The sequence below is a fragment of the Mus caroli genome, unplaced genomic scaffold (genome assembly GCF_978045245.1).
Source record: "Mus caroli unplaced genomic scaffold, Mus_caroli_1 scaffold_20, whole genome shotgun sequence".
NCBI classification, from domain to species: Eukaryota; Metazoa; Chordata; class Mammalia; order Rodentia; family Muridae; genus Mus; species Mus caroli.
Genome location: NW_028227275.1, coordinates 27,221,591 through 27,281,222, shown reverse-complemented (window position 1 = coordinate 27,281,222; position 59,632 = coordinate 27,221,591). Strand labels below are relative to the sequence as shown.

Below are 59,632 nucleotides of genomic sequence, written 5' to 3'. Positions count from 1 at the left end.
CAGTATGGATGATTAAAAGGACGCTCTGCACACCCAATGTCCAGCTTCCTCTTCACCTCTCCTTCCTCTGTACTATAGAAGACTCCATTCCTGAGCCAGGCCTTCAGGAGCAGATGGACTCTGTATCAAGGTAGGTTGTGCCTGTACTTCCTCCAGCTCCTAGACCGTACCATCTCTGTGTAACCATTTTCTTCAATTTGGCTATTTGTGAGGTTTTTCAGTTTCTTGCCATTTTCCTTTGACAGTTTTCTGCTAATCATAATGGCTTCTACAATATGTTTCTTGACTACAAATATGGAAATTTTGTGAACATGTTCCTGAATTAACCATCATAGTTGTAAAATGATATTACAGTGGATATTTTTGCTATGAATGAATTACATATATAAGTGGAGGATGCAGTAAAGAAATGGTGGCCTGTTTTAGAAAACTAGAAAAACTATATTTAATTTTTTTCTATATGAAATAGGTAGGAAAGACTTCCCATCTTCATCTTGAACTGACTGTGCACCAGAGGGAGAAGAGGGAAGGAACTGGGGCTCTTGAGCTGGCAAAAATTCCTTAAGGGGACGTAAGAGTGATGAATCACTTTTCTAGGGACATTTACATGCATTTAAGGAATTCTCCCATCAGAATGTTCTGGTTTGAGAAAGCTGCAGTAGGTAGACATTCCTCAGTAAAGCAAAATATAGCAGATCTCTTCGAAAACCTTTGCCTTTTCAGAAAGCTGTTTCAGAACACAGCCAACACTGGATTGGGTGATTTCATCAACACATACAAGTGATCTAAGAAACCAGCCTTAACCGTCCACACAGATTTTCAACATGGAGAAACCAGATGCTTGATAGACCAGGCAGCTTTAACTACACCTAGCCTAGCAAATACAATTACTCGGAAACATGTTCTGCTGTTGGGGTCACCTGACCAGGCTTCTTATCATAGCTGATCTGAAATGGAAGATAGACTTTCAAGGAAGTAGCTTTGCCTCTTTGTCTTTTTTTACCCCCAAGCCCACAAACTGATATTTCTCCTAATGATAATAACAATGAATGGCAACATGTTAACCAGATTCTGTGAGCTAATAACAATGATATACAACTTATACAAATATTTTACAACCATGCTGTAAAGCTGTTGTTATTACCAGTTTATGGGTAAGCACACTGAAAATCAGTACGTTGTCCAAAGAGCCAGAGCTGGGAGAAGGTGTTTGATCCCAGGTTTATTAAATCCCACTGTCCTCTGCTCTCTCTTCCAGGAAGGTTTCTTTGGGGAATCCTGTAGCTTTTGGCCTCACTGAGTATTAACATTCCAATCCAAACATATACATGCCCCTGTACTTATCCTCATAATGGCCATATGATTTTTTTTAAGAAATCCAGTGATGAGGTTGGAGCAGTAACTCAGTAGGTAAAGTACATGGTGCATAACTACAAAGTCTTGAGTCTGATAACTGGCATCCACATAAAATACCAGTGATTATAATTCTGGGGGATATTGGGATAGGTGAAATCTCTGGGACTTGCTGCTCACTCAAATCCATAAGGTCCAGGCCAAAAAGAGATCCTGTATCCAAGACGAAAAAGGAGAAGGGGGAGGAGGAAGAGGGTGAAGAGTAGAAAGAGAAGGTGGAAGAAGATGAGGAGGAGGAGCACAAGGAGGAGCACATGGTGGTAAGTGACTCTTGAGGAATAATACCAAAGTTGACCTTGTCTGGTCCACATATGAAGAAAGAAAGAAAGAAAGAAAGAAAGAAAGAAAGAAAGAAAGAAAGAAAGAAAGAAAGAAAGAAAGAAAGAAAGAAAGAAAGGGAGGGAGGGAGAGAGAAAGGACGGAGGGAGGGAGGGAGGGAGGGAAGGAGGGAAGGAAGGAAGAAAGAAAGAAAGAAAGAAAGAAAGAAAGAAAGAAAGAAAGAAAGAGAGAGAGAGAGAGGGAGGGAGGGAGGGAGGGAGGGAGGGAGGGAGGGAGGGAGGGAGGGAGGGAGGGAGGGAGGAAGGAAGGAAGGAAGGAAGGAAGGAAGGAAGGAAGGAAGGAAGGAAGGAAGGAAGGAAGGAAGGAGAGAATAGAAGAAAAGGAGAGAGAGAGAGAGAAACATGTAGCATCTATTTTCCTTTCTGGTCCAGTTTCACCATCCCTCATTAGGTCTAACCAGAAGCTTGAAAAAGCAACAAGTGGCAAAGGAGAAGCTAGGTTCCTCCCTCCAATCTTTGCGATCACTGATTCATTGTTATTGAAGTTTGTGGGAACTTGTGTGATTTGCTTCATTTTGCCTAGTGTATGTGCCTGTGATAAAGAATCTGCCGCATTGTTCTTGGTGTGAAAACATGGCAGGCATAAACCCCAGGACAGAACCCTTTGGGAAGAAATTCTGGGAATGCTATTTGAGGTGTTAGTGGCAGGGTAAGGCAGCCAACCTGTTGACACATTCTAGAAGTGGGCATACCAGGGCATCAGCACAAAACTCAGAGCATGCAGGAAGAAAGGGGCGTTCTCTGAAGATACTCACATTGCTTCGAGCTCCCAGTGTGAGAAACTGGACTTCCTTTAGGAGTCTCTGGACCCTACTGAGATGAAAGAGCCTCTGATTACTTCCTACCCATCCTTCTCCTCTTTTTTTCCCTCCTCCCCTTTGCTCACCTCAGTTTTTCTGAAGCTCAAGCTCATCAAAAATATTTGGGCAAATGATTTCCCTTTTCTTTGCCCAAGGCTCCTGGACTGTAAAATAAACAAGCTGCATGCCAGGTCTTTGCCCAGCTCCCAGAATTATTGTCCTATAACTTAATCTCTTGCAAAATCTGGGTATGGTGAAGACGGAGCTGGAGAGCATGCACTTCTGCCAGCTAGGAAGATCACAGTACTTGGCACTTTAGCAATGCCCCCAGCACTTGGCCTTCTTCATAAGAGTTTCTGTGCCCTGGTCCACTCCTAAAGTGCTCCTCCATACTAATTTTGGAAGCCACCTGAGGCTGGCTCTCCACCCTCAACTCCAGGAGTAAAATAATTGCCAAACATTTGATGCCCTACCTCAAAATGTCCGAAAGAGCCAAAGTGCCACAAAGAAACCAATGTTTTCTAATTTATTAAAGCACTTAGATATATCAGAGCAGAGGATTATAGAAGCCACATTTCCCATGTCAAACATATTACAAAGCAAATTTTTCAGATAAAAATATTTCACATCTTCCAGCATGCGCAGGACAAATGAGTTGAAAGCAGCTAGTATAAATAAATGTGCCATATGATATTCAAATGTGTAACAGCTGCACATTAGGAAATGTAGTGATAGAGAAAAGACTATTTTAGTGGTCTCTATAATTGGAGGTGGGGCTACAAATCACAGCATGCTGATGTAAACCTCTAGGCATAGATATCAGGATGACAACATCTGCACATAAGTAGTTGTAGTCACGGTTCTTGTTTTTTCAATATTTTATTTTCAATCTGTGGCATGGGTTGAGCATGGGAGTTCAGTGACAAGTCTTTAATTATAATTTTTAAGTGAGATTATATTATTTTTTGTAGATCTGTATACATATACTGAATGCCATGTCTCTGTGACTTCTTAACTTGTTTGACAAAATTGACATGTGGAAGTGAGGATGGACGTACTTGCTATGTACTTTAAGGTGCTTAGTGGCATCTCTGGCCTCTTCCACTAGATACCAGTAACACTCCCCTAACAATGACAGCCAAAATTGTACAGACCTTGCCAAACGTCCTCCCTCTGGATGGCAAACAGCTACAATTGAAAAACACTGTTCCGGGAATCAATCGAGAGATTTTGGCCAAGCTGCAGATCTCTGTTACAGAAGATGAGGACACCCAGGTGACTTCCATCCCAAAGAAATCAGTTAAGGCTTAGAATATACTCTATTTAAAATTAATGCCTAAGCAGAAAAATAAAATTCAGATTCAACAGCATTCTATATTGAAAAATAAGTGTCAATTGGTCTAGATTCAGATGAAAATAAATCTATCAAAACATTAAAAATTATCAAGAATATAACTCAACCTTCAGATGAAAAAGATAAGTGTGATAAAACAGAGAACCCTAGAAGGGAGAATTTAACTATGAAACATCTATAATAAGACTCTTATAAAAATAACTACGCAGCATAAGTACTCAGCATAAGTACTCAGCATAAGTACTCAGCATAAGCCAAAGGTTTGAACAAGCAATTGTACTAAGTAACTTGTAACAATGTGACGATCAATAACCACGGTAAAGGAAAAGTTCAACCTGATCATTCTTTGAAACATTAAGATGAAACAGGCTAGTCACTCAAAAGGCAATTCACAAAGGCAAACATTAAAATAAATGACAACATCACAGTCTGACTATAATTTCATGAGAATGAACGCAAAATCATCATGAGATATCATCACCTTGATCCCATTTGACTGGCAAAAGTCAAAGAATTTTTCAAAATGTTAAGCTATGGAGGGACAGGTGGGTCATGGTCATGGTTCTACCACAGTCTCTTGGGATTTGACAGGCTCCTACAGGATATAAGCTGTGCATACTTTTTGTCCACTGTTCTGCATCTATAAAGCCGTCCTCTGACGATATCCTTACATACACACACACACACAATATATATATATATATATATATATATATATATATATATATATATATATACTTGAAAATATGCATCAAATTGTTAATGGAAATTAACTTCAGAAGGAAAATGTGAATTTCAATCTGTGCACATCATGGTGGTCAAAGTTTTACACAAATATGTATTGTATAACTTTTACTAAATTACATAAATTCATATTACATATAAGTAGAGAAATAAAAGCAGGATGCTAAACGGAACGACTTCTGAAACCTGTGACTTCAGTTCTAAAATACCATGACTTAAGTCTAGTCTACAAATAAATTTGGAAAGGTGACTCACCGCCTCCATCTCCATACTGCAGGTTCTTTTAAGGAAAAAGTAGGGAGGGCAAGCCATCATTCCAGTGCTGTAGAAACTGAGAAAAGAAAATGGGTAGCTCAAGATTAACCCAGTCCACATGAGACCCTGTATCAAAACAATAACAATGGCAGAAAAGCTAAAACAAAGAGAGGAGATAGAGAAGGCAGCCTGGAAATCCTCCTGCATGTGGACTCCTGGCTTAGCTGGTCACACTGAGCCCATGGCATCTTCTACTGTCAGATGCTCTTTGTTTGGCTACTAAAGGTTGATCACTGGCCTAGGACACAGGTCAGGGTAGGCAGTGGGGGTAGAAATCACAATTTAATCAACATATGGGGAAAAACATAATTGCTATTTCTTCATCAGAGATGTGCTAGTATCCCAGGCTGGTGGAGAAATACCGCTTTATCTTAGAAGCACTGGAACAAACAGCAAGAAAACAACCACTTGGCAACACAACCCTTAAAACCTGCATGAAGCAAAAAATGATCATTCTAAATCAGGCTCTACACTGCTGTGTGATGAAACCATCACTGTAGCCCTAGGTGATGGTACTATTACTGTTGCATCTTGCAAATGAGGACACTGAGGCTCAGGGATCGTGGGAACATGTCCCAAAGCCATCTAGGTAGTAATCAATGACATTTGCTATATGACTTCATAACCTGTCTTAATTACTGTATGCTCAACAGTGTTTAAATAATAGTGTTTTTAAAAAGCTGGCCTATTAGAAGGAAGAGCTAAACTAAGGTGCTAGGCATTGAAATGACTCCTGGATAATGCTAGGAGGTAGAGATTAAGCTGCCTGCTTCCTGTTGTGTGAAATGGGCTCTAATACTTCATCACTAGAACCAAGTCTAGGAAAAATAATGGCATGCTAATTGATACAGCTGACGGGAGAATGGAGTCTCTTTGGGAACTATGCCTGTGCAGGCATGTCTGACAAAACAGGAGGAAGGTAAGCCGTGCCCGTTTGCCTGAATGCCCCAGAGTCTCCTATGAAATGTCCCCGTGTTAACAGATTGTGAGTGTGAATCAACACAAACACCTTAGTCATTTGATCCTGAAGTCATTCTGATTCAGGTGACACAGGAACACTGACCATGTGTCATTCAAATTCCTTCCATGTCAAAGCCCCAACTAGTTTCAAAGTGACTTGTAACAGCTAAATCACATTACTAAAAGTCAATCCAACACTAACACAAAGGCCCTCTAGCATGAACTTAAATAGACAGGATGCTGGTTAGAGGACATTTTGAGGGCTCACTAAGAAAACCAGAGGGTTGAAGTTTTGTTTTGTTCTGTTTTGTTTTTCAAACACGTATTACCACCATTCATCTCTAAAGAATTTTAGAAACATGTTCATCAAACATAGGAATTGGCCTAGCTGAATATATTGAAGTAAATATGTGTAGCTTGTATGTATTAAACACAATAAATACAAAATTCATTGAGTATTATTCTGGATTTTGAATCCAGAACCTGAAGAAATGACTTACGCTGTCTACATGCATGAACCCCAGGTTCAATGCCTTCACAGCAGTGAGAAGCAGATCACACAGCTTGAGTGAGGAAGGAAACGTTAAGAGGGCTTTCCGTGAGACTGTAATATTAAACAGTGGATTAAGATATCTGCTTTGGTGCTGAAGAGATGGCTCAGCGGTTAAGAGCACTGGCTGATCTTCCAGAGAACCCAGATTCTATTCCCAGCAACCACATATCAGCTTAAAACTGTCTGTCTGTAACTTCAGTTCCAGAGGCTCTGACACTCTCAGACCGACCGCAGACAAAACACCAATGCACATGAAATTAAAAGTAAATAAATAAAATTGAAAAAAGATATTTGCTTTTTAAGATTTTTTTTTATGTTTAAAAGTGTGTGTGTGTGTGTGTGTGTGTGTGTGTGTGTGTGTGTGTGTGTGCTCATAGGGTATATACACATGGAGTACAGGTACTAAGGCCAAAAGATGCCAGATCCCCTGGAGCTGGAGTAGGTGATTATAAGCCACTGGACCTGGGTACTGATAACTTAGCTTAGGGCCTCTATAAGAGCAGTATGTGCTCTTAGCCATTGAGGCAACACCCCCCCCCCCCAGTCCCAATAGTTTTATTTCTTGCCTTGCCACAACCTAACTAGGTAATGCTGACAGGATCATGTAATTCTGAAATGAAAATGAAAGCTACCCCCAGCCCTGCTCCCCTCATTTGGGTATTACAGTATTTTAAAATCCTAATCTGTCAGCAGTGGGAGGCTCAGTCTCTTCTGAGAGCTCATTTTTGCATAACATTAGAGTAAACTCAGTCTCCCTGAATTCGAAGAGGGGCTTTGTGTAGGTAGTCCTTCTTTCTGGCTTTTTCTAATTGGGTCAATTCACTCCTCCGTAACTCGTAGGAATCAATAATATCGTGAATGAGTGCTCAGCCAAGCCCAGATAAAGACACAGGCTTGCCTTTTCACACCTACCCAGCCAGCAAGGATGGGGATGGCTGAGTCATTCAGGAAGATACATTCCCAGGGACTCACCTTTCCAGCTTTGATTTGGCTTCTTCACCCACCACATTCTCCAAGTCTGCAAGTGGGTGTAGCTGCTGTTAGTGCTGAAGAATTGACGTAGCAGTAGAAAAATTATCTCGTTTTTATTATTATTAACTTGGAAGCACAGTCTTTACTTAAAATAATGAACTTCCTTCTTGCTGATTAACAGGAGGTCATAGAGCCACTCTCATTGCCTCACTGTCTGCTGAACTGGGACATTTAGTTCATTAAAACAACTAGGCTACCACTCATTACTTGGGTTACTTCTGGTAATTTAATTACTAGGTATCACAGTTAACAATTAACTATTAGCTACAAGCCAAATTTAAAATTTGGTATGTACGGATTGAGCTAGAGAAACAAGATAAACCTAGATTGCTTTCTTACAATTTTTTTTTCTAATCCAGCACTAAACATGGGGAATTTTCTTAAAACTTTTGACACTCCACATAAAAGTAATTAACACTGAATTTGATCTCCAGCCACAGAACAGTGATGATGGAAGCCATCACGTGTAACTATGGAACCGCCTGTGTATTCTGCATGTTCCACCTCTTGCTATTGAATCGAAGAAAGATGAGAACTAAGCATAAGGGGGCTGTGCTTTTTATGGCCCCTACATGGTGATGGGGAACAGGAGTTTGTGGGCTATACTAAACATGCATGAAACTCCCATTGCAACAAAGAAAGTTGGACACACCTAGCAGAGGAAGGATTGGTGTTTACAAGATGAATGAGGGAGGAGCAGGAGGAACTAGGCAGCATTGTGACATTCTAAGCAATGTTTGCAGCCTACACCGTGTTCTTTCATTCCTGTAAGTGAACCTGCTTAATCTGCTTCAGACATATATATTTTTTTTGCCACTGAAAAACCACACTAAAGATGTTTTAAACCGACAGGTCCTTCTTCTGACTCTAGATGTAGTTGTTACATCCTTAGCAACAAAGCAAATGCCGATGTTGGACCATGTCAGAAATCTTGTCAAGAGCGTGGACTGTTTCGCACAGAGTGGAGATATGGCTTCTGATTCTGGTAGCGTATTTACTCCAAAGAAATGTGAACTCGGGACATTTGCCCACGAAAGCTGCGGATCCAGAAGCATTCATGAATGTTGTAAGTTGGGGATTTCCATGTTTCGGGGAAGTGAGGGGAGGTGTTAACCTTTGCATTTGTGAAGTGACTGCATGCTGTGTTTTATATACCGAGATGCTTCATGCTAGAACATGCTAGAACAGTATGATGCCAAAAACACACTGGAGGGAAGCTAAACTGGTTGTCAGTAGATTGGGGGGACTCCCCAATCAAATCCAGTTGTTTTGGGTGAATGACTTAATCTCTTTAGGCTTCAAGAACAATTTAACTCTATTGAAGCTTCAGACAAGGAAGTAATTGAAAACTTTGGGGCCTATCTTACCCTGATGATTTTCATTTTGTCTTTTTTATTTTCTTGCTTTGCTCTCTTTGGTAAAAGCATCACTCCTGTGCTCTTGCCATGAGAGCTTATACTTCCAGTAGCTCCTGCTCTTATCCTGCTTGGGATGCTGTCAAATAGCAAGGAGAGGTCTGTTCGTGCTAGAGAAGCCGTGTGAGAAAGAAGCACTAAGGGTGACACACCTCTTCAGAAGTCTTCAGGGAGAATTTTTGTGTCTACTGTTCACGACCACCATACAGTACCATTTATTCCATAGTAGGCATCGGAATAAAATATAGTAGAGATACAATTTTCTTTTCATTGCTCCATCCTGGAGCTATGACTATCTATACTCTTCAAATCAAGGCATTGAAATTAAAGAAGCATTTAAACTGGTTAAACAAGCCCCACCACTCTGCTCGCTAGACCTACAATTTAAATTCAGACCCGCCTAAGCACATGCCTGTAATTATAGCCGCTGTGCAAGAAACCCCACCAGATGACAGGGTGGAGAATTGACTTCCAAATGAGTGACATGATTGTGTTGGACATTCGGCAGTCTCACCTAATATCTCCATCAGAAGAGAACACATGTTTTGGCAACTGAAGACCTTTTTTTTTTTTTTTAAGATTTATTTATTACATGTAAGTACACTGTAGCTGTCTTCAGACACTCCAGAAGAGGGAGTCAGATTTCATTACAGGTGGTTGCGAGCCACCATGTGGTTGCTAGGATTTGAACTTAGGACCTTTGGAAAAGCAGTCGGGTGCTCTTACCCACTGAGCCATCTTACCAGCCCCAACCCTTTTTATTTTAGCTTTTTCCTCCAGGATTTTATTTTTGCATGGTTTCTAAAACAACAGCTTGTGAAAAATGATTTTTTTTCTGAATCTTCATAGTACTATAAGACTTCCTCTACCATTCTGATGGCTCGCATGGCCTCTAAGACTTACAGACTGTGGAAATGTCCTGAGTCTACAGAATGCAAATATCTACAGTTTATGGAGGTTTCTTTGACCTGTTCAATGTTTAGTTGATGCTTGTCTTCCCGGTACACTATTGCAGATCCTCGGGAGTCCTGAATGTTCCACACAAATTTCTCAAGTTTTAGGGTACATGAAGTTCCTTTGGCCAAGATTGCTTTCCTAGACCAGCCACAGCACCTGTCCAGCACCTCCAGGCTGTCGGAATTTCTGGAAGGAGCTGGACTCCAGCACTGCAGGTGCCTGAAGTCACTCTATTCACCATGACCACAGAGAAATCTCAGAAAATCAAAAGCTGGTAACCCAGCACAAAAGACAAACTCTCAATTTCTGACTACAAGGCTAAGAGCAAAGGCGAGAAAAACATGAAAACAGGAGAAACTAATCCAGAGCGTAGGAAAATATTTTGTAGCCCAAAGTCAGAAGAATAAATAGGAGGTAGGAAGAAGGTGACTGACAAAGAGGTCAGCGTGTTGAGGAAGTGGGACAGCTGAGAGCATACCATGTTCAAGATAAAAATAGGTTATAGTTCAGTTGACCTTTAAAAGTTCATACTTTTATTACAAGAGCAGTATATAGCCCTTGTAGGAAACCTAAGAACTTCAGATGTCAATAATGTTTATTAATACATTAATACACTGAGCTAACCACCAACAGCTTTTTCATGTCCTGCCATTTTCTTCTGAAACTTTCTGTTTTATAAGAGAAGACTAAGGAGCACCATACACAATTTCCTATTTTCTAATACTTTTTACTACTAAAACGATGTATCATAAAGAATGTCCCAACATTTTAAACAGCTTCCAAGAACATTATTCAACTTTCTGTATCACATTCTACTTTTTGGTGTGCATATTTATCCCAGGTTAGACCATCTAGAGAGCAGATATACTTTAAAGCATAATTCATATGCAAGATGTATATTAAGAATCCTTGTGGCTAGGTATGGAGGCATATACCAAATAGTCACCATATGTCACATATGTCATATACATACCAATGTTTCTAAAAATGATCAATAACAAAGGGTAGACTTTTATTTCAAAGCAGGGTCCTTTGGCCATCCTAGAACTACTTCTGTAAGATCAGGCTGGCCTCAAACTCATAGAGATTACCTGCCTCTGCCTCTGAAGAGCTGAAATTAAAGGTGTGTGCCATCACTGTTGGGCTAACCTTTCTTAAAGTATTGTTTTAATATACATAACTGATTTTTTCCTCCAGATTAAAAAAATTAAATAGATAATTAGGTTGAAAGGTAAATATTAAATATGGTTAGAATTTTTAATTTACACTTACGGTAGCAAAACGTTCCAAGCTCAAGTCCAGTTTGGATGTTACAATGAGGCTCTAACTCAAGAAAAGTATGTGTGTGTGTGTGTGTGTGTGTGTGTGTGGTGTGTATTAACATATACATATACATATACACATATACGTATGTATACAGCGATATATTTGATTATGCAGCTGAGCATGGTGACACATGCTTTTAATCCCAGCATTCAATATGCAGAAGCAGACAAATCTCTGTGAATTCAAGACTAGCCTAGTCTATATAGCAAGTTCTGATCCAGGTCTACATAGGAAAAGAGACCTTGTCTCAAACCACAAGAAAAATAAATGGTTATAAAAACATCTTACTCATTAGACTATGTTAGATCTGTATTTTTATGTAGACAAATTTGTGCCTTAATATTATCCTGTGTGAGCTCTCTTGTCAAATATTTTTTAAAAATGAGCACCTGTTGACAATGTTCACCAACATACAATCATTTCCTGAGATACCCATGCCCCTAACCTCTACCTCCTGTGTTCTCTCGGGTAGTTCCTGTTTAGTCTTAGACTCAAATTTGCCACCTCCATAAGATTTTTCCTAACTAATCTCATTCATGGGTCTCTCCCTGCTCAGAGCTCCTCCCCTCCTTCCTTCCCTCACACCCTTAAACCATTACTTACACATAACCCCTTGATGATGAATTGCATAAATCTTCTCAGAAGCCCTTTAACATTTCATGTATATATCTTAGCTATTCAAACTGTCCCTAGCAGTGATTCTTGAAATGATAGTCTCTCTAGAACAACCAGCTTCAACTATATCTGGAAGCTTATTAGAAACATCAGAGTTTTGGATCCACCCCAGATCTGCCAAAACTTTGAGAATGGAATCCAGCAATCTGTGTCTTGATAAATCCTCTAAGTATGTTTGATGCATGATCAAAACGACCTAAATTAACTATGTAATGGTGCTAGGTACATGCATGTGCATGCATGTATACACACACACACACACACACACACACACAATTCCATAATATTTTGTTAACTGAATTTTAATTGTGTACTTATTGAGTTTTAATTGTATATGACGCCTACTGAGTACCCTCTGTTGGTGTTAAACACTGTAATTAATGTTCTATGTGCAGTCCTTGCCTTATCCTACCTAGAGTGATCTAGCAGAAGAATAGAAGAAAGAACAGGAGCGAAGGTTTCGATATTGTAGTGAAAATGTGTGTGTTGGATTAGAGCTCTGAGTGAAACCTTGGCCTTTCTTCTTAGTCACTATGCTTGTTGCTCTGTGTTTAGTGTTGGGCCTTCAGTGCGTGATTTCTCTCGTAGCCATTTCTCAGCAGTCCCTGATTGAGATAGTCCATTTCTCTGATGGCAAGCACTGTGAGACAGCTTAGGAGGAAAAGTTTGCACATGCACTAGTGTCTGAAGTAGAAATGTTTAGCCAGTGATCCAGTGTAGGCAGGAAGGAGTCTGAGACCCTTGAAATTGCATAAAAAATGTTTATGCATAGCATTTTTATAGTTATCCTCAAATCCACAGAGGGTTTTTTTCTTTTCAGCCTAATAGCTAATAGCTTATTGTTCTTTAGGCTTTGAATTTAAAACTAAAGAATCTACAAGACTGTGAGGCTGAAGAAGTCCCAAGTCACCCCAGAATAGGCACTACAGTACAACAGCCTGGCTTCTTGACCTGAATCCAAGAATTTATACATCCGTTGGTCCTGGATATCTCTGAGGCACATCTTGGCTTTGGAGTCTATGTTCTGGCTCAGTGTTTTTCAAGGGTCAGAATTCTGTGAAGACCTGAAACACACATTGCTGAGATCTACCTTCAGAGCTCCTAATCCAGTGACTTATTGCCATGCTCTGCCTTCCTAGAAAGTGCCTAGGTAAGGCTGACAGAATTGCCTCCCAACTTCTGAAAACCAGGATCCAGTTCAGTCTCTGTAAGAATAATATAAAAAAGTGAGAGAAATTGGGTATAATTTAGTGGCAGCGCCTTTGTCTAACTTGTGAGGCCCCAGGTTTGTTCACCAATATTGCAAAATATAAAAACTAATCACACTTAAATCCAAGGAGAATTAGCTGGTTTGACCTAAGTGGTATCAGTTAGGGAAAGATCAGTACTTCTTGCAATACCAAAGAAGCTACTCTTACCCTTGAGTTGTTGGGATTATGGCCATGTAGACCTGAAGTCTAAACAAATATTGAGGCTTTTGTTTGTTTTTTCCATAGAGCGAAATCATCAAACACAAGGGTTATCCCAGTGAGGAGTATGAAGTTGCAACGGAAGATGGGTACATCCTTTCTGTGAACAGAATCCCTCGGGGACAGACACGGTTAAAGAAGGAAGGTATGGTTTACTCAGTGTCACTCCAACGTGATAGTCTTCTTGCAGCCCAGACTTTCTTGATATTTAGAATTAAGTTTTGGTTCTTAGGACAGACTAAGAGCCTTTGGTTAGGGGGAATGATAGAGTCGGTTCCCAAATAATCCCTATCCGCATTGCCAGATCATATTTCATCCATACTCATAGTAAGCAACTATCTCAGAGGTATGTTTCAAAAATACCTTTGATCTGCTGAAGGATCACAGGGCAAGGACACATAACAAGCATTTTTGGGGACCTGGGTTCAATCACTATCACTACAAACAAAACAAAACATCCATTTTCATGCATTCTGGCACTTCATCCCCTGGCATTACCAAACCCCTCTTACATAAATATTCTAGAGCATTCCTGATGATCCCTTGAAAATTCCCCATGGGAGCTTTCGTTTATCATGAGCTCCTATGAACTACCTTTTCGTCAACACTGTACAATGTGTGCCCAATCCAAAGAGCACCCTAAATATTTATGATGTTGCCTCATTTTTCCACTAAAGACTAAGAACCAGGCTCTAGGTGCACAAATGTAAAATTTCAGTGTGTTTATGTGGCATTTGCTTAATTTCACTTTTATATGAGGTTCTGGGCTACCACTGTTTTGTAAACATGCATCCTTGTCAACAAAGCTTGCACATACCTGTTTCCACTGTGCTCTCTGCTTTACATATTTGGCTCTGCATGTATAACAGCAACTATGTTGTCTGTCATGGGTGCCAAAATGTAACTCCTCGTGTCCTTTCTGAATGCCAGCTATAATGTCAAGTGCTTCATACCCTCAGTTTCACGTAATTTTCTTCTTCACTCTGCCATACACAGCTGCGTGACTAGACCAGAAAGTCCACACTAATACCTGTTAACATGGCATTCAAATCAAGATATTTATCAGAATGTAGTCCTTGTTCTTATCTACCACTGGAAAAATGTTACTGGTCTGTGGTATAAAAGTGTCAGAATTCTATTCATCCCAATAGGCACACCTGTAGCCCTTTCAAAATGAATGTGTTTAACTCAGGCTGTGTAGCTGGACCTGCGGTGTGTCTGCTCCATTTCCATGCCAGGGCCTTTTAACTTACACTTTCTTCTTTGAAGTTTTCCCAGACCTTTCTTCTTTCCTGACCACCCTAGGCAGAAGGCAGCCTCGTATTGTCTATTAACACCTGGGGTCACATCTCCTATTTTCCCTTACTATACCTAAAAACATATTTTCATGATGGCTTATTGTCTTTTTCTCCTCCACCAGAGTGAAACCTCAATGAGAGCGAGGGCTTCTCCCTCTTCATTCATGTGTCTGCAACAGCAAACACTTTGTGGGGAATAGTCATGGGGCTAATAGATGTATCTGTGAGATGAAGGAATGAAGTATGCACATCAATGAGTGCCCTGGGAACAGAGGCTTTTCATTAAGTTCCACAAATCCTACAGGCTTGGGCAAGGTGTCCTTCTTCCTGTCAAGTGACTGTGCTGATTACTGGGTATAGAGGACACCAGGGCCAAAAGTTTGTACTCACAGGCTGCTGACTGGTCACATGGCGTGAGTGTTGACGTTTTAAAAGGCCTTTGAGTCCAGTTGGTGTGCAATACAGCCCCCATGTGATGATATTCTTACAGCTCTGCTTACTACCTAGTGGGCTGTAATGTATTGCCATTACTTATTTATTTAATTTTTATGACCTCTTGCTGTGTAGCCAAGGCTGTTCTCAAACTCATGATCCTCTGAACTAGCCTCCTCAGTTCTGGTGTTATAAGTATGTGCCACACCCAGCTTATAACATTTTCCCTCAAGTGTGGGTCTTTGCCATTAGACTATTTTTTATATATGTACATATGTATGTGTGTGTTCTTCATTATGGTACCTTCTTCTGAAACAGTTCTAATATTTTCTGAAGACATAATACTAGCAGTTTAATACTAAAAGTTCCTCAAAAACAATAATGGGAACTGAATTCTAGTGCTTTTTTTTTCTTTAACAGGCAGTGTGCAACTGTTCCTTGTGTTATTTGTTCACAACAAAAATCTTATTTTCTGACGGTGAGGAAATTAAAAGAGTAAAACATTAAATAATTGACTAAGAAAATCAAACTAGCAAGCAATAAAAAGAAAGGTTTGCATGTAGATTTCTCTGGTATGCAAGTCCTTATATTTAGAGAAAGCAAGAAGAGCAGAGAACACTCAACCAGTTGGAATTTTCTCTTGTTTGCAGGATCCAGGCCAGTGGTGTTACTGCAACATGGTCTTCTGGGGGATGCTAGCAACTGGATTTCCAACCTGCCCAACAACAGCCTGGGTTTTATCCTGGCAGATGCAGGTTTTGATGTGTGGATGGGAAACAGCAGAGGAAACACCTGGTCTCGGAAGCACAAGACCCTCTCCATAGATCAAGATGAGTTCTGGGCTTTCAGGTACAAGAACACTTTGAGGGTGGAGGTAGATACAGATATGCCTTGAAGCACTGGGTAAAGAATTGTGACTTGTGGGATTTGGATTGCTTGTGTAGTTCCCAACTCAATAACCCCCAAGTTTCCTTATTATCCTGTGCTGCTATGGGTGAGTGTAGGGAAGACTGGGTCTCCCAAGGTCTAGCTAGTGGGTTGAAAACAGTGTCTGGTGTCAGGTGATTGAGAAAGGAGTGGGAAAGGTATCCAGTCATTTCCGTGTGAGTGAGTATCTAGGATTAACTCCCTTGTATAGGACAACAGGACTGACACCCCCAAGACATGAGACCAAGTGTCATTAAATAGGGATTTAACAATCACTGTGTGGCGTCACCTTAAATCATATTTCCCATAGCTTTACTCAAGTTCCTAATGTCCTTACTAACCACTGATGGTCAACTTGTTCTCTATGCATTTGGTCAGATATGAATTTTGTTACCATTCATCCTGCAAAGAAATCTGCATACCCCTGAGCTGTTTTAGTTGAAGAGTAGGACATGCTTCACATTAGCAGTTGGCTTGTGTGTTTAAAACTTCTCAATAACCATTACTATATTACAGCATCCAGAGAGAATAGACATTTCTCAGGTTTGAAACAAATCCGTCTCAAGGATTTTGAGGAACACGGTGACAAGCTAACAACACTGACACTGGTCGGGAGGACTTGTTAGCAGATCCTGGGGGATTCTGACTGTGTTCTGTTTGTATTATCATTGTCGAATAACTTTGTCTTTTCCCTTTGTAGTTATGATGAGATGGCTAGGTTTGACCTTCCAGCTGTGATAAACTTTATCTTACAGAAAACGGGCCAGAAAAAGGTCTATTATGTCGGCTACTCACAGGGCACCACCATGGGTAGGTTCACAGGAAAGAAGGTTGGTATACACAGAAGTATGAGCCTGTGAGCCTATGACCCAAGCTGTGGCTTGGCACAGTAATTACTCCTCTCACCGGGCCTTCTCCCCTTTAGTGGCTCTAAAAGCTTCCGGGAACAGAGACTGAGGGAAGCCTTGGATGTGGCAGAAAAAAGCATGGATTCAACCATCATCTCTGCTATTCTTTAGATGATACCCTAAAGCAATCCCTTTATCACATTGGTTTCAGTTTCTTCACCTGCAAAATGTAGATAATAATTCTCTCTTATGGCTATTCTAATTGATTGAACTACATAATACAATCATACATGTTAGCTCTGTAAAGGCAGGTGTTTTGTCTAAAGCACAGTTGTAATAGAAGTTTCTAGTCTATGGCATCCCCGCCCCCCAATGAATGTGTTCAGCAAATGAAACCTTGGGTTCACAGTTGGCCTCACGATGAGCAGCAAGAAAGACAGAGAGTATTATTACTGAATGACAAGCAGAAATGGTGGTGCAAAGGCAAGTTTTTCTCTTTACCAGTGTCTGGGATCAGGTGCTTACATCCTGCTTTGAGGGAATCTTTGAGAGACTTCAATGACAGCCCCTCAAGATAACATCACTTATATGAAAGATGGAAATGGGGCTATTCCGACCTCATATCAGACCTAAACCAACAGGAAAGCATTTGCTAGGTTGCATTAAGAGAAAGAAAAATTTGTGTAACAGAATGAGGATTTCTGAGACTAATCAGGGCTCTTTATCTGTGTTTTGAAGCTAAGCCCTGAGTTGAGAGCAGACCAGTTTTCTTAGGAAATATCTGCACTTTTTAGTAAGGGTAACTTGTCTAGCTACTACAACAAGGTTTATACTCATTAGAGAGACGAAGTTAAGCAGATTCAGTATTGTCTTCGTATTATTTTTTTTTTGCTTTCATAATAACTGCCTTTTATGCAGACTTACTAACTACATCATTTTGCTTTATGACTGAAGAAGGATATTTGGAATAAATCTTTATCTCCATTTTACAGATGAATAAAGTGTGACATAATGACTTAAGAAGCCAGTAACTGCACTTGCACATGTCTAATAACCAGTGTAGCATGAGGGAAACTCATTGCATAGAAATTCTCCAAATACATTCCTCAGTTCCTAAGAGTCTTACTTCCATCTCCACAACCACTGGGGATGAAGAAGCCAAATCTTTCCAAGAACAACAGACATGGATGCTTTTGACCCTGCTACCATACTGAAGCATTATGACTTCAGGCCAAAACCTTCCATAGGCACTGGGTTAACTCATAGGGTGCTTGCCATTGCCTTAACTCAATAGTACACCACAGTGCCAGCAGACCATGCACTCGCTCTGATCACAGAGACTCACTCCCCAGGTGGTTTGCTTCTGCAAAAGCTCTCTTTGGTCATTAAACAGTGTCACCAAACTTACCTTTTACTAGCTTTTGTTTCCCATGGCCATTTACCTCTGTTTAAAATCCCTCCGGTTTAGGCTCTGTCTCAGTCTATTAAAGAAATAAAGGACTTAATATATTTACTTCGAGAAATTCAAAGGAGGAGGTAGAACGATGAGAAAATCTATTGTATGTGCAAGTGCAACTTTTTATAGGAAAGTTCATGTGTATCAAATCGCCAGCGTTTCCCCTCAAATTTACTCAACCCCAGGGGACACGTCATACAGAGTTGCAAAGACTAAACTAGATACAGCCAAGCTCTAGACCGCAACTTTTCTCAAGCAGATAGCATAATTTGTACAAAAAAAAAAAAAATAACCTGATTCTAAAGAACAGTAAGCACAGCAAAGTGACTATTTTTGTTTGTCTATCTTTCTCCCTTGCTTTGTATCACTCACAACACAGTCGGTATCTGTGGTTCACTAGGGCTTCTTGGGTTTTACTCATGAAACCAGATAATTTCCTATTAAAAAAAAATTCCAACAATCTCTGAGGATCATTGCTTACATTGTGTGACATCCAGTAAAAATAATGTTGTACTGGGAATCAAAAATTCTAATGGCTGCCAGAACTGAGAGCCCAAATTCCATGCACTCCCTTTTAAGTGATCCTCTAATGAAGGAGAGAAGTCTGGGTCTCACACTTCCTTATCTGAATTTTGGATAACAGCAGTGGGCTGCAGTGTTGCTGGCTCTCATCAAACCACAGATAGAGGAGCTACCGTGTTTCATATCTCTGCAGTCCAGAGGGTTTTTTTAAATGGTTTTCCTATACTCAATTGGTTCAGCTGAACATCAAGGTAAAGCTGCTGATAGCAGGGCTTGATGCTGTTTTCAGAGGAATGTATGAGTAAGAAATCAAAGATTAGTCTACTGGTAAACCATGGAGCTATTAAAACAAAAACCTTGAACTTGCTTCGCATGAAGAGCAGTCTTCCTGAAAAGGTTACTTATGGTTCTCCAAAATGTGAGTAGAGTTCTAATCTGGTCAGAATTAATCTGGTGAGGACAGGCATGCGGATTCCCATCGTTTCATACTCACAGTATGGCTGAGAGAGCAAGAGATAACAAGTCTCTTGTGTGTTTGCCTTTGCATACAGCTAGCAAACCCAGTCAGATGCAGAGAACTGTATAGAGGGATTTTGTCTTTTCTTATACCCATTCACCTTCTGAGAATAGAACAAAAGTCATGAGTTAAGGTTTTTTCATCCTTAAACTAGAGATATCATCCTAAACAGAGGATGTGCAAATATGCCTGATTTCAAATGTAAGATCTGTCCTGGCTTCATGGGACAGCTTTTCTCTTCCATAGTTTCAGCAGATATCTTCTTCACTAAACAAGAGTATATTGGGAAAAAATGTTCTCTCTAATCCAGGTGTAAGAGCTGAGCAATTTAACTCAATTTGAACTTCCTACTTGAAAACAAGTGTAAGAGGCAACATATGAAACACACACATTTTTGCATTGAGTCCCCCACAACACACACACACACACACACACATACTATATCCCTGAAGCCTACAACTGCATTTGAGGAAGGTCAAGACATAATCACACATAATTATTAAGGAATTTTGACAGAAGTAAAACATGCATTTTATAAGTTCTGAACTATTTAGTACCCATGGTGATAAATTTTTCTCTCTTACAGGCTTTATTGCATTTTCCACAATGCCAGAGCTAGCTCATAAAATCAAAATGTATTTTGCCTTAGCTCCTATAGCCACTGTTAAATATGCAAGAAGTCCTGGTACCAAATTTCTACTGCTGCCAGATATGATGATCAAGGTATGTGATACCCAGGTGCCTCTATTTGCAGAAAAGTCTTCCAGACCAGTTTCCTATAATAATGCTTTAAATGGAAACCATTTTCTCCCTGAGTATCTTGTCATGGACATTATTTTACCTCTTCTCTTTACAGGTATTATTTGGCAGACAAGAGTTTTTATACCAGACTAGATTTTTCAGACAGCTTTTTATTTACCTCTGTGGCCAGATGATTCTCGACCAAATCTGCAGCAACATCATCTTACTCCTGGGAGGTTTTAACACAAACAATATGAACATGGTGAGTGGGCACATCATCTCCTAAGCAAAGCTGGGAGCTTTGCATCTCCATACTTGAAAATGAGCTGACACCAGCCAATGGTCAGAGAAAACGGTGTGCAACCTGTAATTGGCAATTTCCAAATTGTAAGAAAATGTTGGGCAAGCTGCAGGAGGAGATAATGCAAGGATAATGTGAAAGCATTGCCAGACCCTTACTTGACAGATTATAGGTGCAGTTGGAAACCTACAGGGAAAAAATAACCAGAAAAATGAACGTCAATCAACCATCACCCATCTCTGTCCTCCACGAGGGGACTTTTGATTTGTACTTGATGTTCCTTGATGGAAATGGGTATGTTAGCTTGTTTGGGGTATCGCTACTGATAGGATCCCTGGGTGAGTTCCCTAGTATGTATGGGCTGAAGATTAGTGTACAAAATGATGTGGCTGGAGATAATTCCTAGAGAAGGAACGAAATTGGATTTGGTGGCTAAAAGGTGGGACTGGGAAACAAACTTCAAAACAAGCTGAATTTGATCCTCTGCCTGGTGGTTCTCAACCTGTGGGTCGTGACCCAACAGGGGGTAACATGTATTCAGCATATCAGATATTGGGGTCACCACAGCATGTGAGGAACTGCATGAAAGGGTCACAGCATGAGGAAGGTTGAGAATCGCTGCTCTAGAATTTGTGAAGGTAGACTAACCCAGCAGAAATATTAATGAGGGAGACTTTGGCCAGGGCATGGATTTTCAGACAGGGGTCCAATGAGGGCTGACAATGGAGGGCTGCCTGCCTGGACCATTCTCACTGACCAGAGAAATGTCTTTCATTCCCAAGAATTTTTCTTTTTAAAGGAAAAAAATTAATTTATAGCCACCATTTAACAGACATCTGTACTGTACCAGGATAAACTGCTCCTGACAACAAACCCATTAAACAAGTATTATTAATATCTCCACCGCACATGTTAGCATACTGAATTTAAGGGTTAATTAACTTGCCCAGATTCACCCTAAGATTAAATAATAGAGCTAGGACCAGGACTGGAGTATTTGTTCTAAATATCTCTGGTAAAGTTACTTATTTATTATTACTTTATCTTTTTTTTTTTTTTGCAGTGTTAGGGTTGAAACTAGCAATTTCTTTTTAATGAGAACCTATTCTCAGATGAGCAATGTTGTTTCAGAGGAAGGCAGTGGTAGTTGATTGGCATGCCCATACCCTTTACCATGTAAGATTATGGCTGCTGATTTAATGATGTTCCCATTTTTTAATCTGGCAACATAGAAGTCTGGTTTTGACAAGTCTGGTGTCTGGTCTCATAAGTCATTATGCTTTGTTACAGAGCAGAGCAAATGTGTATGTCGCCCATACACCTGCTGGAACGTCTGTGCAGAACATTCTCCACTGGAGCCAGGTCAGAATGCCCAGCTTGCAGCCCCAGATAAGGATCCTTGCACATTTTGACTGTAACAGCCATGAAGCCTGATGGTTTCTGTTTATCCTGGGTTAAAATCTGGCCACTGATATTTGGATATGAGCTTAGTTGAACTATCCAGAGTGAGGAGGCAAGACACAAAGGGCCTTAAGTCTGTCTTTGTTGCATCTTGAAAGTAGGATGATTCAGAAGATGGTTCTCTGTCTGGAGTCACTGATGAAGAAAAGAAATTATGCTTCAAATTATCCTTTATCACTTGTTGAGCATTATGATCAAACCAGAATGAAAATGCAAAGCTGGCCCAAAGTACAGAAAGGAATTTTCACAGGAGTTCTTGGTGCAAGCTTTGCAGTCTCAGTAGAGAGGTGTGTGTGTGTGTGTGTGTGTGTGTGTGTGTGTGTGTGCGTGCGTGCGTGCGTGTGTGTGTATGTGTGTGTGTGTAAAAGAGGGGGTAGGGTCACGGAGAGAGACAGAGGGATCCAATAGAACAGTTCTTGGCACTGTCTCAGGAATTGTACCAAACACCCACCCACAATGATACACCAGAGATGCACTTCCTGCAATAAATGGGCATGGTAGAGCTCTACTGTGCTCCATGTTTTTTTTGGGTTTTTTTTTTTTTTTTTTTTTTTTTTTTTTTTTGCCAAAAGAACCAGATTCATGCTTTGCAGATCTCTAAAGGGACTCCCAGTGTGGAGTGGAAGAATAGCCCAGTGTGATTTGCTCTCTGCTGCTTTCACAACTGAAGATGAGTTGAGCATTTAGATACCCCATGTCTCTCTTTCAGTATCTTGTTTTCTTTTTCTAGGCCGTGAATTCTGGGGAACTTCGTGCCTTTGACTGGGGAAGTGAGACCAAAAATCAAGAGAAATGTAATCAGGTAAAAGTGTCAACTTACTTTCCCACCCACTAAAAACACACCAAACCTTTGGAAATGGGTGGCAACTTATTCCAGAGATAGGAATAAATTACAGAAATCCAAGCAGGAAAGATGATACTTCAACTTTAACTGCGTCTAAAAATGGGAAAGTATACAGCTTAGCAGGCAGACCCTTCATTTCAGCAGGGCATGGGAGGCCTGTTTTACTGCGCTTGTCCCAGGAGCAAGACACCAGGGATTCTTGCAAGCAAAGAACAAAACAAGCATACACATAGAAATGCTGTGGTGCTATGACACAGGAAAAAGAGCCAGAAGCGGTCAATGGGGATTACTGCTTGCCATGACTGTGCACCTCAAGCCTGTGGGATTGTAGATTGGCTGCCATGATTCAGGATGTACTGTCTCTAAAATATGAATCGTTATATCATATAACCCTTAAAATGCCTTTGAGGCTGGGGAGATGTCCCATGGGTAAGAGCACTTGCTGTGCAAACATGAGGACCTGAGTTCCTCCAGCACTTATGTAACAAGCCAGGCATGACCAAGCATGTCTATGAAGTCAGTGCTGGGGATTGGGTGTGGGAGAGAGAAAGATTGCTGGGGCTTAGTGACCAGCCAGTTTAGCCAGAAAAACCATGGACTCTAGATTCTATGAGAACCCTGTCTCAAGGGAACAGGGCAAACAATGAGAGATAAGTTGTTCCATTTTCTCCTTTGACCTCCTTTGACCTCCATCCATCCACAGACTGCCTCATAGTATATGTACCTGTACACACATATGCACACATAAACCACACCCTACACACACACACACAGAGAGAGAGAGAGAGAGAGAGAGAGAGAGAGAGAGAGAGAGGAGTTCTCTCTCTGGTCATACTCTTAACGAATATAATTTTCAAGCTAATATCCAAAACGAACCCATGCAAACATTATTACATCATCGGGAGTGTGAAATAGAAATGTGGAGAAACAAAACTGAAAAACTGAGTGTGTACGCTCTTTTGAGAAAAAAACTCTCACTGAAGATTTTCAGTTGCCATGAAAGTAGATATAGAGATTACTCATAAAATGCAAAGTAGAGGGGGGCAGAATATATACCTCCACCTAATCTTTCTTTGAGGTCTCACATTATACTTAACCGTCAGTGCAGGAATCCACCTCGATACAACGTGTTGGAACTGTGTGGCTCCCTTACATCTCAAACTCAGTCACCTTTTCTAACTGACTCCTTTGAGATCACCCTTGACTGTCTTCAAAACCATGCCTTTAGAGAAAACATTTTTTATCTTAAAGGGATTTTGTGGACTAAGTTCTCGAGAAAATGACAGATGCAGACTAGGTGTGAGAAAATGGTAACGAAGAGAAGAGCAAACAAATGTGTGGGAAGATGCCATTCAATAGTGTCAGCTGGAGCTGGGTGGAGTTTAGCTCAGGCTTTTCACCCAGACTATGAGAAAGGGCAAGTGTTACTCACACCACAGAGTGTTCTGGCTCTGCATCTAAATTAGGCAAACACTTTAGTGCTTAGGGAGCCAGGAAGTCAGAGAAGCTATCTGGGTTTGAATCTGTGACTTGTGGTTGATTTTTTTGCTAAGAAACTGGCCTCCCTGGGTCTATGGAAATTTCTGAGTGTTGAATAATATCAAAGACTCAGACTGCCAGGAAAATCTAGCAGCATTGCCTGGACAAGCAAAGTCCCCTGGATAAAGAAGACTTCTTTGGATGATGTGGGGGCTGCTAAGTCTGGCTTTGGGACAAGTATCTAACTTTATCTCCCTTAGTTTAGAGTAGCTCAGTGCCTGAGGCTGACTTGTGGTTCCTCCCAGTTTGGGAAGTGCAGTGAAGCTCAACCTGCATTGTGTATGTGGGGGATACACAGGCTTTCGTAATAGCTTCCCTGTCTTTTCTGTGGAGTGTCCCATAAACTGTAACTAGCAAGAACATTATTTTAAAAGGATATTTATTTATAAAATGGTTAATAAGAAAAATTATAAGTTAATTCAATGTCTAAAATACAAGGTAGGGACTCAGTAGAGCATAAAGAACATATGTTCAGCATGCATAAGTTAAATCCCTATCAACACATACAAGCACATATACAAACACACACATGCACACACACATACACCCTAATTTATATGCCTTCTTGAACAACATAGTAAAGATTTAGAGATATTATCTCTATTTCCCAGTAAAGAAACTAAAGTTGAACCCTGTTAAGTTTTCCTTAAATCATGACCTGGACAATAAACTCTTAACAGAGTTCTACATGACTAAAGCCTACAAACCTTTCAATGCATGTACATTATGTTTACTTGAAAGAGAAGTTGGAAATTTGTATATAAAAATATTATGTGAAGTTCAAACTATTCTTTTTACCTAGCCAACTCCTATAAGGTACAAAGTTCGAGATATGATGGTCCCAACAGCAATGTGGACTGGAGGTCAAGACTGGCTTTCAAATCCAGATGATGTGAAAACATTACTTTCTGAAGTAACCAACCTCATCTACCACAAGAACATTCCTGAGTGGGCTCATGTGGATTTCATCTGGGGGCTGGATGCCCCTCAGCGTGTGTACAATGAAATCATACATCTGATGAAGCAGGAGCCCAACCTTCCCCAGGGAACCTGCAGGGTCAAATTGTGAAGCTCCTGCAAGTCTTAGAACAACCCCATGCACAATGGGCAGGGCCATGGGAGGATGGATGTTCAAAGAAATGTACAGACTTGGAAACCTGCTATATCAGTTAGTCAGAAGGACAGAGGAGATACCCAGATGCCAGAAGACCTCCTGGTCCAAATTAAAGCTTCATATTTCTTCATTTGACACGAAAGCTGATATTTACACTTTTTCCAGTTGGTTAAACTCAGTTGGTGAACACAGGTTTTCTGTGCTTTCTATCTTTGTCATGGTGCAATGTAGTTTTTACTTACCCACAAGATGTATCTAGACAGTCATCATTACATCAATCAACCTTTCCAACATAATTTTTGTTTTTGAAAGTCAAATTTTTAGATCATTAAAAGCAATAATTGGTGCAGAGATCAAAATTGAAATCTTTGGATTGTTGACTTGGATAAAATGAAGTGGACCTTGCCATCATATTGCCATAAAGACAAGATACTTCTTTAAGAAGCAAGGCTATTTGGACATCAACTGAAAAATGAAATCATTGTGGGTAGGTAGAGTCTAACTAAACAATCTTAAAACAGAATCTAGTTTTAGAGTTGGATCTCAAAGATTATTTTGTAGGATATTTATCAGTTTTTCAATAAATTAATTATGTAGCTCACATGTCATGTCTGTGTATCAGTACTAAGATTTTCATCTGCTATTAGACCAGCTGCTCCAAATGAATAAAATGAAATAAATTGTTGTGTATTTTATCCTTTAATCAATGCCGAATCACTCTGAGATAATCTCCCAACTCTTGCATAGATCTAGATTTATGCCCTTGGAAAACTCTTTAATTTTCACACAATTTCAAATATGACGGTTGTAAATTATGAATATTATTTGGCATTCTACTCTGAAGACAAATAAAAGCTCTCCTGTGCCTGTTGGAGTTCCAGTTGAGAATATACAGTTGTTTGTTAAACATACATTAGACTGTGAAGTTCTTTTTCCCGCCCCGAGTTGCCTGGTAAGCTAGTCCAATGTTACCAAATCTTAGGTAAATTACTTAGTAATATTTAGGGACTTCAGGACCCCATGTGTACCCTTAGGGTCTATATATAGCTTAGTATACATGTCCAGATTTGATTTTTGTTCAACCTCTTGTAAAAAATGACTATTATAATAAATGTATCAGTAAATTAATACATCAGTTGTTTTTATTTATCCTACCTTGTTCTCCAATAATGTCACAGACAGACCAAGATTAGATTACCAGAGGATAATGCCTAGCTATTGTACGTTAAGTTGAAAATAAATCACAAGAGAAGTCTTTATTTTTGGTGTTGGGGGTGACCCCGGGGATTTATGTATAGCAAGCATGTGTTCTACCCATGAACTACAGTTCCAGTCTTATAAGGATTTAGAACAGACATTTTTAATGTTTATATAACTTACAAACTAACAAGACACTTAGTTATAAACTGCTGGTAAAACACATGCTGGTACACATATCTAGCCCCTCCCCTCCCCACCCCACCCCCAGGGCAACAATGACAAAAAACAGTTCTGCAGTGGGGCATGTGCCAGTTTCTATGGTTTCAGCAAACTCACCACTGACAACCGATACTCACTACTGACAACCGACATATGTTTTTATTGAAGATTTTCCATCAAAGGAATATTTACTCTGGGATCTCTAACTCCCCACACATGCAAGCCATGTTGTACGAGTGCACACACTTTGATTTTTGGGCTTAGTATGTAAAGGGGCCTGACATGAACCATTTATCTCCCAAGACAGGTTGTAGGGCCAAGTCTTCAGAGGGATGACATCACTAGAACGAGAGAATGTGACCTCAGGTAACTGACTTGTTTTTAGAAGACACTGGATTGTACATTCTTTAAAAATCAGTTTTGACAACTGAGATTCCAACGCGAGCAATGGGTCCTTTGGAGAGATGAAGGCCTTGGTGACCTCCACTGTAAAAACCATCCTAAGTCCAGTGTTTGTCACAAAGTGGACACATCCAGCTTGAGTGCCCATAGGGCAATACTCCATGATTTGGACAACATCCAGTCCTTCAGCTGTGTCTTTGTCACCACATGAGAAGTCACAGGTCTATGAGGCTCTCTTTAGCATTAGTGCAATCTGGGAAAATTTTAGTCTCTGTGCGATATCCAGTGAACTCTCACCATGCTGCAGAGAAAAGGAAATCATTTACTTCAAGGAAAGGCGAGTGTCAGTGAGGAGTAGGCAACACTTTAGACAGACTGCTGACTCTCAGATGTCATGGAGGCTTTAAAAAGCCTTTGTCCTAAATAAAATTAAATTATATACATATATATATATATATATATATATATATATATATATATATATATATATATATAAACAATGCTTAAAAAAAGACTGGAAAGCGATCATGAGGCCTACTTGGGCAAGTGAGTGAGAGAGACCTTGTCTCAAAATGTAAAAAGCAAAACGGGATTGAGACATAGCCTGACTCTAGAGTACTTGCCCGGCATATTGAACATGCTGTATTTAACCACAAATCTGAAAATAAAATATACTTTTAAAATTCAAAAATGAAAATAGTGAGATCCTTCCTTAATAAGAACAATTAAATTCATCATGACTCACATGAGAGGCAATGAACTTACTTAAAAAGAAAAAGAAAATCTTGCTAGTGGGAAAACCAGAGTTGCCGGGCTCGTACCTTGTTCTTTATCATGGGGTCTGCATGGGCTTCCAGAAGCAGAGGGACGAGAGTCTGGTTTTTCATCTGGCAAGCATAGTGCAGGGCAGTGTAGCCGTCCTGAAACACAGAGGACCAACCATGTAGTTCATCAGCCGGATCAGTCAGCTGTGCACACCCACTGTGTTCATCACCTAGCACAAGAATCGCTCATGTTTCATAGGAGACAACTAACCAAAGCCAATCTGCAAGCCATTTATGGGCAGTTGTATTTCTTATACTGTGAATGTTTTCTTTTCTTCCTTACTATATACATGAAAAATCCAGTAACTCATTGATATCTTCCCCTTTCATATTCTCCATTCTAAACTAAGATGTATAACTTATAAAAAGATATTAAACTCATCATCAAATATAACATTAAATAATGCAATCAATGGAAACAAGAAGGAGGTAGTCATTCATCACCGAACAATGGGAATACCCGGATAATAAATTAGGCATCAAAAATAGAAGTGAAATTCTTTTGAAATCAAATTTCAACATGCTCTCTTTGGTAAGATATTGGAAACCTAAAGTTTTACAAAAAAAAAAAAAAAAAGAGAAAATAAAAAAAACAGAATAATAAAAGGTCAGCCTACCCAAAGAGTACTAGCAAAGAACTAAATCTGGAGTGTAGGGTAAAAGGTAAAAATTAACTTTCTTATGGGGAGGAGAGAGGCAGGGACAATTCAATTACTATGGCTGCTACCACCACTGGGGTATTTCTCTGAACTTTGACCTTATCTACCTCTCTTCTAGTTGCAGCAGTTCTTCACATACAATATTAATTACATTCTAATCACTCCTCTGAGGACTTTGCAGGAACCCATCCGATAAGGTCAGTACTAATTTCCAATTTACAACCAGGCACTTTGGGCAGGTTTGTAATCCCAGATACTCAGAGGTCTGAAGCTGAAGGATCACAGACCACGGCCAGGCTGAGTAACTCGAGGTTGCTTTATTAAATTTAAAAAAAAAGGAGTGCAGGCATAGCTCAGTAGTAGAATATTTACTTAGCATGTATAATGCTTTGAGTTCAGTCTTTAGCACAATTTTTTTTAATTTCCATTTGATGGGTGAGAAAATTGAGTCAGATAGGTTTATAATGTTTCCAGCTCACTTAACTAGAAATAAACAAGATTAAATGTATGCACAGGCATTCTAATTCCAGCTGCCAAACTAAGGATAGTATTTTGATATCATTGTTCTTAATTTAACACTACAGACAAACACAAATTCCTTCAAATTTTTTATATATTCAACAAATACTTTATTCTCATGAGTTTAGTAAAAGAGTATCTATAACTCCAAAGATAACTGATGACAAGAGAAAAGAGAGGAAAACTATACTCAAGACATCTAGAGAAACAAAGCATTCATCTTTGTTACCAAGTATATACTGCCCAGGTATATCATGTGAATATTATTTCAGAATGCAAACTTACGCAGTCGGTAGCATTAACTTCTACGCCAGCATTAAGGAGCATCCGTACAAGAGTCTCATTCTGCTTTGTCTTTGATACCTGTTACCAACAGCACATACAAGAAATTGCTTCGTAAACATTTTGTACACCTTGTTTGGGACTGTGCCCATCAGCTGGTGGAATTCCTACTGGAGCTTGTGTTAATGGGAGTAACTACTGTCCATCATCTGGTAGCTACGTAAAAGAGGTAACACTGCACACTTCCTTTTTTGTAAGCTTTGACTTCTACACATTACATATGCATAATGTATATGTAGCATAGATGTTAACCCAGATACTGCAGTCAGCATGGAGACAGATGAACACTAGTCCCATCTTCAAACTTTAGAAGATGACTTTTCTTTCTAGCAAAACCTGAAAAGATTCTAAATATTACAAGGCACTGCGAACATCTGCAGGCAAACAAGAACAGATGTGTAACAAAACACAGGGCATACTATGTAGAGCAGCCATTAATAAATGGAATCGTACATGCCATCCGTGAAGTTTGTTTTCACCGTGGGGCACTGTTAAAAAGGATTGCAACTAGAGGAGATCCAGTATCAAAAACCTGTAGTATTTCACCTTATAGATTATTTAGCCCAATATAATTACACAAAACCAACTGATAATGAAACAAACCATTTTTAAAAACTATGGGGTTTAGGAGCATTGTAGAAAACACTACAATGCAAGCAACAGCACTACATGAATAGTCTAAAAATCACTTCAAATGCAAAGCAATACCGTGGAAGGAATTTGAGGAATTCGTGCATATGATCTGGTCTCATCCAAAACATGCCAGCTTAGGAAAAGAAACTGTGATTCTTACCAATAGCAATCCACAGAATACCCCCAGAAACAGTGACAAAAAGTGTGATGAGAGGTGTGGTCTTTAGGTAAACAACTTTTTAAAAGGGTACTGAATGTCACAAAGTATGAAACTGTTATGAAAAAAAAAAGCACACCCATTAAGTTTTCTTACTTCCTGGCAAGCCCATGGAGGTAGGGTTTAGAGGAATATGGAGGAAAATTGGTTAGCAGAAAAAAAGACCACAATCTGGAATGGCTACCCAGAGAATTCCTAAATAGGAAAACATGGATTTGAAAGGAATTTCAAAGTTTCAATGAATGGTAAGTCATTTGAACATGTATACAGAAGAGTTTATATAAACCAAATAAAAACTCTATTTGGGTTTCAAAGACTGGAAATTAGGTAACCCTGTGACTAGTGCTTAAGATTACTAAAGTTAACCTTCTTAAAAACCAACGGTGTACATTTTGACACTGCCTCCCTTCCTCCAAAAACTGGATAAAACCCAGGAGAGTGCAACTAGACAGTAAAGTCTCTCAAATTCTCAAGAGGCTGACAAACTCATCTAAGATCTAAAATGTTCTAACTCTATAGACAGTAGTAAAAAAATGATAACTACTCAAACATTGTCATCAAAAAAGGTTAAAGGCAACATAAATAGTATCATCTTAGGGTATACTATTTCACTGCAGGACAGTATGTAACCTACACCTCTTAGAACCCTGTAAAGTCAGTGGTTTATGCAGAAGTCTCAAAAGCTACAAACCCTAGTGTGTCAAGTACATTTCACTTTAGAAGAATGGATTCAAACATCAATCGGGGACCTTGATAACTATCATGTGAATGGGCCCACAGCAGTAACCAGGTCAAAGTGATTTTCCACTGAGATGGTTGAAAGAATACACAAATCAACAGCTCTGATTCTGGGAGGTTCTCTGTGAAGTAAAACACCGCAGACTGTTAAAAAGCTGACTGTTAAAAAGCTGAAGGTCCGTTTTTAGGGATCCGCAACCCTATGGGTGGAACAACATTATGAACTAACCAGTACCCCGGAGCTTTTGACTCTAGCTGCATATGTATCAAAAGATGGCCTACTCGGCCATCACTGGAAAGAGAGGCCCATTGGACATGCAAACTTTATATGCCCCAGTACAGGGGAACGCCAGGGCCAAAAATATGGGAACGGGTGGGTAGGGAAGTGGCAGGGAGGGTATGGGGGACTTTTGGGATAGCATTGGAAATGTAATTGAGGAAAAGATGTAATAAAAAAATATTAAAAAAATTAAAAAAAAAAAAGCTGAAGGTCAGGTGAGAAGTTGAGGGGAAGACTGTGCTCTGAAGGGGAGATGCATGGGAATACACACACGGCACCCTTCTGGCTTTTTAAAATTGTGTCTCTTTTCACCATAACTTAAGATTTAAGGTTGAGATTTGTAGTCTAGACCCTTCAGCAGGTAGAGTGGACACAGTGACTGGTTAGAAAGTGCAGTTGCAGGTCTGTCATGCTCAATCACTTAACACTGTAATGTGTTTCCTGCGAATATCAAGCATGTAGACTAAGTGCAGCACTGGAGCCACTCAGGAAGTTTATGCAATTAAACATGTATATATAATTTACCATGAAATATGTAGATTTCAGCCAATTCTCAATACTTAACATTCAGTTATATATGTGAACTCTCCTTTCTTGACTCGGGAATGTAGCATTATATAGAATGCTGTTAAACCTAATTTTAACCCTTTTAACTTTTTTTTTTTTTTTTTTGGTAAGCCAAGTGATCTTACCTTTCAGCAGTTGTCTGGTTTTGATTCATGGAAATTGTGATGTTATTTTAATTACTAACCAAGTGTTGTTAAATAATTTGTTTCCTGGAATTTTTTTTGGGGGGGGGGAAATAAAAATAAAGGCTATGTTAAATGAGTATGTCACCTTACTAAAATTCTCTCATATTTACTGCAAAATAAATAAATAAATAAATAAAAGGCATAACAGCCAGTTAACATGGGGAAGGGACACACTGTTTCAGTCATCTGTCAAAGGAATAACTGGTCACAGTGGGACCCGGAGGAGGAAAAGGTGGGGAAAAAAAAATCAGTGTAGAATAGTCATTTTATTTGAAGAAAACAAAAAGCATACAAAATAACCACATTCAACCTTCAACCAAATAGGATTCCTGCACTAACTAATTCCTTATTTATTCAAGAAAATTATCCTGCCAAAGCCCCATCAATCATGATTCAATTTCTTAGGTCAGAACCTCCCAGAAATGAGTTTCTGTGTTTGTCAGCCTCTAGGGGCAGGGGAGTTAGCGTTTTCACTCCATCTCACTTGTGGTGTGAATCTTTAAAATTCAGAGATGCAGAGAGTTATGGTATGAGATAAAGACCTCAGCCAGTGATTCTGAGACACCTATGCTGCTTCATTTCCCAGTGTGATCAGCAGCTGGTCAATAATCTGTGGCAGTTGATAGACTGGGTAAAGTAAATGCATTTCTGTCTAAAACCTTCTCATTTGTGCAAGGGTTGTGGAAATAGGACTCCGCTGTAAGTCAAGAAACAGCTGCACTAAACAAGGCCTATTTTCGTACCATTTCTTTACATCACACAGTCGGGAGGACTTGAGTCATTCCACGGCTCTGCTACACATCTGGCCTTCGCCCTAACAACAGTACTCACCATGAGGAAATATCCAATTAGCAAGACAGGCATTAAAAGGATAATGAGTAGATAATCAAAGAATGTAAATCTCTTCTTCACAGCATAGTGCAAGCAGGTTCTCTCCTTCTGCAATTAAGGAAAGGATTCGTGAGTTCAAATTCCATAGTTTTTAGAACTTCACAACTAAAGGTTTAGTTCATGCAAGTTTTTTTCATTTCTAAGGTACTCACTATCACACAGTACAGAGTTGATTATGCCATTATGCCATATTCTCTTAGGCCTCTTCCATAAGCATATATAGAATTTTTAAATGTAGTGCTATACTACCTATTCAAAACCATATACTCCATATACATATTCAGCCTAGGTACCTTCTTTATGATACACATCTGTTTAATTAACTCAGGGTTTTGTTTACCAGAATATTGAATTTGCAGTCTGTGAAGGAAACACTGGGAAAAGGCCCAAAAATTAGCAACAGAGATGGATACACATACAAACCATTACAGGGTGGCTGCTTATGCTTTAGTTTTTGAGATAAAAATATAATATAATGAGATATTAATGTAGGAATAAAGTTAGCATGAGAAGGCAAATAGACAGAGACTGTCTTGATTCCCGGTGATGGAAATTTATTTATCTTGTGTTTTGTTGTGGAAAATTTTACTGACTTGGCAATTCTCCCACATTAACTAGCACACAGACAAACAACTTAACTTCTTAAAAATGTCAGTATTCATTGGTGGTAGAGTGTGCACCTTCCCAATGCTGGGAGGAAGCCAGAAGCATGCACAAACAACTATGAGGCCTACAGGCTGCTATGCTAACTTGAATACCAACCAGTTAGTAGAAAACAAGAGCAAGAGAGTGAGCCCTGGATGAACGCTCTGTTCTCTGGGTACCTATCTTCTCTGTAAAAACGTTGGAAAACAGTCAAGAGTATAATGGTAGACTTTAAAATTACATTGCTGAGCAGCACAGACTTCATTAATAATATCATACGCTATTGGCTTTGTCTTATTAAATAAACATATGTAGAATTTGAGTATTTAGACTTTTCAATATTGCAATGTTGTATTCAAAACTATGTGTGGCTTTTGTCAGTTTACACATGCATATTTAGAATATATACATCTCCCATTGCATGGGAATGATTATGAATGGGTTTTTAATAGCTGAGTTTTTTTTTCATTGAATGAAACTCTTCTAACTTCTTTAGACACATCTACCAAGTGGACTTTTCAAGCTGTTAAACCTTAACTTCTACAAATATTATTTAAATACTCTTAGTCACAAAGCCTTGTCAAGAATTCTAAATTTGTACTTTGCATAAGTTTCTATAAATTGACTACCTGACGTAAAAGATACATAGTTTCACAGGATGCTACCAAGTTATGCTACAGCGAGGTGATAATTTAAACTTCCTTCCCAGTCAACATTTGACTTTTCTTGTTAATCCTAGCCAAGTTATAAGGCAAAAACAATATGGTAGGCTGTGTTTTAATTTTATCTCAACTTGCTTCCCATTGAGTCAATGTTTTGATACATATTTCTGAGTTAATAGTAGAGCTTGGCATCCAATACTTATCAAGTAATTCTTTCTTTTTACTTTTTTATTAATCATTTCATTCATTTACATTTCAAATGATATCCCCCTTCCCAGTTACCCCTCCACGATTCTCCCATCCTATCCCCCTTCTGCTCCCTCCATTTTGCCTCTATGAGCATGTTCCAGCACCTACTCATCCACTCCTGCCTCACTGCTGTAGCATCCCCTACACTGGGGTATTAAGCCTCCACAGAACCAAGGGCCTCCCCTCCCATTCATGTCAGATAAGGAAGGCCTCTGCAGCTGGAGCCACCATAGGTCCTTCCATGTGTACTCTTTGGTTGGTGGTTTAGTCCCTGGGAACACTGGGGGTGTGAGGGTCCAATTGGTTGATATTGTTGTTCTTCCTTTGGTGTTGCAATCCACTTCAGCTTCTTCAGACCTTCCCCTAACTCCTCCATTGGGGACTCAGGGGCTCAGTTCAATGGTTGACTGTAAGTATCTGCATCTGTATTGGTCAGGTGCTGGCAGAGCCTCTCAGGGAACAGCCATACCAGGCTCCTGTCAGCAAGCACTTCTTGGTGTCAACAATAGTGTGGGGGTTTGGTACCTACAGATGGGATGGATCCTTAGGTGGAGCAGTCTCTGGATGGCCTTTCCTTCAATCTCTCTTCCATTTTTTTTTTTTGTCCCTGTCTTTCCTTTGGACAGGAACAATTCTGGGTTTAAATTTTTGAGATTTGTGGGTGGCCCCATCCTTCAACTGGGGGCAATACCTATCAAGTAATTCTTAAATATATTTTAAAATACAAAAAAAACCTGTTTCCCATTATAATATACAACTAATATCTACAAAAAGTACAAATTAAGCATCAAACCACCATTAAAAATATATGGAAAGCCAAAATGCAACCCCACAGTGCCACTGCTAAGCCCACTGCTAGTCTACAGTGCATAAATAAGGCCCTTTCCATGATTTTAATCCCATTTAAACCATCCTACTAGGATGGTAGAGGTTCACTTCTGCAAAGTGAAACACAGGAGCAGTGAAATATCTCCATTCCTCAGCCACCCAAAGCATGCCTCCAGAACCCACAGGCCTCTGATTTCTTTCTTTTCTTTTTTTTTTAAAGATTTATTTATTTATTACATGTAAGTACACTGTAGCTGTCTTCAGACACTCCAGAAGAGGGCGCCAGATCTCGTTACAGATGGTTGTGAGCCACCATGTAGTTGCTGGGATTAGAACTCTGGACCTTCAGAAGAGCAGTCGGGTGCTCTTACCCACTAAGCCATCTCACCAGCCCAGGCCTCTGATTTCTGACAGAGACACTCACCATACCTACTTCTTCAAATGTGACCCAGGAAGGTCCTGTCACTCTGTTGTGCTGTTTCTGTTAGATACAACTCAAATATGACTTGTGTGTGAACTCAACCAGGCTGTAAGCTTGGCTCAGTGGCAGAACATTTAGCTAGCTTGTGCAAAGCTCTGGTTTTCATACTGAAGTACTGGGGTCTTTGGAAGACACCCAAACAAACACTAAGTACAACCAATAAAATCTAGAACTGATTTTTTAAAAAATAAGATTTTTTTAAAAATTGTATGTGTATGAGTATTTTGTCTGCATGTACACAAGTACACTGCATGCATGTTCGATGCCCATGGAAGCCAGAAGAGGGTGCCAGATCCCCACTGAGTTAAGGATGTCTGAGTCATGCAGAGCTGAACCTTGGACTGCTGGCAGATCTCTCCAGCCCTCATTAACCTTTTGATAATACATTGTTGCTCAGAGTTTTCTGGTCTTTGACTAAAAAGGCAGGAGTCCCCACTCAGTTTTTCTCATTGAAAGCACTTGAGTGGATACACAACATTTGTAACAATTTCAAAAGTTGTTTTGGGTATTTACTTGGTACAGTTTAAATGTTGCTTCTACTAAGGTCAGAAAGGTCACCACAGAAATGTTTAGAAAGACACATTCATGCTATTCTCTCATAGTTCTGGAGCCTCCAAGACAAATGCTAGTGCCTCCTTAAAGGCATCCTTTATGTGTCTGTGTACCTCTGGCTCATCAACTTCTTTGTCTCCAGCGGGTTTTTTAATTACATCCTTAGACTCACCAAGCATGCTATTGGATCTTCTGGAGACCGAGAGATTACAATAGGAAGTATCAGTATCTGAACACTGGAGAATGCACCAGGAAACTCCGGACAGCTATCAAAATAGGTAAGTAAGTAGGAGCTACAAAAATCTCTCCTTTCAATAGAAAAGTAAAATAGAAATATTATAAGCAGAATGGGAGTCCAGAGTCCACTGCATAGAGAGCGACTGAAACAATTTTTTTTTTTCTTATCAACAAGAAGCAATAAAACAGAGCACTGCTGGACCAGAGCTGTAGCATAAGACAGAGACATGTGGAAAATCTATACTGTGCTTTCAGTTATAGACATTTCAATCAGGAAGAGAGAGAGAAAGAGAGAGAGAGAGAGAGAGAGAGAGAGAGAGAGAGAGAGAGAGAGAGAGAGAGAGAGAGAGAGGAAAGAGACAAAAGTTGGATGCACCAGCAAAAGTGGAGGATTAGGCACTAGGAGAACCATCACTGCTAAGCATTCAGCAACAGCAAGAGGCCATTTTAGAAAGACTGTTGTGCACGTGTCAGGTTGACAGCTACAGACTCTTCATGAACTGCACTCTAAGGAAATGCAAGTGTCACACCTACTCACTGATACCTTGCCAACAGAACATGAACCTCTAGCCTGCTAGGAAGAAAGAACATCGAAATGCTGCAGCATTCAGCAAGGTAGGATTAGAACCAAAGTCTGAGGTGAACAGAGACAGGGCTTCTTCTTCATTTTTTTTTTATTTTCTTTATATACATTTCAAATTTCAAATGCTATCCCGAAAGTTCCCTATACGCTCCCCCTGCCCTGCTCCCCTACCCACCCACTTCTGCTTCTTGGCGCTGGCATTCCCCTGTACTGGGGCATATAAAGTTTGCAATACCAAGGGGCCTCTCTTCCCAGTGATGGCTGACTAGGCCATCTTCTGCTACATATGCAGCTAAAGACATGAGTACTGGGGATACTGGTTAGTTCATATTGTTGTTCCACCTAGAGGGTTGCAGACCCCTTCAGCTCCTTGGGTGCTTTCTCTAGCTTCTCAATTGGGGGCCCTGTGGTCCATCTTATAGATGACTGTGAGCATCCACTTCTGTATTTGCCAGGCACTAGCATAGCCTCATATGAGACAGCTATACCAGGGTCCCTTCATCAAAATCTTGCTAGCATATGCAATAGTGTCTGGGTTTGGTGGCTGATTATGGGATGGATCCCCTGGTTGGGTAGTCTCTGGATGGTCAATCCTTTCAAATTAGCTCCAAACTTTGTCTCTGTAACTCCTTTCATGGACATTTTGTTCCCTATTCTAAGGAGGAACGAAGTATCCACCCATTGGTCTTCTCTCTTCTTGATTTTTTTTTTGTTTTGCAAATTGTATCTTCGATGTTCTATGTTTCAGGGCTAATATCCACTTATCAGTAAGTGCATATCTAAGGACTTCTTTTGTGATTGGGTTACCTCACTAAGGAAGATATCCTCCAGATACATCTATTTGTCCAAGAATTTCATAAATTCATTGTTTTTAATAGCTGAGGAGTACTCCATTGTGTAAATGTATCACATTTTCTGTATCCATTCTTCTGTTAAGGGACATCTGGGTTCTTTCCAGCTTCTGGCTATTATAAGGCTGCTATGAACATAGTGGAGCATGTGTTCTTATTACCAATTGGAACTTCTTCTGGGTATATGCCCAGGAGAGGTATTGCTGGATCTTCCGGTAGTATTATGTACAATTTTCTGAGGAACCTTCAGACTGACTTCCAGAGTGATTGTAACAGCTTGCAATCCCATAAGCAATGGAGAAATGTTCCTCTTTCTCCAAATCCTTGCCAGCATCTGCTGTCACCTGAATTTTTGATCTTAGTCATTCTGACTGGTGTGATGTGGTATCTCAAGGTTGTTTTGATTTGCATTTCCCTGCTGATTAAGGATGTTGAACATTTTTTCAGGTGCTTCTCAACCATTCGGTATTCCTCAGTTGAGAGTTCTTTGTTTAGCTCTGTACCCCATTTTAATGGGGTTATTTGAATTTCTGGAGTCCAGATTCTTGAGCTCTTTGTATATATTGCATGTTAGTCCCCTATCAGATTTAGGATTGGTAAAAATCCTTTCCCAATCTGTTGGTGGCCTTTTTGTCTTATTGACAGTGTCTTTTGCCTTACAGAAGCTTTGCAATTTTATGAGGTCCCATTTGTCAATTCTTGATTTTACAGCACAAGCTATTGCTGTTCTGTTTAGGAATTTTTCCCCTGTGCCCATATCTTCGAGGCTTTTTCCCACTTTCTCCTCTATAAATTTCAGTGTCTCTGGTTTTATGTAGAGTTCTTTGATTCACTTAGACTTGAGGTTTGTACAAGGAGATAAGAATTGATCAATTCCCATTCTACATGATAATCGCCAATTATGCCAGCACCATTTGTTGAAAATGCTGTCTTTTTTCCACTGGATGATTTTAGCTCCCTTGTCAAAGATTAAGTGACCATAGGTATGTGGATTCATTTCTGGGTCTTCAATTCTATTCCACTGATCTATCTGTCTGTCACCGTACCAGTACCATGCAGTTTTTATCACAATTGCTCTGTAGTACAGCTTGAGGTCAGGCATGGTGATTCCAACAGAGGTTCTTTTATTGTTGAGAATACTTTTTGCTATCCTTGGTCTTTTTATTATTCCAGATGAATTTGCAAATTGCCCTTTCTATCTCAGGGAAGAATTGAGTTGGAATTTTGATGGGGATTGCATTGAATCTGTACATTGCTTTCTGCAGGATAGCCATTTTTACTATATTAATCCTGCCAATCCATGAGCATGGGAGATCTCTCCATCTTCTGAGATCTTCTTCAATTTCTTTCTTCAGAGACTTGAAGTTCTTATCATACAGATCTTTCGCTTCCTTAGAGTCACACCAAGGTATTTCATATTATTTGTGAGTATTGTGAAGGGTGTGTCTGGCTAAGGGTTTATCTATCTTGTTGATTTTCTCAAAGATCCAGCTCTTGGTTTGTTTGATTCTTTGAATAGTTCTTTTTGTTTCCACTTGGTTGATTTCAGCCCTGAGTTTGATTATTTTCTGCCGTCTACTCCTCTTGGGTGAATTGGCTTCCTTTAGTTCTTGAGCTTCTAGGTGTGCTGTCAGGCTGCTAGTGTTCTCTCTCTCTCTCTCTCTCTCTCTCTCTCTCTCTCTCTCTCTCTCTCTCTCTCTTCTCTCTCGTTTCATTTTGGAGGCACTCAGCACTATGAATTTTCCTCTTAGGACTGCCTTCATTGTGCCCCATAAGTTTGGGTATGTTATGGCTTCATTTTCATTAAACTCTAAAAAGTCTTTAATTTCTTCCTTTATTTCATCCTTGACTAAGGAATCATTGAGTAGAGTGTTGTTCAGGTTCCACGTGAATGTTGGCTTTCTATTATTTATGTTGTTATTGAAGATCAGCCTTTAGTGCGTGGTGATCAGATAGGATGCCTGGGATAATTTCAATATTTTTGTATCTGTGGAGATCTGTTTTGTGACCAATTATATGGTCAATTTTGGAGGAGGTACCATGTAGCACTAAGAAGAAGGTATATCCTTTTATTTTAGGGTAAAATGTTCTGTAGATATCTATTAAATCCATTAGTTTCATAACTTTGGTTAATGTCCATGTGTCTCTGTTTAGTTTCTGTTTCCAGGATCTTTCCATTGGTGAGAGTGGGGTGTTGAAGTCTCCCACTATGATTGTGTGAGGTGTAATGTGTGCTTTCAGCTTTCCTAAAGTTTCTTTAATGAATGTGGCTGCCCTTGTATTTGGAGCATAGATATTCAGAATTGAGAGTTCATCTTGGTAGATTTTACCTTTGATGAGTATGAAGTGCCCCTCCTTGTCTTTTTTGATAACTTTGGGTTGGGAGTCAATTTTATTAGATATTGGAATGGCTGCTCCAGCTTGTTTCTTCAGACTATTTGCCTGGAAAATTGTTTTCCAGCCTTTCACTCTGAGGTAGTGTCTGTCCTTTTCCCTGAGGTGGGTTTCCTGTAAGCAACAAAATGTTGGGTCCTGTTTGTGTAGCCAGTCTATTAGTCTATGTCTTTTTATTGGGGAATTGAGTCCATTGATGTTAAGAGAAATTAAAGAAAAGTAATTGTTGCTTCCTGTTATTTTTGTTGTTAAAGTTGGGATTCTGTTCTTGTGGCTGTCTTCTTTTAGGTTTGTTGAAGGATTAGTTTCTTGCTTTTTCTAGGGTGTAGTTTCCGTCCGTGTATTGGTGTTTTCCCTTTATTATCCTTTGAAGGGCTGGATTAGTGTAAAGATATTGCTTGAATTTGGTTTTGTCATGGAATACTTTGGTTTCTCCATCTATGGTAATTGAGAGTTTTGCTGGGTATAGTAGCCTGGGCTGGCATTTGTGTTCTCTTAGGGTCTGTATAACATCTGTCCAGGATCTTCTGGATTTCATAGTCTCTGGTGAGAAGTCTGGTGTAATTCTAATAGGCCTGACCTTTTTCCCTTACTGCTTTTAATATTCTATCTTTATTTGTTGTTCTGATTACTATGTGCCAGGAGGAATTTCTTTTCTTGTCCAGTCTATTTGGAGTTCTGTAGGCTTCTTGTAAGTTCATGGGCATCTCTTTCTTTAGGTTTGGGAAGTTTTCTTCTATAATTTTGTTGAAGATATTTGCTGGCCCTTTAAGTTGAAAATCTTCATTCTCATCTACTCCTATTATTTGTAGGTTTGGTCTTCTCATTTTGTGCTGGATTTCCTGGATGTTTTGAGTTAGGATCCTTTTGCATTTTGCATTTTCTTTGATTGTTGTGCCCATGTTCTCTATGAAATCTTCTGCACCTGAGATTCTCTCTTCCATCTCTTGTATTCTTGAATCTATAGTTCCAGATTTCTTTCCTAGGGTTTTTATCCCCAGCCATGTCTCATTTTGGGTTTTCTTTATTGTTTCTACTTCCCTTTTTAGGTCTTGTATGGTTTTGTTCAATTCCATCACCTGTTTGGTTGTGTTTTCCTGTATCTCTTTAAGGACTTCTACCTCTTTAGCAGTGTTCTCTTGTATTTCTTTAAGTGAGTTATTAAAGCCCTTCTTGATGTCTTTTACCAGCATCATGAGATATGATTTTAAATCCGAGTCTTGCTTTTCGGGTGTGTCAGGGTATCCAGGACTGTATGAGGTGGGAGTGCTGGGTTCTGATGATGGTGAGTGGTCTTGGTTTCTGTTAGTAAGATTCTTATGTTTGCCTTTTGCCATTTCTGGATGGTAATCTCTGGAGTTAGTTGTTATAGTTGTCTCTGGTTGGAGCTTGTTCCTCCTGTGATTCTGTTAGCCTCTGTCAGCAGACCTGGGAGTCTAGCTCTCTCCTGAGTTTCAGTGGTCAGAGTATTCTCTGCAGGCAAGTTCTCCTCTTGCAGGGAAGGTGCACAGATATCTGGCATTTGGACCTGCCTCCTGGCTGAAGATGAAGGCCCTGTTTTGGGCCTGTCCCAGAAGATGTGTTGCCTCTGCAGTCTGCACACTTACCTGTACAGACTGGTCTCTGAGGGACATGGGAAACAAGATGGCTCTTTCACCTGCTCTGGTGGTCAGAGCCCTCCCAGGCAGACACCTCTCCTCTGGCTGGAAAAGTGCCCAGATGTCTGGAGCATGAAACAGGCTCCATCCCAGAAGCTGTATCACTTCTGCCTGTCCCAGTAGCTGTGTCACTTCTGCAGTCTGCTCGCTCACTCTTCACAGTCTGTGAGCTGACCTGCACAGACTGGTCTCTGAGGGACCCGGGACAATATTGTTGGTGTTCCTTTACTCCCTAAAATTACTAGAGCTCAATAAGTAAACATTTTTTAACAATTACTGTATTTTAATAATGGGCCTATTGTAGATTCTCAGTGTTTTGGCTAAGACCAAGCATAACACTGGGCCTAATGCAGTGGCTCTTTGTAGGCAATATCCTGCTCACAGAGCAGTACCAAGGACTGACTCTGGTGCCTGAAACATAAGGCCTACCTACTGAGTTAGAGGCATAGTCTAGTATAGAAAAATAATAACTCAGCCTATGACAATGTACTTCTTTCTTGAACATTGCAAACACTTCCAGTAAAAAGATTAAGGATGATTAAAAAAAAAAAAAAAAAAACCACCCAGCAACCTAACTCAGCATGCAAAAGTCTCAATTCAAAAACATAAGAAACATGGAGAACCAAAGCAAGATGTCATTCAAAAGCTTCTAATCCCACAGTAATAGTCTCTATGATAATGAAATAGATGAAATCTCAGCCAAAGGGAGAAGTGACTCAATGGATTTGTCCTCTAATCTCCACACCTGATCCCTGACACATAGGTCCCTACACACACACACACACACATTATATTATTATTATTATTTTAATTAATGAAATAAAAAAGAACAATAGAAAGAACTGATAAAACAAGAATTAATGGTTTGAAAAAATAAACAATATTGACAAACCCTAAGCTTCTCTCAGTGATGGTCTATAATGTAGACCAAAAAAATTCTTTCCTCCCCAAGCTCTTTTTGTCAGTGTTTATCACAGCAACAGAAAACCAAACTAAAATAATAAATACTACAATAGATGCCAGTGAAATTTGGAAAATCATCAGGATATAAGCAAATTGTATTCTACTTAAGTGGAAAAATCTAAAAGAAACATGAATTTCTGTATGCATATCAATATAAACCAAGATGAAATAAACAATTGATTTATAATAAGCAATGAGCTTGAAGCAGTAATAAAAAAAATCTCTAGACTAAAAAAAGACTTGGTCAAAATGGATACACTTCTGAATTCTATCAAACTTTAAGAAGAACAAAAGCCAATGCTTTTCAGATTAGTCTCTAAAATACAAAGGAAACACCAAGATATTTTTAAAGAAACAAGCATTAGAATGGTAATTAGACCAGATAATGACACAAGAAAAAGATAATTATAGATCAATCTTGCCAATGAACATAGATACAGAAGTCCTCAATAAAATATTTGGAATGCCCACACAAGAACACAAGAAGATATCCACCATAATAAACTTGCATTCATTTCAGAGATGGCTCAATATCAAAATTAATAAATAAGCTTAAACTCAGGAATCACATGGCTACCTCAATGGATCAAGAAAAGACTTTTGACAAAATCCAGGATATCTGCATAGTCAAAAACTCGAACAGAACTATAAACAGAAACACTACATGTCAACATAATAAAGTCTTCAAGCCATAAAACTATGTCCAACATTATCCTAAACTGAAATCAGATATAGAACAAGGGTGTGTCCACTCTCTCCACTCTTATCCTGTAATGCTTGACATCTTGGGTAGAGTAATAAAACAGAAGAGGCCATAAAAGGAATCTAGACAGAAAAAGAACAAGTCAAGGAATCTTATTTGCGAGTGATATGATTCCATTTTGTAAGAGATTCTAAAGACTTAAAACTCTCAGCTCTGAGAAAGACATTCGTTTCAGCAACATAGCAGAGTACAAAATTAACTTACAAAAGTCAGTAGTCTTCCTACGAATCAATGACAAATGTGAGAAAAATGTCAAGAAAACTTAATTGCCTAAAATATATATTTGGATAACCCTCACAAAGACCACCCTGGACATATAGTGAAAAATCAAACATATATTCTGTACCACTTGGATAGTCATTAGTCTGTCCTTGTTCTGTGAAACTTATGTAAATAAAGAAACACCTGGTTGCTAGTCAGTCAGTCAGAGCAGCAGATAAGGCTGGCCTGACTGCCAGCAAGTCAGCTGCAAGATTCCCCCTGACCATCACCTCCCTTCCTCCCCAGGACAACTCTGACTCCCTATCCCCTCTGTGAGCCACCCAGTCAACAAAGACTCTCTAGCTCTCCTCTCTGCCAGGAAAGAGCCTGAAACACAATCATGTTTACTGCAGCACACTGCACCATGCCTAGGTCTTACAACCAAATGCAATGCTCATCACCAGAGGAATAGATGAACTAAGTGTGGTATACATGTGTGATGGACTGTTTTAGGCACAAAGGAAAATAAAGTCACATCATTCATAGGAAAATGGGTACAACTGGAGATAGTCAGTGGAAGTAAACTGCCAGTCACAGAGAAATATCTCATTTTCTCTCCTTTGTGGGTCATTTTTTAGAAAGATACATACAATCATGTATAAATATTTGAGTTGGAATTAGAAGTAAAACTGTCTTGGGAAACACAGGAGACTAACAGGAGAGGAGAGATCGGAGGTGAGGAGGTTTATGGGATATATAAGGAGAAGGTAAGGATGTATATGGGGTATACAAGGAGAATGTAAGGAGGTATAAGGTATACAGGCTGTAGGTAAGAAGGTATTTGGGATATATAAGGAGAAGGTAAGGAAGTAAGGGAAAATATGTTAGAAGTATACAACAGACTTGGGTGAAAATGCTCTCATATAACCCAGCACACAGTACATGAACACACACCAGTGAAAAACATTATTAAAAAAATGCAATCCTATATCAAAACAACAGGTAAAAAATGTAAATAATGGCAAGCAATATGTTTTCTTTCCCCCATTATTTCTGTAATGAAATAATGAAGAGAGAAAGAAGACAGGTTAGAGAAAGCAGAACAGAAAAAGGAGAAGCTGACTACAGCCAACAGAGTGGACTGCCTTCTTCCTCACAGGCACAACGATGTCATCACCAAACATCCCTGCTCGTTGAAATGCTATTTTTATGCTTTTAGTCTAGTAAAATGCCCTTGGGTTATATAAGGCAAAGAAGGCAAAAAAAAATTGTCTATATTAGAAGCTATAAGAAAGAAACGCGTTATCAGTTGAGCAGTTTAAGGAGACCCTTCACAGTTACACTCGCTCCCTCTGTTCAGGGCATATTTGGTATATATTCCCCCATACCTCCTTACATTCTGCTGTTTCTTATCTCCAAGTAGTCATGCCACAGCCTCCCTTTGTTCTGTTTGTTTGGTTACTTTGGTTTATGTATTCATTCATTCATTTGTCTGTTTGTTTAACTTATTTTATTTGTTCTTCTTTTGGCAAACATCAGATTATAAGAGAAACTACATAGCTCATTATAGTTGCACGTTCTTTTGTTAAACATCACACAAGTTTTGAATGTATCTATGTGGATAAAATTTTTGGCTAAAGACATATTCCAAGTTAGGCCTGTAGAAATGTCACACTTGAAACAATGCCATTTGCATTAAACCATCATCTCACAGAAAACTCACCAAGTTTTTGAGGTTGACATCAGCATTTCTCCTTAAAAGGAAGGAGACAATTCTCAGGTGGCCCCGCCTGCAGGCACAGATGAGGGGAGTATCGCCATTGAAGCTATCTTGAATATCCACATAATGGTTGCTTTCTTTTGCCCACCGCCACACTTGCCCCAAGTCGTTCTGGTAGGCTGCCTGGCAGATGGGCTGAGTCAAGAGAAGAAGAACAGTTCTTGAAGTACAGGCACGAGCCACCAAGAAGAAAACATTACCCTAAGTCTACATTTTCCAAAATTGCTTGCAATGTGAAATAGGCAAAAGGTCATGTGGACGAATGAGTAATCAAATGGATGAAGTACTATGAACTACATCCACTATGGAAATTTTACATCATGGCAGGGAATTAAGAAGAGATTACCAGAAAGAGTATAATCTCAGTAGAGTAGAAGTGTGCATTAGGGAAGGAAAGACTTTAGGGCAGCCGTGGGTAATCAAAAACCCATGTGACTTCCTCTGACGTAGGTTAAGGCACTTGCCACCAAACTTGATCACCTGAGTTCTAACCTAGGAACCCACAAGGAAGAAGTAGAGGATCAACTTCTGTAAGTTGTCCACTGACCTCCACACCTGCACTATTGCACAGGCACACACAAGCATGAGTGCGGGCACATGCACACACACACACACATACACATACACGCACACACACACTGTGATGGTTTATATATTTTTGGACCAGAAAGTGGCACCATTTGGAGGTGTGGCCTTGTTGGAATAGGTGTGACCTGGTTGGAATGGGTGTGTCACTGTGGGTGTGGGTATAAGATCCTCACCCTAGTTGCCTGGAAGTCAGTCTTCCACTAGCAGCCTTTGGATGAAGACGTAGAGCTCTCAGCTCTGCCTGCACCATGCCTGCCTGGATGCTGCCATGCTCCCACCTTGATGATAATGGACTGAACCTCTGAACCTGTAAGCCAGCCCCAATTAAATGTTGTTTTTTATAAGACTTGCCTTAGTCATGGTGTCTGTTCACAGCAGTAAAACCCTGACTAATACACACACACACACACACACACACACACACACACACACACACACACGCACATATGCACAAGCAAATATAAAAACGCAGATTACCACAGGGTCCCTCCTGGGGACTTCTAGGCCCTGGTTTCATCTTGGGCTGTATCATTGACTCCTCGGTTTTGCTTTTGTTTGCTGGTGTCCAATTCCTTGAACTTAGCTGCCCTTGGTCCTCCAGGCTCTGTAGCCTACATGTTGCCTTGCGGGATTTTCAGCCTCTAACTGTGTAAACTAATCTAAAAAAAAAAATTCCTCTTTAAAGTTATGGATGCATTCTCTTTGTTCTGTGCTTCCAGAGAACTAGGTTTGCTGTGACGAGCCGGGAGTAGGTCATCTTAAAGCTGAATTGAAGGGACTCTGGGAAGCTGTAGCATGATCATGGCTCTGGCAGGCCTGGTCCTTCTCCCCAATTCCCTCTGCCTTGTTAAACCCATTAGATTACAGTCTTAAAGCTAACCATCAAGGTTTATTCCCTTGTTTGGCTACTTCCTCCTCCTGAGGTCCAGCTATCAAAGAATTGAAGTCCAGCAATCAAAAGCCCCCGTTGGCTCACCTAATTAACAAGCCCAATTAAAATTAAACACTTCATCCTAACATGGGGTTTCCCCCTTTACCTTTATAAACTGCTCTTTGCCTATGGGCCACATCTGGCTCCTCTCTATCCTGAGGCAGACCTTTGACCTCCCGGGACAAATACTTCTTGTTCCCTTCTCCCTCATCCTTTATCTCCTGGCTCTGTCTCTTATCCCCTGCCCTTTTTCGCTCTGGGTTTAATAGATCTGCTTTGTGTTAAGAACGTGGCCTTGGCATGTCCGGCGCTGATACTTTTCCTTTCATATATTCTCTTGTTAAATTTTTAAACCATTTTAATTCGCCTTCTTGCTTCTCTTTGAATTATTATAGATTTCATGATGCTGGACCACCTTCCCTACAGAACACCAGATAACTGGCGATTAGTGGCAGTTCTTTCCAGTTCTCCAGAGCTGTTTGAAAGGATTAGGATGTGCAGCCCTTTTGTAGTAGGCATTATGGGAATTTGACAACCAGCTCTAACTTGATGGCACTAGGCTTATTCCCTGCTCCATCTCAGTCTATTAGTGATATTCCCTCCAGAGTACCAAGACATATAATTTACTCACAACATTGCTCCCCTGTGAGAGCTAAAGAAACTTAATATGATACTAGGCATCCCTTAAAGGCTGTTGACCTTGGCCCAGGAGTGCACTTCCCTCCAATCCCAGCTCTTGGGAGGCAGGGGCAGGCGGATCTCTGAGTTCCTGGCCAACCTGGTCTACATAGTGAGTTCCAAGACAGCCAGGGATAAGCAGAGAAACCCTGTCTTGAAAAACAAAGAAGAGGAGAAGGATGAAGAAGAAAAGAAAAGATAAAATAAAATAATGAGACAGCAGTGTTCCTGCAGTGAGGTATTTAGCGGTTTGCTTTTTGGCTTGTATAAACTTGCTATTTAGCCACTTGCTTATCAGTGTGAGACTGGGATAAAGTAGTCTTTAAGTCCTTCAGTTAGCATCCTCTGGCACAGCATGCTTTTTGGTTCTAAGGGTGCTGTCCTGCTAGCAATAAGAATAAATTCATTTACTCTAAATTTCAATTGAGTCTAAGTCTTTGGTCTTTCCCAGTGGATTTGAACACCACAGCGGTGTGGCCTTATTGGAAGAGGTATATCACTGGCAGTGGGCTTTTAGAGTCTTTCTCTTTGCTTCTTGCCTACATGACATGATGTCGCCAGCTCTCAGCTACTGTCCTAGAGCCATGCCCACTGCCAGGCTTTCACCACGATGATAATGGACTGACCCTCTGAAACTGTAAGTAAACCACCAATTTAATGCTCTCTTTTATAAGAATTATAAATAACAATAACCAGTAACTATAAACAGTGACTAAGAACTCACTGCTCTGTATGTTCCAGAGAAAATATCTATAGTAGCCGTTGTTTTGTTCCAAATGAGCCAGTTTATTAAGCACATATTAAGCAAAAGAACAAACACACAAGTAGCAGATAGAAGCATCATTGAAACAGAAAAAGATCAAGTCCGCTATGCACAACTGAGACAGCTGAAGTGAACTGATTGAAAGAGCAAACCTAGGTCACATCATCAAGGCTTGTAAATATCTAGCACAAGTGGGGGTGGGGGGACGACTGCCGGCGGAGGGGGGCGGGGAACACGTCCCAACTGAGCTCTCTCCATAAATGAGCCTTCCACGGCTGAACTTCCGGTTTCAGCTTGTTTCCCACCAACCCATAGGCGTTTTACACCACGAGATAAACAGCAGGATCCTCTGCTGGTCACAAAGTTTCAACCTTGAGCTTTTTTTTGGCGTTCTTCTTTCTTTCATTAACAGAGCCAGCTGGGCCAAACTGTACCTGGACAAGGGGTCTTGGAAGAACACTTAAGAGACAAACAGGATTGTGACTCAAATATGGGAGGGGAAAATTCCACTTCCAGAGCCAACTCCTCAATGAACTTAAATAGCACAGGATAATTTACCAGGATAATGTATGCCACACTCAAGTGGAACCCAAAAGATTCCCTGCTGTTTTGCACTGTTTCCAGTAGGGGGCAGATCAGCGTCAGAAAAGCAAACAGGAAGCAGAATTCTACCAGCATGTGAGGGTGGTTACAGCTTTAAGCAACTTGTTATGTATTTTATAAATAAGTAGACAATAGGGATTCCGAGGTTCCCAACATAATGAAATGATACGTATTTAATAGAAACCTTATTTGGTCACCATACGTTGCACACAAATCAAATTACCCCACTGTACTTCTTAAGTGTACAGTTTGCTATGATAGATAAAAAAAATTAAAATTACGAGAAGTGCTGACAAAGTAGAAAGTAACAAGAAGACAGAAGTATCCATTTGGGCAGAAAGAAAAGCTGTTCAATGTTATTAAAGTTCCTGCAACCTCAAAGCATTTTAGCTTAGAGTAACCCCACCTGAAAAAATGACTTCTAAAACTCTAAAATCCCTCTGTATGCCCAGCACCAACTCTCTGTTGTCCTCAGGACTCACACCCCAGTTCATTACTCTCTACCCGTGACTGTGTTATCTCCGTCTCGCCTGTCCAGCCTCCAGATCATACACACACACACACACACACACACACACATACACACACAGAGACACCTAAGCTGCACGTGGAACAATGGAGCCCTCGGCAGATACTGACTCTCTGTCTCAGACCTTTTCCTTTCCAAACAGTGAGCAAATACATTATAAATTATTGATCTGTGATTGTCATGGCACCTAAAAACACAACACCAATTATTGTTGTCTATGCTTTCTTGTCGTATTGCAGCATCTAGCATTGTGTGGGACCCAATAGGCATTCAACATGTTCTTTGTGAGTAAATGAATCAATGGATGAATTCTAAAAAGAACAAACACATATTGGATATCTCAACTATTCCTGAGGTCCTCAAAACAGCCCTATAAGGTAAGGTTTTTCTACTCACTCAGCACAGGTGAAAGGAGGAGAGATTGTCTCCTTATCCAAAGCTGCATAGCTTAGAAGTGATAGGGACATGAGCTAAGCTATGAAGCACAGCTGACACACTTCCCCCCCCCCCCTTCTCTCTCTCTCATTACTCCAGTCCTAAGTATTTCTCTGGCTTCAGGACTTTCTGCCAACAGTAAACTGTGGTGAGTCTTCTCCCACCACCAACCTGCTAGTTCTTAGTTATATATTCAAATGTTTTCCCCAAACTGACCTAAAATTAGCAGTATCTACAGAACAAACAAACAAACAAACAAAAAATGCTGAATATGGTTGCAGCTGCCTATAATCCCAGCACTCAGGAGGCAGAAGCAGGAGAAACAAGAGTCTAAAGCCAGACTAGATTATATAATAAATAAATTTAATAAATCTGAGGTCAGCCTGACTATACAAAGTCAACACCCACCCCCACAAAACAAACAAACAAACAAAAACCAGTAGTAGAAACCAGAGATAACCTAACAGAAAAATAGGAAAGTTTTCAAGACAAAAGGAAGATATAGATGTGTTAATCACCATGAAGTTATCAGTTCTCCCAGGACAGGACAAGAGGCTGCACAAGCACAGAAGGGCCTCAAGGGCCTCAATCAATCTCTCTCTCTCTCTCTCTCTCTCTCTCTCTCTCTCTCTCTCTCTCTCTCTCTCTCTTCCTTCTCCTCCTCTTCCCCTCCCCCTCCTCCTCACCTCTTCCCCTCTCCTCTTCTCCTCCCCTTCCTTCTCCCCTCCCTTCTCTCTTCTCCCCTTCTCTCTTCTCCTCTTCTCTCTCCCTCCCCTCTCCCTTCCCCTCTCCCCTTCTCCTCTCCTGTCCCACCCTTCCCCTGTCTCTTTACCCTCATAACTGCTTCCCATCTTGGCTTTCTGCCTCTACCCTTTCCCCAGGTCCTCACTCCTCTCCTCCCCCCCCCCCCCCACCAATAATCAGTTACACCAGGTTTGTTACATGGTGTAATTTCTGAGGGGTCCATCTTGGTTTAGACCCGCTAAAGATACCCCCAGAGCTGGATCGTATTTCATAACACTCATTAAACTGTCTTTGAACAACTATCAGGGAGAGGAAGCTTAGCGGGGCAAACATCCAGGAAAAGCTAGAGAGTGTGTAACGTATAGGGTCCAGCCAGGATTCTGCACATTTGGGTGGGAAATGGTGCTCTCGAGTGACTAGGAATGCAGGCTTCGGATATGAGCTCACCATGCTCTAGGCTTCCCTCCCCCTCCTTGCCGAAGTGTTACTTGGACAATTTATCTAAAGGCTTTAAACACTTCTGCGGAGTTTCATCCTCCATCCACTAACTGTTCCTTCTCATCGTGCTGTAGAAAGAACTAAACCCGACCGTGTGGATGAAGCAGTTTGTTTGGGGCTGAGTCATCCAAAATCTTCAATTAGTGTCAGCCACTTTTCTAATTATTGAAGCATAAGGGTCCAATTAGCATGCACATGAATGGCTATGAAATAGAAGATGGTTGCTGAAAGAGAGTGCAAAAATAACAGGACAGGGCAAAAATGAGTTAGTCTGATGACCCAGAAGGAAAATTTTGGCTAAAGGATTTTTTGACCAGAAAAAAAAAAATCCTTTGGTCACCACACTTCATTTTAATAGATGTTTGTCACAAAGTATATGGGTTGGTAGACATGGGTTGGTCGAGGAATAGCATTGATGTTTACCTACATGAACGGGTTAATCACACAGGAGGTAGGGTGGAGGACAATATAGAAGAGACTCCCAAAGCATGGGTGGAGAGAATGGTGAATTCCTAATGACTAGTGTCTGGGCTCGATAAAAACACCAAATGGTTTTAATCACCAAGCATGGAGGCAGTCATCACTGACAGCTGCCTGAGCTGGTGCAGGAGTTTCTTCAGCAAGTCTATGGCTGGAGAAGGGTTATGTGAAGGGGCCCAGAGTAAAAGTTGGGAAACCTGTCTGTCAGCTAGGTGGCTTACTATGGCTCACTGTTAAATTAGCAGGATGGAGAAGGGTGGACCAGAGCAAAGTTAGACATGTGGTCTAGTAGGAAGAGTGGCCTGAGCAAGGTACTCAAAGCTAGGAAACCATGAAGCCAAATGTAAACTATGGAAAAAAATCTGCTCTGTGAGACTCTTTGAGGCATAGTAAAATTAACACTGCTGGAAGTAGTAAGAGACTAGGAGTTAGATTCCCTGGTGGGCAGACAGATGAGGAAAGCCCCACCCCCATCCACTCCACCCCACCCCGTTGTTGCCTAAGTAATAAAGTAAGCAAACTTCCAAGAAGGCTGATTTCATCCTCAGCTTCCTGATCTGAGCTAAAAGCCTGATAGCTTTAGGCAAAGCCTTGAGGGCTTTTGTCCTCCCCCTGCGACGTGGTCTGGATCAACAAGTTCAAGGCCAGGATCAGGACTTGTTATGCAACAGTTGTGGGCCAATTAATCTTCAAACTAACCAATCCTTAGGAGAGGAAAACTCTTCAGAAACTTTAAAACGACAACAACAACAACAACAAAACCAAAAACAGACATTGAGAAAAGGCTGGAGTTTTGGCTTCCCCTTCTGGGTCAGCTTTGTCTATGGTCTTTTTCTCTGTGCATCTGCTACGTGTAACTATATCCTCACCCTGCAGTAAAAGCCTTTCTTCACCTTCTGACTCTGGCTGCTGCCGTTTGTGATGAGTGAGACTTCTCAGGGGCCTACCTGTTGCACCAGAGATTTTTCCATGTCTTTTAATTCGTTAACAGGCAAAGAAAGGGAACCCTCTCGAGAACCTGAGACTGTGCCAGTTTTGCACCTTGCCTTTCTTGAAGCAAACTGCAAAATTCTACCCAGAATAATTCTCATTGAGTGCTTCAAGGATTGTTTAAATTCGATCAGTTTTCGTAATGGGGTAAACTATTTACAAAGGGCATGAATACCCTCTGACAATAATTGGGCTATTCCAAGACAATGACATTTTTAAATGTTTTTCTGTTGGAAAGTTTAAAGTTGAAACCCATTAGGGTTTCCCTGGGGCACAGATTAGTTTATATTTAATTTAAAGAACAGTTAAGGGAAGAGAAATGAAAAGTCTCAAAGAACCACGGGGCTTAGGCTATTCTGGTCTTTAGGGGAAGCTCTGGGACTTATTTTTATATATTCTCATTTGAGGGATGAACAAATCACTGAAGGATTGTTGAATTACAGTGATGTGGCCCTGGGACCCTGTGCAAGCTTGGTCCCATTTCTCACCCTGTGACAGCCTGACCCTTCAGTTTAAAGTCATGCAAAGTTTCCTGGGTGTCACGTTTTTACAAAGAACGAAAAACCTTCCTGTGACAGCGGTTGCTCTTCCTGACATGCGTGCTTAACTGACATTACCTAAACCTGTAATCTGTCCTATGTGTGCTGCTTTAAATGTTCACAGTATTTTATTTATCATAGTATTTTATTTAAAAGGTTTATGCACTTTTCAATTTGATAGGTGTGATTTTTTTGTTTCTATTAAAAATGGTTTCTGATAGAAGATGGCCTAGTCGGCCATCAGTGGAAAGAGAGGCCCATTGGTCGTGCAAACTTTATATACCTCAGTACAGGGGAATGCCAGGGCCAAGAAGTGGGAGTGGGAGGGTGGGGGAGTGGCTGGGGGAGCATGTGGGGGACTTTTGAGATAGCATTGGAAAGGTAAATGAAATAAATACCCAATTAAAAAGAAATGGTTTCTGATGATGGGGCTGGAGAGATGAGCTCAAATGCCTTGAAAGCATGAAGAATGGGATGTCACTTTCAGAACTCACATCAAAAACAAAAACAAACCTAGCTAGGGGAGGGGAGGTAGCCAGATCTATGGGTCTGTGGATGGCACCACCTACAGCCATGCTAAGTACAGCTGAAAAACTAAACTACAGAATTAACAGAACCTGAGCTAGCTTTTCTCTTAAACTCACCCACTACTCCTTTCTCTGTTTACAACATTCGAGCCAGCTGTTCTTGAATATTCTATACTCTTACCTGTTCTCGGGTCTTCGAAGATCTTGGGATCTAGAAGACTATGTGGTAGTTTCAGCGACACGGGTCAGCCACAAGACAGATTCCTGGCTACTGCACCTAGAGGACCACTTCCCAGCCCACTTCCTGTCTGTCATATCGCCATGCTTCACTGTTTTGAATTACACTTATGATAGAAAGCAGGTGATTCCTCCAGTTTCCAGGAGAGGAAGTATCCAAGATTGGTTTTCCCCAGAGTTTTCATGAGCTGGTGTCTCTGGTCAGGCCACCTGTCCCTTCTACTTTCAGGTTACCTCCTCCTCGTTATCCTGCCTTTTGGATGGTACATCCCGTTCCTCGGGATTTTTTCTCAGAAATCTCTTTAGTGTTTCCTACAGCACAAGTGCCCAGAACCACAAGTGGCTCCCAGGCCCTTTTCCCAGGGAGATGATTGAGTCTCCCTAACTAGAGCGCTGCTTCCCTAACACTAGTCTTCTGTAAGGGGTGAACACCTAGAACAAGGGTGAAGACCCCATGGTGACTGACACACAGTGAGGGTTAGGAAAAGGAGCTAAGGTTTAGAAATGAAGTGTGAGAATCAGGTCAGTGTTTGTTTTGTTTGTTTTTGTTTGTTTGTTTCTTTGTTTGTTTTTGAGACAGGGTTTCTCTGTATAGCCCTGGCTGTCCTCAGATCCAGGACAGGGACTGAGGTGCATATTTTACATATCAAAGCAGATTTGACCTCCAGGTTTTCTCAGCATTCCTCAGTCCCTACCTGGCATACCCTGCCTCCAACCCTGAACTTTCCAGTCCAGTGACTGGGCTGCCCTTCCCCCATGCACTCCCCCACCCAGGTTCTTCCTTATATAATCCAGACATTTTGCTCTCTCTCTCTCTCTCTCTCTCTCTCTCTCTCTCTCTCTCTCTCTCTCTCTCTCTCTCTCTCTTCCTCCTCCTCCTCTTCCTCCTCCTCCTCCTTCTCCTCCTCTTCTCTATCTATGCAGACATCCTTTCTCTTTCTCTTCCCCCTCAGCCCCCCCTTTTCTATGGCGACTCCCTGGCCTCAATCCTTGGGGCCAGTGAATCTGCCCAAAGCAGTTTCCTAATAGTATATTTTAGTCTGACTTGAATTGGCTCATTTCACCAGTGGAGAAATAACCTATCACACACTGTGATCAATACTAACCTTGAGCTTTGAGGAATTACCTATGGGATCCTTTAGTGGGGTGTGTATAGGGGTGTACTTTTAAGATTTCATAGAAACGTTCATGTTACTATATGTTGTGCCCCAGTCCTAGGTCCTTTGTAGTGAACTAAATGAATCTTTGGTTTGAAAAACAATGCAACAGAAATTTTTTTTTAAAAAAAACCTCCAAATTATTTTGTCATTGACATAGCTGAAAAGTTAAATATTTATGTCACTTTGGGAGCAATTATCAGCTCTACTTGGAAGTAGTTAAACATGCCTGACCTGGCCTAAACTTGCCTTGCGTGACAAATCAACACCAAACTGACATGTAATTGCACTGCTCGGTTCTCTGATAGTCACAAAAAAACTGCAACCGTTCCCACAACCTAGGCTGATCATAGTACTGTTTAAGGGACCATCCACATATACAAAGAATTAGGGGGCCACAATGCATGATCTTAATCTACACTTAAACAAGATTGGGCTCATCTCCATGCACATAAAAGTCTAAAGAGAAAGCCACCCTGAGCAGGAGTTCTAACTTTCAGGATGGTGGTGAACAGGTTACGGCTGGAATTCTTGTCAAAACTAGTTTTGTGGACCCTACATGAGGTGAGTCAGAACTCTGGAGTGAGTGTCCTAGAGAATTCACTACGAATGAGTTTCTCTCCCTGACACTTAGAAAATTTACCAGAGTAGAATGTTAATTCACATTATATCTTTTGCCATCCTCGTATGTACGTGACTTCTTGGTGAGATCAAAATCACAGAGCAAGATATTCCCAGGACAGTGAAATAAGCAGACAATGCCTTTAGTAAAGGCAGTCACACACTTATGTGCACACAGTCGCAAATTCATGCTTGCACATGTTCATTGGAAGTAGGCAGCAAACAACCACCTATCATGCTAGCAGATCCAAATCAATGAGGCTCCCTTGAGCTTAGAGAATGGAATGCTGATTAGCAAGTTAATTATGTCAGACAAGGAGTAAGTCATGAATAATAATAATGATAATAATAATAATGAGAGAAGAAGAAGAAGAAGAAGAAGAAGAAGAAGAAGAAGAAGAAGAAGAAGAACCACTACCACAACAACATTACTGTACCTCTGATACTCTTATTCAAACATCACCCTTTGAAACATTGAAAATGTATTTGATTGTAGTAAGCTATGTTCAATGTAGAAAAATGTCCTGTCAGCTATTAAAAGGAAATAGTCCAAATATCAAAGTGGTACTTCCTGTCATTGTGTCTATACGGTGATAACCTATATTAATAATTGCCAGAGGTGAACTTCCTTCCACATAATAAGCTTCAAGGTGTTATTGTAGACATGGGTTCCATGAAAAGCTTGCCAATCATTTGGCTTTTCAGAAAATCCAATTAGGTATGAGGTTCTCTTGCTCTCATGTATTTCACTGAGACACAATATAGCTACAGCCCCGTTTTTCGGTATCACCTCTGCAATTAGGATGTCGGAAAATATGTATCCCATCACGCTCAACTTGAGTCTAGCTAAAACGTATTATTTGAGTCTAACTTGTGTTAAGATACCAAAACAAACAAAGCAAAACAAAAAAATAAACCCTAAATATCCTAGAATCACAAGGGATCTTTCCTGACTTAATACTTACAAGGAACACTAAATAGAATTGAAAATAAGTCATGATAACAGGGATAGACAATTAGTTGTGGAAAAACAAAAGCAATTTTTAGCCCCTTCGGACTCCTATGTTCAGAAATATGACTTACCTCAGAATATAGGATTCCCATCCCGGTCCTTCCTTGATTCGCACCCTCTCTACAATGCAGTAGTGAATCTTCTAGAGGCGTTTCTAATTAATATTAAATTTCTTCCCGGCAAACAAGGTCCCTGGAAGGCCAAGCTGGTGGCGAGCCCTCTCTTTCCACACCTGGGAATGCTTTTTCAGCAGTATGTGACAGCAACACACCTTGTAGAGAGACAGGCTATGAAGCGAAGGCATTGGCTTACAGGTAATGGTCCCAGCTGTATCACTGTTACAGCCAGGGGAACCGGTTTCTGAGTCATGTACCTCTGCCAGTGGAGGCGGCAGTAAAAAGGGAAGCACAGGTGGGGTGCTGGGAGGAGGAACTTCTTAGGCCAGCAGGAAGAATTCAAAACAGGACTCTGTATTTACGCAATTTCTGAATTGAAATCCAGCATTCAGTGGCCATTATGGTCAGCCAACTCATTAGTGAGAGTCACGGGATCTAGTTAGGTAAATAATCCTCTAAACCTTCCAAAGTCATGGCTAGCAAGTTACACCTTTCCCCAGACACTTAAAGGGCCCTGTACGTTAATAAATTAAGCTTAACTTAATAGTTTTTTATTATTTTAATTGATGTGTGGTAATTATACACATGTATTCGGTACTATATGATAATTCAAAAAGAGTATTATATATAATGGTCAAGTGAGAGTAATTAGCATTTCTATATGTTTTAATGTCATTCTTCTGAGAACCTTCAAAGTCCTCTCTCATACTTTTTTTATAAGAAAAAAAAGATGCAAAGTGCCACTAACACCTTCTGTGCCTGCAGTCATCACTACATCGTGGTGCTGTAGGGAAGAGCTGAAACCCTGCTCAAAGTTCTTTTGTGTTGTGTGACACTTGTTTTATTCAGACCGTGCCTTGCCCTGACAGATTTCAGTTTACAAGCAACATTTGACTCCATTGTGAGAATGGCGGATGACTGTTCATCTTGCTGGACATAGGAGCAACAACAGCTGTCTGACATGACCCGAGAGTCACTGACTGAAAAGTAGTTTACTCCTTACGCATTGGTCGCTGTGAACTGGGATGGCAGAAGCACATGGGCATATTATGATCACGATAGGAGGAGAAGGTTGGGGACTTAGCAGACACTCCCAACTGAGGAATGGATGCTACACTCTCACCTGGATGGATGGTGATGCCTCAAAGAGCATCCATCTGACCTCCTGCCCTGTTTATGAAGAGACCAATGGAAAGAGAACTCTTGATTGTCCCGAGGACATCACCTTAGCTCACTCCTTATTATTGATGCAGACAACATCAGATTGCTATCCACTCCTCTCCCTATCATTAGTGTGGACCTGCTCCTACCTTTTGCTCTCCTGACTCTGTGGCCTAGGTCCCAAGTCTCATCTCTGAAGCTCTACTCTGACCCGATAGTCTATATCTACCACCACCACAGGGTCTCCCTGTATAAACTATCTGATGGCAGTTTTCCAGCTTCTAACTCATTGAACAGCCTTTTAAACTATCCACAGCCATTCTGTAAACTACATATACACATATCATATTTGCGACATATCATGTGTGATCTGAGAGTATTAATAATTAAGATTACTCCAATTTGTGCTTGTCACATGGAAAAAAGGACTTTTCACAGATTGCTTCCAGTAAAGCTGTTATACCTTGTGGATTTGTTATATTAGTATTAAAGGATGATATGGAAAGACACAAGCATGTTCACCTATATTTATGACATAATATGCTTATGACACTTGAAAACTGCTAAATTGTTTTAATTACCTCAATAGTGGTTCTAAAATCAATTAATGTAGTATACCTCTAAAATGGAATTGTCAGTTTCTCTGATCAAGCATGTTAATACTTGATCCCTTAAGTGTGAACAATCGGTCTGTGCTTTGAGTACTACCATGTTATTCACATTTTCTCTTAGAAGTACTGCTTCAGATAGCTTCACAATCTCAAGCTGGTAGATATGGTTTTCAATCATCTGAGAATGTTTAATGGGTTGGGAGTCAGTAGTCAGGAAACCTCTTTGACCCCAGTGATGGCCATTCTGAAGTCTGAAAAAGAGGGCTTTTGCTTTGTTGTGGCTTCCTGCAGGGTCAGTGGATCCAAATCAGTGCCTCCCAGCTTTCGAGGCAAACACTCTAACACTAAGCTCTATTTGTAGCCTTCTGGAGTTATTCTTATGGTTGACATAAGAAGAATTACACACCTCTGCTACAAAGTTGCTACGGAAGCCTGACTCCCAGGAGTTTAAGAATTCTCATAAAGGGAACAGATGCCTGCCTTCAATGTTGGCTGAGGTTGCAGTCACTTCTTGCTTCCTCTTCAGTTGTGGTTTGAT

General features: G+C 40.3%; 2 protein-coding genes across 2 annotated transcripts; one reads left to right on the top strand and one right to left on the bottom strand.

Moving 5' to 3' along the window:
• The first annotated feature begins 8,207 nt into the window (after nucleotides 1–8,207).
• On the top strand, nucleotides 8,208–26,780 carry Lipm (lipase family member M). The gene is made up of 10 exons (XM_021152068.2): nucleotides 8,208–8,276; nucleotides 8,362–8,575; nucleotides 13,379–13,496; nucleotides 15,732–15,930; nucleotides 16,709–16,818; nucleotides 19,938–20,074; nucleotides 20,208–20,354; nucleotides 21,684–21,755; nucleotides 22,585–22,656; nucleotides 25,040–26,780. The coding sequence occupies exons 2-10, from the start codon at nucleotides 8,429–8,431 to the stop codon at nucleotides 25,304–25,306; spliced, it is 1,269 nt and encodes a 422-aa protein (XP_021007727.1). The 5' UTR covers nucleotides 8,208–8,276; nucleotides 8,362–8,428; the 3' UTR covers nucleotides 25,307–26,780.
• Nucleotides 26,781–26,824: 44 nt separating this feature from the next.
• Nucleotides 26,825–57,663, bottom strand: Ankrd22 (ankyrin repeat domain 22). The gene is made up of 6 exons (XM_021152069.3): nucleotides 57,278–57,663; nucleotides 45,818–46,009; nucleotides 32,968–33,075; nucleotides 29,460–29,537; nucleotides 27,994–28,092; nucleotides 26,825–27,473 (listed from the first exon to the last, which is right to left on the bottom strand). The coding sequence occupies exons 1-6, from the start codon at nucleotides 57,296–57,298 to the stop codon at nucleotides 27,396–27,398; spliced, it is 576 nt and encodes a 191-aa protein (XP_021007728.1). The 5' UTR covers nucleotides 57,299–57,663; the 3' UTR covers nucleotides 26,825–27,395.
• Nucleotides 57,664–59,632: the final 1,969 nt, after the last annotated feature.

Coding starts and splice junctions, on each gene's coding strand:
- Ankrd22 (XM_021152069.3), bottom strand. CDS start 57,298: ATGGGAATCCTATATTCTGAG. Junction 46,010..57,277: donor TGGGAATCCTATATTCTGAG/GTAAGTCATATT, acceptor CTCTTGACTCAG/CCCATCTGCCAGGCAGCCTA. Junction 27,474..27,993: donor ACCCCATGATAAAGAACAAG/GTACGAGCCCGG, acceptor TTTTCTCTGCAG/CATGGTGAGAGTTCACTGGA.
- Lipm (XM_021152068.2), top strand. CDS start 8,429: ATGTCAGAAATCTTGTCAAGAGCGTGGACTGTTTCGCACAGAGTGGAG. Junction 13,497..15,731: donor GACACGGTTAAAGAAGGAAG/GTATGGTTTACT, acceptor TCTTGTTTGCAG/GATCCAGGCCAGTGGTGTTA. Junction 20,355..21,683: donor ACACAAACAATATGAACATG/GTGAGTGGGCAC, acceptor GCTTTGTTACAG/AGCAGAGCAAATGTGTATGT.